This window comes from Sphaeramia orbicularis, chromosome 17 (assembly GCF_902148855.1).
Source record: "Sphaeramia orbicularis chromosome 17, fSphaOr1.1, whole genome shotgun sequence".
NCBI lineage: Eukaryota > Metazoa > Chordata > Actinopteri > Kurtiformes > Apogonidae > Sphaeramia > Sphaeramia orbicularis.
In genome coordinates, this window is record NC_043973.1 from 33,985,808 (window position 1) to 34,057,896 (window position 72,089).

At 35.5% G+C, this 72,089-nt stretch overlaps 2 protein-coding genes across 2 annotated transcripts; one reads left to right on the forward strand and one right to left on the reverse strand.

Moving 5' to 3' along the window:
• Positions 1-1,246: 1,246 nt before the first annotated feature.
• Positions 1,247-4,631, reverse strand: LOC115436674 (carboxypeptidase N subunit 2). The gene is made up of 2 exons (XM_030159581.1): positions 4,563-4,631; positions 1,247-2,998 (listed from the first exon to the last, which is right to left on the reverse strand). Exon 2 carries the CDS (start codon positions 2,990-2,992, stop codon positions 1,421-1,423), a length of 1,572 nt encoding a protein of 523 aa, XP_030015441.1. The 5' UTR covers positions 2,993-2,998; positions 4,563-4,631; the 3' UTR covers positions 1,247-1,420.
• A 3,201-nt stretch (positions 4,632-7,832) lies between these two features.
• On the forward strand, positions 7,833-18,146 carry cldn1 (claudin 1). Its single transcript, XM_030159582.1, has 4 exons — positions 7,833-8,175; positions 11,634-11,798; positions 15,147-15,231; positions 17,237-18,146. The coding sequence occupies exons 1-4, from the start codon at positions 7,953-7,955 to the stop codon at positions 17,397-17,399; spliced, it is 636 nt and encodes a 211-aa protein (XP_030015442.1). The 5' UTR covers positions 7,833-7,952; the 3' UTR covers positions 17,400-18,146.
• The last annotated feature ends 53,943 nt before the right edge of the window (positions 18,147-72,089 follow it).

Sequence of the window (72,089 nt, forward strand, 5' to 3'; positions counted from 1 at the left end):
TTATCTGTTTTTTTGTTTGTTTGTTTGTTTTCCTCATGCCTTCTGCTGTACTGCTTTTAGTGTTTTATGCAAAGCACTTTGAATTGTCTTGTACATGAAATGTGCTATAGAAATAAACCTGCCTTGCCTAATGGTCTGAATGTCAGTGTATTATTATGGGATGGTGCATGAGTGTCCACTGTGTTGGCTGATCTGGAACTAAAACAACCAAACCTATGAATATACAAGAGAACAGCTGGAGAAGAACTGTCCACTGTAGAGACCACTGTGCATGAAAGGGTTAAAATGAACAAGAAATTGAAGAAAACAAGGGGTGGTCTAATAATTTTTTCCATGTCTGTACGCTGACACTCTTCACAAACTGCATGCACTTCCGTAGCCTGTACTGGAATGTGTTCCAATGACGTTCTCTAATGTGGAGTCAAATACATTTTATCAGTAACTTCCGAACACTGCATGATGTTTAACCCTTTCATGCATAAATCAAGATTTTTTGTGTGTTTTTATTCCTCTTAAGGCATGAAAAAAAAAAAGAAAAAAAAAAAAAACAAAACAAAAAAAACACTGCGATTCAACTTTTTTATGAACCAATTTTTCATGGAGTTGCAAAAATATCCACTCAGCTGGACACCATGAGTTTAATTTTTGAAGCAAAGAAACATGTATTTACTGATAAACTGTGTGAAAACTATGAAGTAAATGTTTTAAAATGCTGCTAATCTAATGTTTTGTCACATTTTAACATACTCTAATACTAGTTATTACTCACTTTATGGAGATAATATGCAAAAAAAAAAAAAAAAATTTGTTTAAAAAAAAAAACAAACCTGTTAATTATAGTCTCATAACTATAACAAGGAATTGATTTCCACTCAAACATGTTAGTGCAGATCAGGTTTATCAAGAACAGTACAGTTACAGTAATGGTCTGAATGTCAGTGTATTATTATGGGATGGTGCATGAGTGTCCACTGTGTTGGCTGATCTGGAACTAAAACAACCAAACCCATGAATATACAAGAGAACAGCTGGAGAAGAACTGTCCACTGTGGAGACCACTGTGCATGAAAGGGTTAAAATGAACAAGAAATTGAAGAAAACAAGGGGTGGTCTAATAATTTTTTCCATGTCTGTACGCTGACACTCTTCACAAACTGCATGTACTTCCGTAGCCTGTACTGGAATGTGTTCCAATGACGTTCTCTAATGTGGAGTCAAATGTATTTTATCAGTAACTTCCGAACACTGCATGATGTTTAATGGTTTTCGGCTGAACTTTGAACAGTGGGATTTATGTATACTGGCTATCAGCGGCTGAGTAGGAGGTTTGTTTACAGTATTGACTCTGACAGTCCGAAGAAAAGAACAAATGCATAAGTCATATTTGCACAAAGAACAAAGTCTAATTTCGCTGGAAAATCTACTCAAAGGGATTCCCGGTTGTGGTCTCGTTGCTACAGTTAGAACTTTCAGATCCCTGGTTTTTGATGACATGCTCCCACAGGCTGCCTCCGTCCTCCTGAAACTGTACCTTCACCGTCAGAGGGGAACATTTAGTTACTCTGCACTTGATTGTCATGGTGTCACCAGAGGCGTGTAATACACATCTGCTCAGATCAGGCAGGTGGTCCTCAGATATCTGACACACTAGCTGGTCCTTGGCCACGGAGATGACGGTGTGTCGTCGAAGGAAGTCGGGACTGTCGCAGAGCAGGTTGTCAAGCATCTCTATGTCCTGGCTGTATTTAAGCACCCAGTCGTGCATGTACCACATGTGGCAGTCGCATTTCCAGGGGTTTCCATGCAACCTCACTATGTGTTGGAGAACAAATGTATCCATGAGGCCGAACGGGAGAGTTTCCAACTGGTTATCAGACAAGTAGAGCTGCTGAATGAGCATCTGGTCCTGGAAGAGGTTGGCTTCCACTTTGCTCAGGTTGTTTTTGTTTAAGTGGATCGCCTTGATGTTGAACAGCTGATGGAAGATGGTCTCGGGCAAAGACGACAGCTGGTTTTCACTGAGGTCCACAGTCTCTAAGTTTGTAAGATTTTTAAAAGCGTCTTCAGGGAGGCTGAACAGCTGATTGGAGGATAAGATGAGGTCTGTGAGAGATGTGAGGCGGCTCAGAGAGGTGACTTCAGTCAGTCTGTTTCCTTTCAGGTTCAACTCCTTTAGATTTAACGGATCAGATCCAAGCACTTCATCGCTAAAGGTTGTGAGAAGGTTCCCCCGAAGGTTCAGCACCTGCAGTTTGGCTAACCCGGAAAAGACGTTCTCACTGAGTTCTGTTATCTGATTCCCTTCCAAGTTTAGCTCCGCAAGCTGAGAAATATTCTGGAACATGTCTGATGTAAGATTACTGATCAGGTTGTTGTTAATTTTAAGAACTTCCAAACGATCCAGGCCAGAAAAAATGTCGCTTCGTAAGTCTGTAAGTTTGTTTTGCGACAGGTCCAGGACACGTAGGTTGGGCAGGTGTAGGAAAATGAGCGGAGGCAGTTGGGAAATAAGGTTCCCCTTCATCTGCAGAGTGTGGAGTTGTTTAAGGGAGTCGAACATGCCTGGAAGAACGGTCCTAAAGCGGTTGAAGTTGAGCAGAAGTTTAGTCAGGTTACTCTGCTTGGAAAAAGTCCCCAGAAACAGATGCTCCAGCATGGGGTTCCCACTGATCTCCAGCTCCTGCAGCTCCGTCAGATGATCCAGAGCGTGAACGTGAATACTTCGCAGCGCGTTGTTCAACAGGATGAGCGTGGTGAGCTGAGGGCTTTCCTGCAAAGTGTTGATGAACAGGTAGGACACGGAGGAAGTCATTAAAATAAACTCCTTGACCTGTCTGGACACGTTTTTGGGTAAAGATGACATCCGTTCGTCAGCGCATAGTACTTGGGCTGGAGTGAAACACTGGCACCTGGCTGGACATGAGGCTTCGCTGTTGTTTTTGTCAAAAAGAAGCAACACCAGGAGCAGAGAAAGCCCAAACACTCTGTCCATCTTTCACTGTCAACACATGAAATAAACTTATATTAGAGAAACACTGAAAAAGAAATGAATGTCGAGCATTACACTGCAAAAATCTAAATCTTACCAAGTGTATTTTTCTCATTTCTAGTCCAAATATCTCATCACACTTAAAATAAGACATAATCACCTGAAGCACAGGTGTCAAACATGCGGCCCGGGGGCCAAATCTGCCCCCGCCCCCCACCAAAGGTTCCATTGCGGCCCTGCAGGATGAAAGTGCATAACTGAACCTGAACAGTCCAGGTTGAACAAATCCTTTTGGTTCAGGTTCCACATACAAACCAATGTGATCGTCAGTCAAAAGAACAACACAATAAACCAGAAATAATGACAACTACAGATTTATTGTGTGAAAAATTATGTGGAAAAAATTTAAGTGAAAAAAATTAGATTACACTGTGAAAATATTGACATTTACAAAACTATTCTTTCACAATCAAATGCAAATAAATACATAAATAAAACACAGATGCACAAGCAGAAATGTGCAGTTTGAACAATATTCTGTCTGTTCCTAAATGTTTGGTGCATTTATGGATCCACTGGGATCTGCAGTTGTGTTCATAATAACAGATGGAATATTGGAGAAACTGTTCAAATTTTAGTTCCAAACTCCAACATTTGAACAATATTCTGCCTGTTCCCAAATGTTTATGGAACACTGTGTGTAAATGTACATGTAGAAATAATAAGTCCAGGCAGAATAGTGTTAAAATTGAACTAATTTTTCCAATGAAATTTCTGTGTTTTTTTTTTTTAGGTTATTCACATCTTTTTTGTAAAATGTAAATATTTTCCTAATTTAATTGGGGTTTTTTTTTGTTCTAAAACAAAAAGAAAAACTTGGATTTGCCATTATTTATAGGTTATTCAGTCATTATTTTACTGGTCTGGCCCACTGCAGATCAAATTGGGCTGAATATGGAACTGAACCAGAATGAGTTTGACAGCCCTGAGCTAAAGAGGAACTTTTCAGTGAGATATAAGAACTGATTTACAGACAATAAATCTGGAAAATCTGATTTCAAGAAATCTTACCAAGATAATTTTCACTTGTTCCTTTGGCAGATTTTTTGTTTGAATTAAGAAAAAAAAAAAAAAAAAATCTGTCAGTGGAACAAGTGAAAATGATCTTGGTAAGATGGTAAGGTGAGCTATAAGAACTTATTTGTTGTCAATACATCTTGAAAATCTTTTTTTTTTTTTTTTTTTTTTGCTAATTCAAGATTTTTTTTTTTTTTTTTTTTTTTTGCTCAATTGACGCAAAAAAAATCTGCCAATGCAACAAATAAAAATAATCTTGGTAAGATTTCTTGAAATAAGATTTTCCAGATCTGTTGTCTAAAAATCAGTTCTTATATCTCACTGAAAAGTTCCTCTTTAGGTGATTCTGTCTTATTTTAAGTGTGATGAGATATTTAGACTACATGTGAGAAGAAAACACTTGGTAATATCTTAATTTTTGCAGTGTAAATAATCCTGTTGTTTTAGAAAAAAGCTCACGTTGCATCATTAAAACATTAAATGAAGTCCAACATACCTCTTTGCTGTAGAAATCACACAGTATTATGTCAAATTTCCTTGTGGATCTACACCGCGGCTGACACAAAGTGCAAATGACAACAAGCCAGAATTAGGCAAGACAAAACCTTTGGTCAGCAGCCAGTTCCTGTCATAGTTTCACTTGCAAAAAAAAAAAAAAAGAATTTCCTGAGATCAGGGTCATTCCTGTAATCCAGCAAATCAGCAGAAAATGAGTAGAAACTGGTCTGCAGTTGTATTTGTCTGTTCCAGATCAGACAGAGAAGAGGGAGTAGATCTGTTTGGTCTGGTTCATGTTTGTCACAGTTCCTGTTGACTCAAAGAAAACAAACAGTGTGTTCATGCTGACACATTCACAAAGTGAGTATTTTTGTTTGTCTGGACACCAGTGTAAAGTTTTTAGATTTTAGTAAATTTTGCAGAGTTTAGCAAAACCAATATATACTTATGGTATGTATGATAAAAGTAGATATCATAGAGTAAAATTATTCTTGTCTGTGTTGAGTTCATTTGAACAATTTTACATATTTTCATAGTGCTGAAGTTTGTTGTTTTTGCAGGGTTGAAATGAGCATACATATTTGTTTTTCATTCTCTTTTCTTCAAAAACAAAAAAGAAAATATGGGAAATATACAAAAAGTTAAAAGAAAAGAAAAAAAGCACAACTGAACAAAAAGGGTTGTAAAGTCATCATTTATTGTGACCCCTAATTGCAAAAAAAAATAAAAGATGCACAAACAGTTAGACACATCTAATGTGTTGATGAACCCTGGTATAAAACATCAGAAAATGAATGCAGTAAATATCATATTGTCTGAACCAAAGGGTTTCAGACATGTTAAGGTCAAAGTGAGGTCACATTACACCAGAAGTTCCAACCTGTTTTGTCTTGTGACCCAATTTTAACATCACACATTTATGGTGACCTCAGATATTCAAAACTGAGACTTTTTTCCAACCTAAAATTAATTTGTTTTTGATCTTGTAATATTTTGCTATACTATGTTGCAAATAACCATTAATTTTAGAGGACATTTAGTCTATATAATGTCTATTATTGTGGACATTTAGTCTATATAATGTATATTATTGTGGACATTTAGTCTATATAATGTATATTCTTGTGGACAGAGGCAGAAAAGCCAGGTGTAGATTACTGCACATTCACATCATAATTTTACACCGTGGATTTAATTTTGTTAAAGATTTAAATGGTTCTATGTAGTCTGGGGCACCGTAAAGGGGGGTAAACATGACACATTTATGGTATTGTATTTGTGTGTGTGTGGGGGGGGGGGGCACAGAGAAGTGGAGGAAGCCCAGTGGATATAGAAGTTGTGAAAATTTCGTGTAAGATTCGCTGTATAAGAGAGGTGGAGAAGTCAGGAGGCGAATGTTGAAAGCATGTGATGTGGTTTCTGCCCCCCCCTTTTTTTTGTTGCTAAAATTTATTTGTTTTGATCATGTAATAGTTTGCTATATTATGTTGCAAATAAACATTAATTTCAGAGGACATTCAGTCTATATAATGTCTATTATTGTGGACAGAGGCAGTAAATCCAGGTGTAGATTACTGCACAAAGGGTCAGGATCTGTCCAGTCAGTCCAGCTGTGATTTACAAGGAGGACAATTAATACTGAACAAACAAGAACTGAAACTATGAATTATGAAAGAGCTGCAGCATCTGAAACTGACCACAATGAACATTTGACACAAACAGAACCACAGTGCTGCAGTTTCACAACCACAGTTTGTCTGGTATGGATTGGGATTGTCTCTGTCAACTCACCAGATATTTTTTTATTAGTAAGTTTTTATTTTTATTTTTATCAATTACTAGAAATTTCAGGCAACCCCAACGTGGAAAACATTGAATTACATGAAAATGTTTACATTTATAAACTATCCTTTCACAAAAAATGTGAATAATCTGAACAAATATGAACAATTTAACAACTATGAAAATCTTAACAACAAGTGCGTGGAATTTTAACAATATTGTGTCTGTTACTGTTGTTGTCATTGTTACTAAATATTTTGTGTGTTTGTAGATCCTCTGTGATCTGTAAGTTTTAATGCACATGTGTAAATGATAAACTGAGGCAGAATATTGTTAAAATTTTACTTATTTTTCTCAAGAAATTTCAGTTTTTTTCATGGCTGTTCATGATAAAGGATAGTTTTTGGTTCAGTTTGTTTGTTTGTTTGTTTGTTAACACTCTAGCAGCAAATCTATTGGTTGAATTCATACCAAATTTGGTTTATAGATTTCCAGTGATCCAGAATAGATGTGGTTACATTTTGGGACAAGTAGGTCAAAGTCAAAATTTTTTATGAATTTTTAAAATAGTTTTTTTCCCCATTTACTTAAAATGGCCAAAATTTTACGTGTCTATTGCAGCAAAACTATCGGTTGAATTCATACCAAATTTGGTTTATAGATTGCCAGTCACCCAAAGTAGAAGTAATTACATTTTGGGAAAAGTAGGTCAAAGTTAAAATTTTTTTAATGAATTTTTAAAATCTTTTTTCTTTTCCCATTTACCTATAATGGGCGAAATTTCACATGTCTATAAAAACACCAAATTGTTTCAACTTACTATAAACTTGGCACATATATACAGTAGAGGCAACTGATCTGCTGACATCAGCACACACATAGACATGATGACATCAGCTGGATCCATGCCAAAATAAACTACAATATGTGCGAGGGGCGGGGCTTGTTGTGCCTGGAACCACTTTTTTGTAAATATAAATGCAGTATTTTCATCATGTAATTTTAGTTTTATCACTAAAATATAGAGAAAAGTTTGGAGTTGACATTAATATATCCTGAGACTCAGGAAAATACAAGTTTGGGCTTTTTTTACATTAAATAATTGCCTTTATTGAAAACAGTGCGATGCAACAGTTTTTTCAGATTCGTTTTTAAAAATTTTGATGGAATGTCCTTTGCAGCTGACAGCATTTTGGTTTTGTTTCTTTTTGGATAAAGCTGTGAAAGTCTTGTTCCTACAGAGGACAAAAATGCATTGCTGGGTCTCAGGAGGATGTTATTACGTTATTATTTTCCTGGTCTGACCCACTTTAGACCATATTAGGAGGATGTGGCCCCTGGAGTTGGACAGAGGACCAGAGGATATGCCCCTCTCCTGCAGGAGCCCTTCACCTCCACTAGGTGTCCTTCTTCTCCTCTGTAACTCATCCACAGGTGGTATTCATGGACCCTCCCTCTCCTCCAGCTTCGTCCTGAGGATGCACAGGTAGACAGCAGTGCTTCAGGGTAAACCTCCTCCACCCATAACCACCATCTGGGGAGTTTTCCACTCACACTTTGTGAACTTCAAACCATTCCTTCTCTTTATTTTTCCTGGAGTTAAACAATGGCCAACGCAGGAATCCAGCTCCTGGGCTTCACACTGGCCTTCCTGGGCTTCATCGGATCCATAGCGTCCACGATCATGGTGGAATGGAAAGCTTCGTCTTATGCAGGAGACAACATTATAACAGCTCAGGCTCTTTATGAGGGTCTGTGGAGGAGCTGTGCATCTCAGAGCACAGGCCAAATCCAGTGTAAAGTCTACGATTCCCTCCTTCAGCTCCCAGGTAATGGACTTTTATTTAACACTGTCATTCACATCAGTTTCTTCAACAAACACAAGTACATTCTTCTAAAGTTTTAGTTTCTTTCTTTTACTGATATATGGATGTGGAGATTCAAATGGTGTTGTGGTTAAATATTTCAAAATCTTACCAAGTGTATTTTTCTCATTTCTAGTCAAAATATCTCATCACACTTAAAATGAGACATCATCACCTAAAGAGGAGCTTCAGTTCAGTTTCTATGCTCTGTAGATGTGGAACAAACTACCAGAAAATATCAGGTCTGATGTCTGAGAGTCTGAGTTCTGTTCAGTCCAGGTTCCGGACTCACCTGTTCACTGGGATCTGGTTCTGGTTCCAGGTTCATCTGTTCACTGCTGCCGCTGACTAAAAGGATTTGGGCTTTTTACATTTTAGATTCTCCTTTCAAACTCTGCACTGTAACTCTTACTTTAATATGTTTTTTTTTGGTTTTTTTTTTTTGTTTGTTTGTTTTTTTAATTTTATTTGTGAATTTTCAACAGCAGAACATGGATGCATCATACAATCTGTACATTTCTACTGTGTTTTTGAACACAAGTCCCACCCACAACTTAAATATAAACATAAACATGTAAATATATTTACCAGAAGACATCAGGATTATGAAGAAGAGGCATATAGCATTCATACAAAGTCTAGATATGAAAACATAGTAAACGCAAAAATAAATACATAAAATAAAATTGAATAGATAGCAATTATACATGTATTAAAAACAAACAAACAAACAAAAAAAAAACAGAAATAAAATCTGTACCATACCTACAGTTCTCCAGGTGATGAGTGGTGGTTTGGTGTTAAAGTCATGATATTTTGCTCATTCTATCAGTTTCTGTGAATTTTACAAAAGGCTGCCATGCTTTATAGAATTCTGCAGTTGATCCTGCTAACGTACATCTCATCTTCTCTGAATGTAAAAACCTCATAATGTCTGTGATCCACTGATCATGTGTGGGAGATGTGTGTTTTTATATTTTTGGGTTTTCTGTGTTGTTTTCTTCCTTGCTGTTTTTAATCACCTTTTACATGTTTCTTTTACAATGTTTTAAATGTGTTTCTTTTTCCTTGTCGTCGTATTTCCATGTCCTGTGTGAAGCACCTTGAATTGCCTTGTTGCTGAAATGTGCGATACAAATAAACTTGCTTTGTCTTGTCTTTTCAGTGAGATATAAGAACTTATTTTTAGACAATAGATCTTGAAAATCTTATTTCAAGAACTCTTACCAAGATCATTTTCACTTGTTCTATTGGCAGATTTTTTGCTTAATTGAAGCAAAAAAAAAAATCTGTCAGTGAAACAAGTGAAAAATCAGTTCTTTTATCTCACTGAGAAGTTCCTCTTTAGGTGATTCTGTCTGATTTTAAGTGTGATGAGATATTTGGACTAGAAATGAGAAAAATACATTTGGTAAGATTTGGATTTTTGTAGTGTAGAGGCTCTATAAAACTAAAATCATCCATAAAATAGGGGATGTTTAGTCAGTAAATCCAGATTATATGAAACTTTCTGGTCATTCAAATCTACTAGAGGTTCAACAAAGCATCCTGACTCAGAGAAAACACGACCTCAAACATGCAGAGACATGCTGAATACCAAATACCAGAGCCACTGCCTGAACTCCATTCAAAGAGAACAGAAATGAGAGGTTCTTTTACACAGATACAGTTACATTTGATAATCCACCACATGTAAATCTATCTGTGCACATGATGGGCTGGTTATATGATAATTCAGATACTTCTTTTTCTCAAATTCATCAAATGAAAACAGAAGGAATGGAGGTGACTCATGTCATTTACATTCCCTCCATCTGTGCTGTGAAGAGGACTGCTTATGAATGGACTAACCTAAGGCTACTATTGGAGGTTTTGCTTTCTAAAACTGTTAAAAAAATAAATAAATAAAAAGTTAAATTGCAGAATTGAGACCTAACCTGAACAAAAATTGTAAGTGCAACTGGTTTGCTTCATGTTATATATTAATTGTGAGTGGGTTTCTCTGTTCATACATTATTATAATCACATAATTTTACTAAAGAAAGAGCACTTTTAATCATGTTTTGTCTTCAGTTCTTGTAGCCACAATCAATTACAATCAAAAATCATCCATAACATTGATTAAAAAAAGATCACAATTGATTTTTTGGGTCATTTAGTCCAGCTCAAATTGCACTATATATATCATAAAGCAAATTTAAAATCTGTATTTCCAACTGATCACAAGTATGACCAGTATTTTTTATTTATTTATTTTTTTATTTTTTTTTATGAGGACCCCTTTGTAATGAGGGGCCTAATGGAGAAATCTGATGTCTCCCTGGGATCCAAGTTCACAAAATATACCATGAATTACTGTAATACCGACTGACTTTTCAAAACAATGGCCATGAAATGTACTGGGAAAAACAGACATAAGGGGAAACACAGTGTTTACATATGTACATACAAAGCAAATAACTGAAATTCTTCCCAAATACACTAGGGTTTTCTTTTTAATTTCCTGAAAGTCTTTTCTTTGCACATAAAAAAATGGGGAAAAAAAGTTATGTCCCTTTATATTCAAATACTCTTTTATCATTATAATATTATCCAATCCAACTTTATTTGTAAAACAGTTTAAAACAACCACAGTGCTGTGGAGAAAAATAAATAAAAACCAAAATAACAGAGTAAAATACAAGAATAGATTAAAAGAACTGGTGGTCCTGGTGGTGTTACCACAGGTAACAGTTAACAGTCAGTTTACATGATAATAGTTCCAGACCAACAATGGTAGAAACAAAAAAACTCCAACAGCACTAATGGTAAAGGACAGCACATCCCAGCGATGGTCAGAACAACAGCAGAAGGTAAAGGACAACACAGAGCAACTAGATGAGGAACAACAAACACACATGAACATTTAAAACAGAATATTGATGGAACATCAGTATCAAGACCCTCCATCTGTATACTGGGACCAGTCCATCTGTTTCTAGACCAGTTTAAATCAGTGGATATTTTGGCGTTGCTTGTATTGGATGTCCAGACTGTTCCACAGTTTCACTCCACGTACAGACACACAAAAGCCTTTACTAGTGGTTCCAAATTTGGGTAATACCAAATCTCCAAAACCTCTGAAATTGTGAAGTTATTTTGTATATTACTTGGTAGTAATTTATTGAATGCTTTAAATAAGATTATTGCTGTATAATATTTTACAAGATCATGGATTTTTAATAGTTTTGACTGAATAAACAAATTTTGAGTGTGTTTTAGAAATCCAACCTTATTATGATCCGTACTGCTGGTTTCTGTAACATGACTAATAGATTAATGGTGCATTGACACTGACATAAAAATAATCCATTGAATAAACATTTGTGGATGGAAGCTTCAACACCTGTTCAAACCAGATGATGGTGTGCTTTTGTTTGCAGCGATTGTTCAGGGAACCCGAGGCCTGATGCTGTCCGCCATCCTGCTGTCATTCATCGCCATCATGGTGGCGGTGGTGGGCATGCGGTGCACCACCTGTTTGGCCGACGAGCCGACGCAGAAGGACAAAGTGGCTCTGGCCGGAGGAGTTCTCTTTATTATCGGCGGTCAGTGTGTTGAGAGTTTATACACTGTCGTCCATGAAGTTGGAATCATTTTGTTTCCAGACATATTCCTCTATTTAACCCTGTAAAGCCTGAACCATTAAATCATCGACAGAAAATTCCAGTTCTTTGAAAATGGAGCCTTTATTGGTCCTTCTGAACAACCCCATTTTTTTTAAAATATCAATTTCCATGTATGAGTTTCAATTTTGTATCATATTTGATACATCGGGTCTCAATGGAAAAACTATCACCATTTTCATGTGTGGAAGTCTCAGAAGCAGTTCCAGAATTTATAATATATAGATTTTTTTTTTTTTTTTTACTTGCTTTATAAAAAATGACTTTCACCTGGATATTATTAGCCCATTCTTTCTGCATGAAGACACAATTTACAAGAAATGAGTTCTTCCGTCTAACAGTAACGCTCAGAAATTTTTTATTTTTCTGGAAAAATTGTAAATGGGGGGATTGATTAAAGCAAAAAGATGGATTAATATTTGAAAATAGTGTTTGTAATAATACCTGAATGAACCCATGATACAGTAATTCAGGGTTCCTGCGGGGTCTTAAAAAGTCTTAAAAGTTTCTTGAATGTACAAATCTGCATTTAATACCTTAACCCTGTAAAGCCTGAATCATTATATTATTGACAGAAAATTCCAGCTCTTTGAAACTGGAGCCTTTATTGGTCCTTCTGAACAACCCCCTTTTTTTTTTTTTTTTTTCAAATATCAATTTCCATGTATGAGTTTCAATTTTGTATCATATTTGATACATCAGGTCTCAAGGCTCAAATATTATTATTTTTGAACAAACAAAAACATAATATAACACAAACATGTCTAACAAATTGGTAATTCCTTTTCTAAACTGTCAAAGTTCTTCCTCCTTCCTCATTAACCCTTTCGTGCATGAATTAGGAGAAACATAGTTAAGATTTTTTTCCTCTTTAGGCATGAAAAAAACAATGCGATAGAATTTTTTTTTTTTTTAATGAACCTATTTTTTGTGGAGTTACAAAAATGTCTACTCAGTTGGACACCATGGGTTTAATTTTTGAAGCAAAGAAACATGTATTTAAAATGCAGTAACAGAAAGTGATAAACTGTGTGAAAACTATGAAATAATATTTTTAATGCAGCAGATCTGATGTTTTCTCACATTTCATCGTACTCTAATACTAGTTATTACTCACTTCATGGAGATAATATATAAAAAATAACATTTTTGTTTAAGTAACCTGTTAATTACAGTCTAGTAACTGAAAATTGATTTCCACCCAAACATGTTAGTGCAGATCAGGTTTATCTAGAACAGAAAAGTTACAGTAATAGTCTGAATGTTAGTGTATTATTATGGGATGGTGCATAAGTGTCCACTGTGTTGGCGGATATGGAACTAAAACAACCAAACCCATGCAATGTGATGTCATGACTTTGCATCAATATGCACGCCACTTTTGATGGTAAATTGGCGTGTTATCTGTACGACATTGTAAGCTTTTCGCATGTATATTTACCCATTGAATATACAAGAGAACAGCTGTTGAACAGCTGTCCACTGTCGAGACCACTGTGCATGAAAGGGTTAAACGCAGTCTTGTAGTGTCACTAAAGGCCTCTGGTGAATGAACTCCTCCCCCTGGTGGATAATCTGTGTATTGCATGTATCTAATTGTATACATCAGGTTTTTCAAGACAAAAAATATCACCCTGATCATGTAGAGGGATTCAAAACTCATGTATCAAGTAAGATATGTTTGGCGTTATAGGGTTATACGCATCAGTAATCAGGTGTAATGATTACACTATTGATCAAGAATAAATCCCATTGTGACAATCATTTCATGAGACGAGGTAAAGACGTTCCATTCCAACTCTGTGGTCAACAGTGTATTTGACCTGATATAAGTCACTCAGAGAAATACTCTGAAATTCAACATTTTAACTTTAGTGTGTCATTGGAGGACATGACAATATTTTATTACTTTTGTGAAATTTTTCAAATTTTTTTTTATTGTTTTGAGGAAAATCAAGGTTAACTCAAGATTCAAGATTGTTATTTGTCACATGTAGATGTACAGGTACACTCAAAACGAAATGAAGCTACAAAAAGCACCCCTGTGCAAACTAGTGAGCAGAGAAAATAACATATATATAAATAAATGATACAAAATATAATATGAAATAGAAAATGTACATATGGACATGTAAATATTAAGTATGAACAGCAGCAGTAAGTTTCAGTATGTGCAATATGTGTGATTGGAGAGAAATTTTTTTCTTCTGTGTGTGTGTCTGTGTGTGTGTGTGTGTGTGTGTGTGTGTTAGTAGCAGTACCATAACTTCATGGTACCTACCAAAGCAGGTCCACTCACTGTTCATGCAGAGGTGGACCTTACAGACCCTGGAGACCACATTGGACCTGACAGACCCTGGAGACCACATTGGACCTGAGATTGTTGACTCACTGTCCTCACTGGAACTGTCTTGTAATACATGTGGAAATTACCAAAAATAGTCACTTGCCCAAAAAAGGATTAAAGTTCAGGGTTACAGATGTGCAAGACCAAGATGCATGTATTAGAACTGTTTTCTACTGCATCACATGAATCACACAAAGATGTAAAAAAAAAAAATCGCAAAAAATTTGAACTTGGACCTACTTTTCCCAAAATGTAATGACATCTATTCTGGGTCACTGGTAATCTATAAAACTGTTTGGTCTGAATTCAACCAATAGTTGTGCTGCTTGAGTGTTAACAAAGAAACAAACCGAACCAAAAACGATAGATAGATAGATAGATAGATAGATAGATAGATAGATAGATAGATAGATAGATAGATAGATAGATAGATAGATAGATAGATAGATAGATTAGAAAATTAGAATATAAGGATAAAAATAGAATATAACAGCAAACACACGATACATAATAAATTAGAAGTATAAAAAAATAACTGGTAGAAAATCTGGACAAACAGGATCAATGAGGTGCAAACATAAACTGTAATGTGCAAAGTAGAACGTTTGGTTTTTTTTTGTTTGTTTGTTTTTTTCAGTAAGATGGAAGTGGGTGCATTTCAATAAAGTCCATTAAACTAGATTTCCTAATCCTGTCTTTATGTTTTTTCCAATAACCTTTCAAATACCTCCCTGGTCATCTTCCCTCTCTTATCAGGACACATTTGTCATCCTACAGGTGTCACTCCTCACAGCTGTAGGTCAGATTTGACCGATTTAACCTGGTTTGGTTGTGTAGTGGGTGTGTGCGTTTTGTCCACACACCAGCTCGAATGTGTTAACCTGAAAACGCTCACAGTAAAATCCAAATATTTTCCTCCTCAGGTCTTTTTGCTCTGGTGGGAACGTCTTGGTATGCCCAAAGAGTAGCACAGGAATTCTACGACCCCTTTACTCCGACTAACTCAAGGTGAGCTGATGTTTTTCTGTCGTTTAGTCTGGAATTCACAGTAATTCCCTCGGCCAAGGAGGTTGTGTTTTTGTCGGCGTTGGTTTGTCTGTTTGTGTGCATGATAACTCAAACAGTTATGGATGGATTTGGATGAAAATTTCAGGAAATGTTGATACTGGCACAAGGAAGAAATGATTAAATTTTGGTGGTGATTGAGGGTGTGGGGTCCACTGATCTGCTTTGGCAGAGGTCTGCGCTCTCTGAGTGCTTCTAGTTATTAAGTGTCACTGTGCAAGCGTGTATACTTTACACATTACAGCATTAATTAACAAAACTGCTGCAAAACTGTTGCATCATGCTGTTTTTATTTTGTGCAAAACAAGCAGGAACCTTTATTTTTTAATTTATTTAATTTATTTATTATGTTTATGTTTATGCATTTGGCAGACGCTTTTTTCCAAAGCGACTTACAGGGGAAAACCATTTAAATCACTCAGTCAATCAAATTTTATTTATATAATGCCAGATCACAAAAAAAAAAAAAGTTATCTCATGACACTTTATATATAGAGTTGGTCAAAACCAGACTCTAAGCCAATTTACAGAAACCCAACAGAATTATTATTTCGAACATGCAAAGAAACATAATAAAACAAAACAAGCAAAAACAAAATAACATTTAAATGAGCAGAATCTGTCTCCAAATTTGTGCAAGTTTGAATTTTGCATGGTTGAGAAGGAGTAGGAAGAAGTATAAACTTATTTAATCCTAACCCTCGAGGGCTTTTACACATTTATCACTAACTTAATACATGAATCAAACAATACATTTTTCCTAATTTTAGCATTCAACTACAACAAATACATCATGCAATAATTGAATTATACACAACAATATGATCATGGCAGTACAGTCAATAATTACAGCATATTTAGAATAGAATAGAATAGAATAGAATAGAATAGAATAGAATAGAATAGAATAGAATAGAATAGAATAGAATAGAATAGATATTTATTGTCACTGTCATAAGAACAATGAAAATCAGTTTAGCAGCTCAGTTCAATTTAGCAGCAAGACACTGAGTGCAAAAGTGGACAGTATAAGAACAATAAAATAAAATACAAATATCACAGTGTTAAGAAAAGTGAACTGCACAAGGGCTTCAGAATAAAATATTAATATACATGCGCTACTAAGTAATGCTAGAACTCTGAATAATCAAAAGCTAACTCTGTACAACAGAGGAAGGATGGAACAATATGAACATTTCATATCACGGTTATTGTGACCAAAATTATCACAGTTTTCATTATTATGGCAGTATTATCGAAATTTCACTCAAAATGTTCAAAAAGTACTGATACACACACTGAAAGAATTTAACCAAGGTGTATTTTGAAAAAACAACAACAACAACAACAAAAACAAATAAAATAATTGTCCCAACGTCCCTTCTGTGTCAGAAACATTCAAATATTAACCCTTAGTGGTCTGAGTCTATTTTGTCTGTTTTTCAGTCCTTTTGATTTGGCCTTTATATACTATATAAACAAATGTTTACTATACCCATGTTTGGGATCTGTTTTTACAGCACAGCTTCATCATCTGTCTATTATTTTTTCACTTTAACCTACTATAAAAACATGAAAGGACAGAAAACACACAGACAAATATATAAAATTTGATTTGAAAAATGTATATAATTTATTGCATAAATAACACACAGATGTTTAATGAACCTTTTCAAAGACTTTAAAAGTGAATATTGGTTCCAAATATTAGGTATAGAAAATTAAAATTATAATAAATTAAAACTACACTCAAATATTTGACATAAAAGCAGATCTGTACATAGGATTTTTTCCCCCAAAAGTGCAGTAATCAAACACAGATATCATGAATTAGAATTTAAATGGTAATACTAACTATCTGCGATTTTACCACGGTTTATTGTTATAGCGGTAATTGTTACATCCTTACGACAGAGTATCAAACCACTTGACTGTTGTGTCTTCTCAGGTTTGAGTTTGGAAGTGCCTTATATGTGGGATGGGGAGCCGCCTGCCTCACTATTATAGGAGGAAGCTTCCTCTGCTGCAACTGCTCCAATCAGGGCTCAGGGAAATCTCCACGTTACCCACCGTCCCGCTCTGCAGGACAACCAGGCCGGGATTACGTCTAGATGGACACTTACCCGTCCAGCATCCGCCTATAACTCTAAAACAGGACACAAACAGTCACTGTAACCCATCAATTATTCTATTGGTCAGGTTTTTTTTTGTTTGTTTGTTGCAGGATGTACATTTGCAGGTGTTGTGTGGTGTATTTTTGATAGTTTTATAAAACCACTCTAATGCTCTATTTGCATAGGATTAGTATTACCTGTAAACCTTTGGTCATTTGTAATAATCATAAAGATCGTCTGTGATTTTAATCCATGCAAATCTACAGGATTTCAGCAAATACACAGCTCTTATTATTAGTCTGGTGCAAATCCACATCTGTGTATTTTTTCTGCTCATGAAAGCCTCACAAGTGTTTGAGTGCAAATTTAGGAGAATGGTGTATTGACAACACATGGATTTAGACAGAAAAGTTCAAGTTAAATCTCTAAAGATGATTAGATGGATGCATGGATGATGAGGGTAACAGTAAGGAGTGTATTTTTCTGTCTTTCACTGTGATTAGATTAGATTAGATTAGATTAGATTAGATTAGATTAGATTCGATTCGATTCGATTCGATTCGATTCGACTTTATTGATCCCACGATGGGAAAATTCAACGGTCAAGGTAACAACAGAATAAAGTGCAAGAAAGAAAGTGCATATGCATAAAGATTGTGCCAAAAAAAAAAAAAACAGGTTAGTGTAAAAGCAAACAATATGAAATAAAAAATAACAAGTGGTGCCAGGCACAACAAACCCCGCCCCTCACATGTATTTTGGCATGGATCCAGCTGATGTCATCATGTCTATATGCATGCTTATGTCAGCATATCAATTACCTCTATATATGTGCCAAGTTTGAAGTGAATTGAAACAAAATTGATGTTTTTATAGACATTTGAAATTTCGGTCATTATAAGTAAATGGGGGGAAAAAAAGATATTAAAAAATTCATAAAAAATTGGAACTTTGACCTATTTTTCCCAAAATGTAGTCACATCTGTTCCTGGTCACTGGCAGTCTATAAACAGAATTTGGCCTGAATTTGACCAATAGTTTTGCTGCTACAGACATTTAACATTTTGCTCATTATAAGTAAATGAAAAAAAAAGATTGTAAAAATTCATTAAAATTTTGAACTTTGACCTACTTTCCCCCAAATGTTATCACATCTATTCTGGGTCACTGGCAATCTATAAACCCAATTTGGTCCTGATAGTTTTGCTGCTAGAGTGTTAACAAACAAATAAACAAACAAACCGAACCAAAAACAATAGTCCTTACCTCCCCTTCAGGGGGTGGGGTAACAATAATAATAAAAAACTAAAAAACTATGCAGACTATATACATGTTTACAGCTTATCTTTAAGTGGAAGCCTTAACATCACGTCCATGGAATAATGTCAGTAAATTCAGATAAATATCGGACTCTTATCCTGTGTAAATGCAGCACATGAAACACAGATGTGGGAGTTTCATTTGGAGGTCCCAGGTTTCATTTGTCCTGAGTGAATGGAGCTTCAGTCTTCTAGTCTTTCATTAGGATGTCTCAAAGTCTTTACTTAGTCTTTCCTTTTTTAGGCACTGCTTTGGAACAATTCTTGCAAAAATGTTGTTTAAAAAAATAATAATGACAAAAAAAAACAAAACAAAAAAACAACTTTGTGTCAGTAACACCTGAAACACCAATTACATGCTCATAATATTCCAACAGAAAAACATGTTTATTCATAGATTAAACACATATGCACACGGGTAAACGTGGCCAAATGTGTGTGTGTTTAATGAACATAACACACTGTCACAACAACAAAGAGGAAAATGTTTTTTTTTTGTCTCATAGCACTGCTCAAGCAGCAAATGTTCAAGAAAAAGAAACGAACACTGAATTCACATCAGAACCAAAGTAGTGTGTGGTTTGTGTTATTAAACTGCACACTTCAGATTATACAGAGAACATGCCTTCAGTTTGGTAAAAGCTTTGACTGTAAGTACTAGTGTTTAAGAAAAACTGGTCCTCTACAGTCCTGCAACAGACGATAGAATTATTCATTTAAACTAAAAAATCTTTGTCTTAACCCATAAAGACCCAAACAGCCACTGAGAACCTAAACCATCTACTGATCTAAACTGTTGAATACCTGTTGAGTCACTAATTCTATCAATCCATGTCAATAATTGGTGTAAAATTCAGTTTATTGTCTTTTCATGGTCATCAGATATGACCCATCTGGACATTCAGAGGCTCTGTAGTTACCATGGAAACACCGTCATCGTCTATAACACAGGTGTCAAACATGCGGCCCGGGGGCCAAATCCAGCCCACCAAAGGCTCCAGTCCGGACCTGGGGATGAATTTGTGAAATGCTAAAATTACACTGAAGATATGACCAATCCTTTTAGTTCAGGTTCCACATTCAGACCGATTCAATCTCCAGTGGACAGGACCAGTCAAATACTATCAGAATAACAGAGAAATAATGACAACTGACAATGTTTCTGTTTGTAAATGTAAATATTTTCATGTATTTACACTAAAACAAAGTAGAATTTCACAAAAAAATGTGAATAACCTGAACAAATGTGAACAACCTGAAATGTCTAAAGAGAAATAACTACAATTTTAACAATATTCTGTCTGTTATTAAATGTTTTGTGTGTTTGCAGGTCCACTGTGATCTGTAAGTTATAATGTACATGTGGAAATGATAAACTGAGGCAGAATATTGTTCAAATTACACTGATTTTTTCAGTTTGTTCAATTTATTCACATCTTTTGAAAGGATAGTTTGTAGATGTAAACATTTTCATAATGTAAATTTGCTTTTTTTCACTCTAAAACATAGAGAAAAGTTTGGAGTTGACATTATTTCTATATTATTCTGTTATTATTTCACTGGTCCAGCCCACTGTAGATCAAATTTAGCTGAATGTGGAACTGAACTAACAGGAGTTTGACAGCCCTGCTCTATAACACTGATTCCCCAGTAAAACCCATGGAATTTGATAAATGACAGTAGATGGACAACCCTGTTTTATGTTCAATTAATGTTATATTTAGCCGAAAAAGTCCCCTTTTCTTCAGTTTTCTCCTTTTCTGATATAATAAAACACGACTTTAATCGGAACTTTTATGAACATCTTCATGATCAGAAAATTAAATATAGGAAAATACATGATTTATACTGCAAAAAACACAAAATACAGAGTATAATATTATAATAAATGGTGATAAATCAATTAAGAATGAATAAATAGATTGAAAAAAATAATTTGGAGACTGCCACAGAAGAAGCACTGGGTCTTTCAGGGTTAATATGTTCAGATCTCAGGACATTTTTACTACGCATTATTAGAAAAACATCTCAGTTAGTTGTGTTGAATGGATTGTTATCAATGGTGTTTCACATTATGTAAAATAAATGTTTCTTACTTTCCTATGATGGTGTAGTGTTGTCACTTGTGGAGAATTTTTTTTTTTTTTTAAACATTGTCTGGTTCTGAGGATGTTTAGACCAAAAAACATCTTGAGTAGGAACAGAAAGGCTTTAGTTAAGATAAGGAACAAAACAAGACCAGGATCCACATGTAAGTATACGAGTGGAGGAGTAAAAGCCACAGATTCTTCATCATCATTATCATCATCTAAGAAAGGGTTTAGTGAATAAAACATGTTTATGATGCAGAATGCAACTATAAAGATTATCTGAAACTCAGACACTACAAAACAAACATGGTCATAACAGGGTTCGCACACATTTTTCAAGGTCAATTCAAGCACTTTTAAGGGTCATTTTCATATTTTTCCAGCACAGCACCTTATCACTGGGATAAAATACATATCTATAGGAATACATATACCTATGATTATTTTTTTTTCACTTTTTATTATTCATTGTTTATTGTTCATTTACATATATCCAAGACAATTAAACATAATAATAATAAAAGACATCCCAGGGAAGCCCTCTGGGACAGGTTAAAGGATTACATAAAGCTGGGTAGGTCTGCATGTATGAAAGTATGAGTGCATGTGCATGTGTGTGCATACAGATATTTATTAGTTGATATTATTATGTATCCACCTTCTTTTGTATCTGCTGCCTGTCTTTTATTTCTTTATCTTATTTTTGATCTTTTATGTTTATGAGATAAACAGTATGTTGAGTCTGTCACCAGAGTTAATTGTTAATTATATACTACCTGTTTTTGTATGGAGAAACATATTAAGTTTGCCATGTACCAAGCCTTTCAAAGTTCAATAAAAACTTGAATTTCAAAAAAAAAAAAGTGATGTGTGAAGGTGTGTAACTCACTGGTGAAAAAAGCCCTGATGAAGACCAGAGGTTGGCTTTATTTTAAATGATAGCCATGGAGTAATAAAGGCATTTTATTTTTTACACAAATCCTACAGTGTGCCTTGGAATAGTTTTAGAAATCTTGCATGTTCATGTGTATTTTTTTTTTTTTTTTTTGACTCCAAAGCCTATACGAACCCTGTTCTAATCACCGAAACTGTAGCTGTGACAAAAATGTTCAGCCTCAGGGAAGTCAAAGTGAGAGGAGGCTGATGGGGAGTGGCTCCTGACAGGCATACCTCAGACCACCTCATCCTGTCCGGACACGCCGATCCACAGGAGGAGCGCTCACAGAAACCACCTTCCAAACAATTCACCCACATACAGATGGTTGGTAGGACTGTCTGTGGACACTGTAATCATCCAAGGCACGAGGGTTTGATGAGTACGAAAGACGCCTTCATAGCCACCAGATATGAAAACAACAACAGAACACCCAATCAGGAAATACCTTTGGTTACATTCGTGTTCATCCATTCACTAGAGTTCAGACATTTGTAGAATTTACCTTAAGGAGCACTGAAGCTGTTTTTGAGAAAGGTTATGGATCAGTATATTAGACTTTTTGCTTTAATTTGTTTCCATTCTGTATAATTTAATGAGAACTTTATCCTCCCCTTTACCTCATTGGACCTCTATTGTGAGCTGTGACTGTGGTTTTGTATCGAACAGCTCCACCATCTGGTCAACAGTGAATCAAACACCTCAGACACACAGACGACAGTCACCCACAGACGTCCATGACCCATAGTTCAACTTTTCACTTCTATCTGATTCAGTTCCCTTTTTCTGTTGTTTTGGGGGTTTTTTTCATGAAAGTGTGCACAAATCACACAGAGTTTGATACACTGCAAAAATCTAAATCTTACCAAGTGTACTAATACAAATGGCATACACATGTATGTGTGTATGTTTGTATGTGTATGTATACACTACTGGTCAAAAGTTTTAGAACAGCCCCAATTTTTCCAGTTTTGTCTGTAAATTCCATCAGTTCCAGTCCAGTGAACAGCTGGAAATGGTACAAAGGTCAGAGTGAACTGACAGAGGGAAAAAAAAGGGTAAGGTTAAACAAAACTGAAAAATAATGTACATTTCAGAATTATACAAAAAGGTGAACAAGAAATGGGTTAACAACTGAAAGCAGTTCTGCAGCAATGGAGGTTGATCAAGTCTGGAAAGTTGGTGGTTCAATTCCTCCTGGTGTCCCAACACTTGTGAATTCCTTCAACCCCCTGTGTCTGCATAAAAGGAGTGTGGAACACACTGTGGTACCATACCCATGGAGCATTATTGGAACAGGATTGGACTGAAGAAAGGAGTGTGTTACTATAAAAATGGAAAAGAGGAAAAGGAATGAACCAGAGAAGAGAGACAGAGCATCAGAAGAGTGAAAAATGGAGGTGTGTCCTCCGGAGAAATGTCCAAGAAAGTCCAGGAGTCAGGAAGTTCAGTTTCCTTCAGCATCCAAAGGTACTCAGAAACTGGACTGGAAATGCAGACAGGAAGAGGTCTGGAAGAAACAAAGACACAACAGAATCAGAAGACAAGTTTATGACAGAAAACAGCTGGAGTGAGAGGAGACTGACAGGACAACAGCTGAAAGGAGAGAGAAGAGAGGAGGAGGAAGAGAGGAAGAGTTTACACTGGGAACAGCAGACTGAACAGATGAGTTTACACTGGGAACAGCAGACTGAACAGATGAGTTTACACTGGGAACAGACTGAACAGATGAGTTTACACCGGGAACAGACTGAACAGATGAGTTTACACTGGGAACAGCAGACTGAACAGATGAGTTTACACTGGGAACAGACTGAACAGATGAGTTTACACTGGGAACAGACTGAACAGATGAGTTTACACTGGGAACAGCAGACTGAACAGATGAGTTTACACTGGGAACAGACTGAACAGATGAGTTTACACTGGGAACAGACTGAACAGATGAGTTTACACTGGGAACAGCAGACTGAACAGATGAGTTTACACTGGGAACAGACTGAACAGATGAGTTTACACTGGGAACAGACTGAACAGATGAGTTTACACCGGGAACAGACTGAGCAGATGAGTTTACACTGGGAACAGACTGAACAGATGAGTTTACACTGGGAACAGCAGACTGAACAGATGAGTTTACACTGGGAACAGCAGACTGAACAGATGAGTTTACACCGGGAACAGACTGAACAGATGAGTTTACACTGGGAACAGCAGACTGAACAGATGAGTTTACACTAGGAACAGCAGACTGAACAGATGAGTTTACACTGGGAACAGACTGAACAGATGAGTTTACACTGGGAACAGACTGAACAGATGAGTTTACACTAGGAACAGCAGACTGAACAGTGTCAGGTTTGATCAGTCCATCAGCCCTTCTCCCAGTCTTCAGTAGTCTTCAGTAGTTCCACTGGTGCTGTTTCGTGGCCCAGGAAAGCCTCTTTTTCTGATTCTGAAGTTTCACCAATGGCTTTAGCTGCAACTGGACCCATCAAATATGCAACTGGAAGTCTTCTGTTCACAGTTGAAACTGAGACTTGCTTCCTCCCAGATGGCTGTCTAATATATGAGAAGAATCAATATGTTACTGACATTGACAGAAAAAGAAGAGAAAATCTTTCAAAATGAGAAACACTGGCTGCAGGTAACCTGCTCAAAGCAGCAGAGGGGTGGAAAGATGAAAGGATTCACATTCATTTATGTGAGAGATCTTATAGCTTCAGAGGCCATGTATATGTATATGTATACGTGTATGTATATGTACATGTATATGTATATGTATATGTATATGTATATGTATATGTATATGTATATGTACATGTATATGTGTATGTATATGTATATGTATATGTACAAGTATATGTGTATGTATATGTATATGTACAAGTATATGTATATGTGTGTGTCTGTATATGTGTATGTATATGTACATGTATATGTGTATGTGTGTGTGTATATGTATATGTGTATATGTATATGTACATGTATATGTGTATGTATATGTATATGTGTATGTGTATGTGTGTATGTATATGTACATGTATATGTATATGTGTATGTGTCTGTATATGTGTGTGTCTGTATATGTGTATGTATATGTACATGTATATGTATGTATATATATATGTGTGTGTGTATGTGTGTATATGTGAATGTGTATGTGTGTGTATATGTATATGTGTGTATGTATATGTACATGTATATGTGTATGTATGTGTATATGTGTATGTGTGTATGTATATGTACATGTATATGTATATGTGTATGTGTCTGTATATGTATATGTGTATGTATATGTATATGTGTGTGTCTATATATGTGTATGTATATGTACATGTATATGTATGTGTGTATATATGTGTGTGTATATGTATATATGTATATGTACATGTATATGTGTGTATGTATATGTGTGTGTCTGTATATGTGTATGTATATATGTATATGTACATGTATATGTATATGTGAATGTGTCTGTATATGTATATGTGTGTGTATCTATCTATCTATCTATCTATCTATCTATCTATCTATCTATCTATCTATCTATCTATCTATCTATCTATCTATCTATCTATCTATCTATCTATCTATCTATCTATCTATCTATCTATCTATCTATCTATCTATCTATCTATCTATCTATCTATCTATATCTATATCTATATCTATATATGTTCAAGCAGCAGGAAACTGAATCCAAAAAATGATGTTTTATACTTTAAGCACATTTTTCAGGTAATACCATATTGAAAGCAGACATTTTACTCATATTTGGGTGAAATTCGCAGTGCTTCTGTGAAATATCTGAATACGTCTGAATGAATGAATGAATGAATGAATGAATGAATCAATTTATTTTGAACTTGTCCAAAATTGAGAAAAAAACATATATACAAAAAACAAAAACAAAAAAATAATATTCTGAGCATCATCAAATCCTAGTATGAACAAGTTCAACAAAGGCAGTTTAATGTGACACTGTAGCTTCTGACCCTGTTAAAGTTCCCAGATTCACTCTGCCATGAATGAATCACGTCTGCCGCCATCTGAAGCCCAGCTTCCTGAATTAGGTAAGAAAATGTGAGTGTAGAAATGGCTGTAAAGGGTCAGAGGATGTGGTTTAATGTTGTAATAGGAAGAGTTTTTTTCCTTATAGGAAGTGCAACTGAATTAACTGTCACTGATACTGATGTGAAATCAGGACAGTGACCACAATCAGATCAATTCTGCACAAATAATGTAAACACAAGGACACTCTGTCTCATAGATTAGAAATGTAGAGAGCCCAAAAATATTAAGTCAATCATGAGAATAAAATAAGTGTAAGTGATAAAGCCAAGTGTTACAAACTGTTATCAGATGGGACCACTAGAGGTCAGTAAAAACCCAGCGTTAAAACTTCACTTTTTGTTGCATTACAAACACAGTCTATGTTTAGAATAAAAACTTCAACAAACTGAGCACAAATGTCATCAACATTAACTATTTTTTTTATTTTTTTTTAGCTGCATGATGTTGGCAGTGTCTGTTTAAAATGTATTTCCCTACAGTTGTGGCCCAAAGTTTAGGTTTGACACAAATGGATTATTTGCTTCAGTGTGACTTATTTGCTGATAAAACTCTTTGAAATTTATATTATTCTTCCAATCGTTTTCTAATGTACCTTGGGCAGCTAATTTTAACCATGTCAATCTTTTTATGTAAGAAATTATCAGAAAAACATCCATTATTACAATTTGTCCACATTTTGAAAAATAAACATAAAGTGAACAAACCACAAGTACAACAGTAGAAATCAAACATACACACGCACACGCACAGCCGCCCCCCCCCCCCCGCCCCCCCCCATCCCAGGACTTATGACGTATCACACCAAGGGGAGCCACGTAAATACTAATTATATTCAGGCTGAGTTTTATCAGTATATTGTTGAAAGGGATGTTAAATCTGTTTAAACTGGTGTCATTTATTTAACAATGACAACCGGATTCTCTCCAGTGACAGAGTTTACAAATTTCTTTCAGCCATAATTTAAATGAAGGAACTTCTGATGGCAGTCAGTTTTGCAAAAATAAAACTTGTGTCATTCCCAAAACTTTTGGCCGTGAATGTATTTAAGTGTGAAAAGTGACAAACTTGAAAACACAAAACAACTGGTTTACAGAGAAAAAGCCCGACTTGGTGGAGGTGTAAATGCACAGATATCTGAAATGTGAGATGAATACAAACTGATTTTTCTTTTTTTTTCTTTTTTTCCAAAGAAAACAATGAGTTTGAGCATGAAAAAAAAAACCAAAACATTTTATCTGTAACACTGTGTTGTGTTTTAGAATATTCTTGTATTATCCATTGTCTAAAATCTTCATCTGAATAGTAAGATTATGTTACAGATTATGAGTAACTGCTGTATTTATTTACTGTTTACAAAAATCTAGTACCAGATGTAAAAAAAAAAAAAAAAAAAAAGAGTAATTAACCCTTTCATGCACAGTGGTCACTCCAGTGGACAGTTCTTCTCCAGCTGTTTTCTTGTATATTCACAGGTTTGGTTGTTTTAGTTCCATATCAGCCAACACAGTGGACACTTCTGCACCATCCCATAATAATACACTGACATTCATACCATTACTGTCACTTTGCTGTTCTAGATAAACCTGATCTGCACTAACATGTTTGAGTGGAAATCAACTGCTAATTGTTATTAGACTGTAACTGATATTTTTCTTAATGAAAAATGTATTTTTTTTTCATATTATCTCCATGAAGTGAGTGATAACTAGTATCAGAGTATGGTAAAAAGTGAGAAAACATCAGATTAGCTGCTTGAAAAATCTTTATATTTCATAATTTTCACACAGTTTATCACTTTCTGATGATGAGTTTTAAATGTTTCTTTGCTTCAAAAATGAAAGGCATGGTGTCCAGCTGAGGGGACATTTTTGTAACTCCATGAAAAATATGGTCATAAAAAAAAAATTCAATGGCATTGTTTTTTTCAGGCCTAAAGAGGAATAAAAACACTCGTATCTTGACTACAGTTCTCATAATTCATGCATGAAAGGGTTAAGTTAACCTAATTGAGACACTGTTAGTTTCTGTCTGTTATGCAACACAAATGCATTAGACATGGCTGTGTTTTAGATTATTTGCCTTTTCACTTCATGTCCTCACAGGAAATTAGCAATAAAAAAAAAAAAACACTTCAGTTGAAAACATTTTAATGAACAGAATTACATAACACATTGCAATTGAAAAAAAAAAAGCTTAATAAGGGGTCAAAGAACTTCTATAAACATGCTCTGGCAGATGGTCATTAACTACAGTTAAGCTCATTCACAATCCTTTACAAATACAGGAGTTCCCAGTTATTCATATGATTTAAAAGGCTTCTATGTGGTATTAACCCTAACACAGAGAAACGAGGGAACAGAGCTTTGTCGATCGCAGCTCCAACCCTCTGGAAGCCCCTCCCACCTCCTCTCCGACCCCAACACCTTTAAATCCCTTTTAAAAACTCACTTGTTTAAGATTGCTTTTAATGTTTAATCCTAATGTTTAATGTTTAACTGTTCTATATTCGTATACCGGCCTTTGCACCTGCTTTTAATCTGTTTTTAACCCTTTCATGCATGAATTATGAGAACCTTAGTTGAGTTTTTTTCCTGAGTGTTTTTTATTCGTGTTTAGGCATGAAAAAAACAATGCGATTGATTTTTTTTTTTTTTTATAAACCTATTTTTCATGGAGTTACAAAAATGCCAACTCAGCTGGACACCATGCATTTAATTTTTGAAACAAAAAAAAACAACAACATGTATTTAAAACCCATCATCAGAAAGTGTATGAAAACTAGGAAATAAAAACATTTTTCATGCAGCTAATCTGATGTTTTCTCACATTTTTACATACTCTAATACTAGTTATTACTAACTTCATGCAAATACTATGCAAAAAAAATAAAAAATCCTTTTTGATAAAGAAAACTGTTAATTACAGTCTAATAACAATTAGCAATTGATTTAACACATGTTACTGCAGATCAGGTTGATCAAGAACAGCAAAGTTACAGTAATGGTATGAAATGCACTGTATGCAGGGCCAGATTAACACTTCATTGTACCCTGGGCAACAATATTCAAGGGCCCCATCATCACAACCCCAGGATCCCTATAATCTGGCAAAATACAGAATAAATTCCAGGAATATATGTAAATATACCCCATACTTCAATATCTAACTATCATCAAATGCATTTTGATGTACAAATGTGTAAATGCTCGTAGAACTACAAGTGCACCACTATAGCCTCTTGTCAAGGCCACTCACTTGCATATGATGATATGAAAACAAAACACATTAGCATCAGTATAATCTAAAATTGATCCACTACATTAGAAAGAGAGGGAAGTGTCCTCCATTTTCACAAAAAATAAATAAGAAACCATTTCCAAAGTATCCAGTATTTATTTAAGAACACTTTTTGAAGACAGTTTCATTTATAAGCAAAAGATAACCAGATATTTTCATTATGCCTGAGCTACCCAGGGCCCTTCAGAGGTCGCGGGCCCCTGGGCAATTGCTCAGTTGCCCATATGCTTAATCCGGGCTTGACTGTATGGGATGATGCATAAGCGTCCACTGTGTTGGCTGATATGGAACTAAAACAACAAAACCCATGAATATACAAGAGAATAGTTGGAGAATAACTGTCCACTGTAGTGACCAGAATGCATGAAAGGGTTAATATGTGTGGTTTCTGTTTTTATCTGCTGCATGTAAAGCGTCTTTGAGCTGTATGAAAAGCACTATACAAATAAAATGTACTATTATTATTATTATTATTATTATCATTATTATTATTATTATTATTATTATTATTATTATTATTATTATTATTATTATTATAAATATTCCAGCAAAAAGACACACATACACATACATTTAATTATTCAGGCTTGTCTGCAATGTGATATAAGGTTAAAGTAATAACATCTGACTGTGTCATAAACATTATCTTATGACAAATCCTTCACCTTTACTCTAGTTTCATACTGTCAGTTTTATTATGTCACAATATCAGCAGACACAAGTGATGTACAGTGCAGTTTAATTTGCTGTTGTACTCTGTAGACTCATTGATTTTCATTAGACTTGTAATGTGTGGTGGGTGCACTCTGCTGATTACAGCAGTGTGTGTTTGGATGGGCTCCAGGTCCAGAATTGGACTAAAGTGAGGGGAAGCCCTGCAGTTAACAGGCCCTGTGTTAGTGCACTTTCTCAGCCTGAACATTTAGATTTAGGGATTTAAGGGTCATAAAAAACCTCAGTGTAAGTGAGGTTTACTGCACTTTATCTTCATGCAGATAAAGAATGTATCCACTGGTGCTGAGGGCAGGACTCTGGTGTATTATAGAGGGAGCAGCCGTGCATTATGTAGCTTTGCTAAATAGGATTTTGGCAATTAGCTTATTTTCATTTAAGACGCTAGTGCCGGGGATTAGTCCCATGGGAAGTCAGGGGTTCTGAACTTTAACCCACTGTACTGTAGTAAAACATATGGACAATTGGTGACTTTAATAAATGTCAACCAGGCGACACCAAATAAAGCTGTAATATTAGCTGTTTTGTTCAAAAGTTTAATCAAAGTTCTCAATGCAGTCAAATTGTACAAACACAGTAGATGTGAACTTGTTTAATATTTGTCAGATATCATTAGATTTGCTAAATATTTCACATAAATTCAGCTAGAATTTAGATTTTACTGAAGCTGCAGTATTTGTTAAATTTGCTTGGATATTTCTTAGATTATTTAGATCACAGGTGTCAAACATGCGGCCCGGGGGCCAAATTCGGCCCGTCAAAGAGTCCAGTCTGGCCTGTGGGATTAATTTGTGAAATGCAAAAATTACACAAAAGATATTAATCATTTTAGTTTAAGGTCCACATACAGACTAATTTAATCTCCAGTGGGTCGGACCAGTCAAATACTATCATAATAACCCATAAATACTCACAACTCCAAATGTTTCTCTTCTAAATGTAAACATTTTTATGTCATTTTACTGTATTTACACTAAAACAATCATTTCACAAAAAAACACGAATAACCTGAACAAATGTGAAAAATTTGAAATATCTGAAGTGTAAGTTCACCAATATTCTGCCTCTGTATTAAATGTTTTGTGTATTTGTGGAGCCACTGTGATCTGTGAGTTGTAGTTTACATGTGTAAATGATAAACTGAGACAGAAAATTGTTGAAATTGCACTTAGTTTCCTTAAGAATTTCAGTTTGTTCATGTTATTCACATTCTTTTAAAGGATAGTTGGTAGATGGAAACATTTTCATTGCATAATTTTACTTTTTTCACTCTAAAACATAGCAGAAAGTTTGGAGTTGACGTTATTTATATATTATTATGTTATTATTTCACTGGTTCGGCCCATTTCAGATTAAATTTGGCTTAATGTGGCCCCTGAACTAAAATGAGTTTGACAGCCCTGATTTAGATAGAATTATTATTCACCCAGAAAGTGACTAGATGCCCCCCCACCCCATCCACTTGTTGGTTTTATTTTATTGCAAATCCAGCAGTGGAAATTTTTTCTTTGTTTTGTTTTTTTGTTTCTTTTCCTTCTGTGTTTGTGTTTTGTTTTATTCTGTTTTTTCTTTCAAAGTGTGTGTGTGTGGGGGGGGTAATGGCTTATTAGAGTTCATTCAGAGAAGTCATTTACGTTCGATTACAATTGTTGCTCAGGATACATTGTGTGGAGACAACCGTCTACTACCTTTAACTGGAACACATGGAAATATTGTACATGTTAGAGATCGCTGTGCATGTGTGTGTGTGTGTGTGTGTGTGTGTGTGTAGGTGTGTGTGTGTGTGTGTGTAGGTGTGTGTGTGTGTGTGTGTGTGTGTCTGTGAAAATTAAATAAAAATATTAAAAAAAAAAAAAAAAAAAATTGCTTGGATAGTTGTAGTCAGTTATGGATACGTTAAAATAACACTAAGTGATATTGTGTTGTGACGTTTTCTTCATAAAACCAAATGACAGCTCTCACTGATTAAGTTTTATATAAATAGTGGTTATAATAATAGTCTACATGTGTGATAGCTTACAATAACGCACTGAAAGACAGTTATTTTTACAGCAACAACTAGTCGAGTTTGATCAGACTTCATTTCCTTACTTCAAAATGTAAGCAGTAATAATAATAATGACCTAAAACTGATCTAGTTTCTTTCCTCTGTAATACTCTATAGAGTATAAAGTTAGTAATTTAATCAATACATTGCATAAATATGTTTAATTCAACTTAATATTTGCCTTCAGTGAACGTTGCTTATAATTGTTTATAGAGTAATCATAGATTCCAATTAAAATTAAAGGTAATCTCAATAAAATATATTGTATTTTAATGAGATATTTCAAAGCAAAGTCATTATTTAGTTAATAGAGTAAACTTATGTACTCGTGACCCCATTTTAATATCTCTAATTTATGGCGACCCCAGACATTCAAAATGGAGACATGTTTTTTGCTAAAATTAATTTGTTTTTGATCAAGTAATAATTTGCTATACTATGTTGCAAATAAACATTAATTTTAGTCTATATATTGTATATTATTGTGGACAGAGGCAGTAAATCCAGGTGTAGATTACTGCACAAAGGGCCAGGATCTGTCCAGTCAGTCCAGCTGTGATTTACAAGGCTGACAATTAATACTGAACAAACAAGAACTGAAACTATGAATTATGAAAGAGCTGCAGCATCTGAAACTGACCACAATGAACATTTGACACAGAAACAGAACCACAGTGCTGCAGTTTCACAACCACAGTTTGTCTGTTATGGATTGGGATTGTCTCTGTCAACTCATCATACAATTTTTAATTGTAAGCTTTTATTTTAATCAGTTACTAGAAATTTCAGGTGACCCCATTTGAATTCCAGGCAAACCCACATGGGGTCCCAACCCCAAGGCTGAAAAACACTGACCTAGGTGGATAAAATATTTCATGTTTCTAATCCTTAGTTGTTATAGTATTTTACATTTTCAGGTGAATACACTCTTACAACGTTTAAAAAATGAAATGAAAAAACATTATTTTAAATAACGTGAAACCAACATGAATGTAAAATGTACAATAAACAATCATCTTAGATTTTCTCGACAAAATTAAATATTTGCCCATGCACCAGTCTCCATGGGTGCAAACTAAATCCCTCTATTTATTTATTTGTGTATCATTTTTTCTCCATAATAACTCTGTAAGTGCTGTCAGAGTACTGGCTTTACTGCCACTGACCAGCAGAGGCCTGCACTCATCTGGTTTTAAGACCTCATCCTTCACTGAGCTCTAATTAACCTGGATGACCTCTATTCTGCACTCAGTAAGTGAAACGTCCAAACATTGACTCAGCCTTTAGCCTAAAAGGCTCCTTGCTGTCAAAGGTTCAGACTGACAGATCCTAGTACAATTATATATTTAACCCAGAAACAGACCTTCTAATAACCCCATTAAGAGCTTTATCAAGCACGCAAACTGTGATTTAACAGCAGCAGAAAATACACTGTACTTTTGAAGAGTTGAATCCACATTATAGAGCACAATTGAATCATTTAAGATGATGGTCCCCATTTCCACTGTCTTCTAAATCTTTGAATAAAGTGTAAGTTTACTCACAGCATTAGATTTAGATTTAGAGCATAGGTGTCAAACATACGGCCAAAACTGGCCCGCCAAAGGTTCCAATCTGGCCCGGAAATGTATTTAAAATGACACTGGTTGTTGTCAAGTAGACGTGAAATTAAATGGAGATGAGTGATTTGAATATAAGACATACGATGGCTTTAATTCAAACAAGTGGTTCCAGGCACAACAAACCCCGCCCCTAACGTCTACTTTAGTTTATTTTGGCATCGATCCAGCTGATGTCATCATGTCTATGCATGTGCTGATGTCATCATATCAATTGCCTCTATGTATGTTGCAAGTCTGAAGTAAATTGGAACAAAATGTATGTTTTTATAGATATTTGACATTTTGCCCATTATAAGTAAATGAGAGATTTTTTCTTTTTTAATTCATAGGAATTCGAACTTTGACCTATTTTTCCTAAAATGGAACCACATCTATTCTGGGTCACTAGCAATCTATAAACCAAATTTGGAATGAATTCACCCAGTAGTTTTACTGCTAGAGTGTTAACCCTCCAGTATCCAGGTGTGCCTTTTACGCACACTTTGCACTTTGTGTTAAAAAACTACATATTATTTTTTCACAATTTAAATAAGGTTAGAATTTAAAAGTTGTTCATTTTTGCATGATCTTTAAAATTCTGTCCACCAACTCAAATGTGCACATTGTAAACAAAAGAAAATGACCAGACTAGCATCTGTCTGCCAAGTGTGCATAAAATGCACTATTTCTAACATTTGATCTGTATGATTAGGACTGACCTGGATTTACAAAAATAAAATCAAATTAGAGCAGAAAAATAAATTAATATATAATATTTAATAGTTTGATTTATAGGTGTGCATTTTACGCACACTTGGTGACAGATGCTAGTATTTTTGAACATTTGACCTAGCGCCAAAAATAATAATGCAAATTAACTGATGTTGGAGTTAATCACTGACATATGCCAGGATGAAAAAATCTAATATGTGATCCACTTTTTATGGAGTATACTGAAATTTTGTGTGTGTGTGTGTGTGTGTGTGTGTGTTTTTTTCGCATCCAAAAAAATGGTTTGTTTACATTACAAACACGGCATTTAAAGGGTTAAAAAATGTGACAATTATTGAGTATTTGGTATTCTTATTTACGGCTCAAGTTGATGAAATAGAAAAAAAGTGTAAAAGAATTAAAAAGAATTAAAAACAAACTGTATGAAAATTTTCTTGACATTATTCCACAAGTGTGTGAAAAAGGCACACTTGGTGCTTAGTAAGGGCCTTGGTGGATGGGATACCAGAGGGTTAACAAACAAACAAACAAACTGAACCAAAAACAATAGGCCTTGCCTCCTGTTGTGTGTGTGTGTGTGTGTGTGTGTGGGGGGGGGATAAAACTGTTACTGAAACATGGTGTTGAAATGGATCCATGAAAATCAGGGATCATTGGTGACATTCAGAGAGTGTTGAGCTGCATCTCATTACAAAAACAGTACAAATTGGGGGTGAATTCAAGACCTCAGTTCATCTATTTAAATTGTAACTGTAACTGAAAACAATCCTCCTATAGTATGTGCATTCTGTTCCTCTCAAACAATAGCAATATTCACTGAGACTGAAACACACTCTTAGCTAACCTGACACTATAACTGCTCGACAAAAGTAGATTTACATGAAGGTAACTCACTTAACTTTCAAACTAGAGTAACATCTGCTCAAATAAACTCAGATCAGATGACTCATAGACATGAAACATCTAGAAAGGACAGTCTGTGTGACTGTGGTCCTGGGGAAAGTGTCCGTCAAGCCTCTATTTTTCTTTTCAAGTTAAATTCAGAACAGGTGCTGCACACACACATTTGGAGCAGATGCATACAGTGTCCCACTTATGAAAGCATTTGTGCAGCAGATGATCCTTGAAGATTAACTAATGAGATCAGCTTAACAAAGAGATTTTTCACTTGTCATTACTCATGTCTATGTCTTTTTGTGGTGCTGTGCGTCGTACATATGTGAAACGTTATCTCCAAGATTCAAGCGATACGTTTGTCATTTACACACATAACAAATAGTGCAGCTACACAGGAATAGATTGACTTCTACATCAGTGAAAATACAAAATAGAAGGAACTATGATAAATATCAACACACCTTAGATCAGGGCTGTCAAACTCATTTTCTTCCGGGGGCCACATTCAGCCCAATTTAATCTGAAGTGAGTCGGACCAGTAAAATAATAGCATGATAGCCAATAAAGAATGATAACTCCAAATTGTTTTAGTGTAAAAATGACAATCAATTATGCCAATATTTACATTTACAAACTATTCAAACAAAAAGGATGGGAATAACCTGAAAAAAATTAAATTTGTTAAGAAATATAAGTACAATTTTATCAATATTATGCCTCGACTTATCATTTATATTTATATAAATGTGGATTACAGATCAAATCTACAAAGGCATAAAACATTTAGTAACAGGCAGATTCTTGTTAAAATTGCACTGAATTTTCTTTAGACATTTCAGGTTGTTCATATTTGTTCAGGTTATTCACATTTTATTGTTAGAGGATAGTTTGTTAATGTAAATACAGGACGGGGAAGCAAAATTTACAATATTTTGAGGCAGGGATTGAAAGACAGTGTATGACCAATTAATTTATTGAAAGTCATGAGAATTTATTTGCCACAAGAAAACTGACATAATAGAAAATATTTTTATTCTATGTGTCCTCCTTCTTTCTCAATAACTGCCTTCACACGCTTCCTGAAACTTGTGCAAGTGTTCCTCAAATATTCGGGTGACAACTTCTCCCATTCTTCTTTAATAGTATCTTCCAGACTTTCTCGTAATAGTTTTGCTCATAGTCATTCTCTTCTTTCCATTATAAACAGTCTTTATGGACACTCCAACTATTTTTGAAATCTCCTTTGGTGTGACGAGTGCATTCAGCAAATCACACACTCTTTGACGTTTGCTTTCCTGATTACTCATATGGGCAAAAGTTTCTGAAAAGGTATGGATAATAGTGTTAGGTATGATTATGACATCAATATATGTTTGGTTTCAAAACAATTGACGTAGTGCCTGCTGAGAAAAAACAACTAAATGTTCATTGTAAATTTTGCTTCCCCACCCTGTATTTTCATAATTTAATGTTTTTTGCACTAAATCAAAGAGGAAAAAATTGGTGTTGTCATTATTTATAGGTTATTATGATATTATGTTGGAGTTTGAGGCCCTCACTTGCACTTATTATCATATTACTGTGTGTTCTGTTATTTTTCCTGTATTCTATAAATTAAACAGAAAACATATGTATGACCAGCTCCTCCTGTGCCTCATCAGCATTCGTTATCACCCGTTCAGACTGAGCCCAGCTCCTCCAACACCTGGATCTCTTCCTGTACACCAAATTGAAACAAATGAGCGTTGCCGTGGGAACCACCTTCATATTTACCAGGAGCAAACAGCAAACGGGCAGAGCTTTGAACATCGACATAAGGAGGGCAGCAGGGAGAACATACATTTATGTGTGATGTACACGTCAGCCAAGAAACAATATGATCCAAAACACGCCACAAACGTACGCCTCTGTGATAAAGAACAACAGCAGCTATGAGCAAACAGGAGCTACTTTTCTATTTAACTTCAATACATGGTATAAAAGAATATCCAAAGTAGGACATGTTTTTTCTCTAGTGTCTAGTTTGAAAATGAGATACAATGTTCCTCATCTCAGCAACAACAAAACCATGAGTATTATAGAAGGTTAGTCATAGCAAGCCTTAAAAAACACCCCAACCAGATGTCATAACGTTTAAAAAAAAAAAAAAAATTCACATTACACACATTAATTCAAACATTAGTTCTTCTGTCTGTGTTTCCAGAGAGAGAGAGAGAGAGAGAGAGAGAGAGAGAGAGAGAGAGAGAGACTGGAGTCCTGCCATGAAACTCAAAGAAACTCTAAAATATCCAGTAGAGCACAGCCAAGATCTGTAAATGAGTAATTAAAACAGCGCCTCACAGCCAGCCTTCGCAGCATTGGCTGCCTGTCTCCTCCCATCTGAATCAGACCAAATGTTATTGTGTAGCCTCTGCTTTCATAGTCGTGCCACACCCTGAGTGTAGTGTGTGGCACGACTAGCTTAGTGTTTTCATCTCCTTTACACCTCAAATTCAGTAACTGGTGAAAAGACTGAAATTAGATTTCAGTCCTACCTTTACTTCACAAAAAACCCAACAAAAAAACAAGCTGCCACTATATGTATGTCAGTATTTGATGTATGTTCTCAGCATTCACATGATCTGGAAACTAAGGGTGGGCGATACTGGGAATTTTGGTGTCTATCTGATACCAAGTAAATACAGAGCTAGTATTGCCGATACTGATACTGATACTTTTTACTTGAAATGTCATGTTCATTTTTACAATACAGAAATACAAAAAGGGACTTCACGTAGTGGGGCTGAGTTCATAAAATGTTTTTACAGATGCTTACAAAGGTCTGCCAAGTAAAATAGTTTCTAAATTATATAAGGGGCTACAGACATTAAATGGAAACAACACATTATATGTTAAATCCAAATGGGAGGATGAGCTGGTATTGTCTTGTCTGACAGTGATTGGTTTAGCATGTGCAACACACAACAAACATCTACCAGCTCTAAAAGATGGAGGGAATTTGGATGGAAAGTCTGATCAGATTCTATATTCCACCACATATCACTACTGAAGTAAAGGGACAGAGACAATAGTGTTGGAGACAGTGTGGGCACGCAAATGCTCATCACTCTCACATTTTCTGGACTTGTATAAAATTGAAATCTTTATTATGACCTTCACAATTCCTAAGGACCCCAAATTCCTTTTGCTGGGACTGCTACCTGGAAATGTATGAGAGAAAGAAGACAAATACCGCTGTAAAATTCTTACAATCGCTTCCAAAAAGGCCATTACAAGGAACTGGCTCCAAACGGACGTACCTCGTGAGGATCAGTGGTGATAACAGAGGAAATCTACTCCATGGACAGACTGACTGACTACCTACCACCCCAGGAACATGTTCATGAAGCGCTGGAGAAAATGGCTGAACTGTAAACAAAACAATGTTCAGTTCCTGCTGTCTGGGATTGAAATATTTTGTGTTCAACCAGTGACCCCAGGTTAGTGTGTTTTATTGTCTGTTTGATGAAAAAACAAATAAAAACAAAGTATAAAAAAAAAGAAATGTCATGATCATTGAATAATTTTGTGATTTTGCCTCTAGTTAGCTGATTATGATAAAACACAGGACAAAGATTTTAGGCAAATAAACATGTTTTTTAATTAACTAACTTCCAAATAAAACAGTTTAACAGTATAAAAATAATAAAACAATTCCCCTGTTAAATTTGTGATGTTACCACAGTGGTGAATGACTTCATAGCACTCATCACATGTGGTAGTTCACCTGTCAGCTGCAGTGAATACGCTCACACAGCTCTTCTTTTTCTCTCCACCATCACGGGCTGCTCTCAGTCAGTGCTCTGACTCTGGGCTCTCTGGCAGAGCGGGGGAGGGCAGAGAGAGAGAGAGAGAGAGAGAGAGAGAGAGAGCAGTTTGCACAGAGAGACAGACTTGCAGAGAAGCTGTGCTCGCATGAACTCTGGGAGAAAATTCCAGTAATTTGTATAAAAGAGAAACTGCAACAAAAGTATCAATCCCATCACGCGAGCGTTTATCTGGGACCAATACCCAGGGGCTCCACTACCAATTGTGGGCCCCATGAAAGCTAAACATTGTGGGCACTTTCATAAAATTCAGTATCTCATTGATTTGTCGGAGCTGGGGGTGGGGGTGGTGAACACATAATTCACTTGCTCTAGCGTGCAAATAAACTGAAACTTAACATGCTTTCAACACATGATTCCTGACTTCTATGCCTTTCTTATACAACAGATCATACAGGACATTTTCACTACTTCTAGCCTCTATCCATTGGACCCCCTCCTCTGCTCTAATGCTGGGCCCCATGAATTTGTCATGTTTACCCCCCCCCTTATCAGCGCCCCAGCTGATACTCACCTTGGTATCAATACTACTGATATTAGGATCAACATACCCAGCCCTACTGGAAACCACTTAACCTGGAGCACAATACTAAATGTTAAATTCAAGTTAAGTCACTTCATTATCCCTGTTGGAAAATTCAGTCTCTGCATTTTCCGCATCCTAATACACAAAGCACCTAGCATTAGCATTAGCCTTTAGCAGATTGGAAACAGTGCCAGTGAAGACATTTTGAAAGCAGCTCTAGATCTTCATCTGCATCCTGGTCAAGGGCACTGACTGCAGAACTGATCTGTGTTTACCTGTTTTTGACGGTGTAGTAGGACGGGTGGAGTGACTGTGAGGACGAAGCGCTCACTGCTTCACCATTACACCACCCAGAAAGATGTGAAGACAGGCACATGTGGCTGCAGATGTTCTGCCTGGTTCATGGATCTGCTGATACTGATGCTTTTGATGGATATCTACTTTACCAGGGATATATTTTAGGATTCTGTGATTTATTTCTTTGCTAAATTATTCAGTGGTTAGCACTGTTAAGTTACGGTCACAAAGTCCTCTCCGGGTACTCCTGGTCCCTCCCACAGTCCAAAGACATGCACATTAATAGTTAACTGGTCACTCTAAAGGTCTCAATGTGTATCCCACCTCCACCCAACAGTAGCTGAGATAGTGTCCAGCACCCCATGACCCTTCCAAGCAGTTTAGAACATGAATTAATGAATGAAAAATTAAATCCTTGTTGCATCATGTTGTCAAAATGCATGACTGTATAAACTGCACAGCCCCTGTCCTATCCTATAATAATATATGACCATTAGGCCAATCAGGCATGTACAGTTGAGCCAAAACATCTCCAAAGATGTTTAAAGTATCTGGTTCTCATATATATCTGCCCTTTACCATTAGTGCTATTGTAGTTTTTTTTTTTTTTTTTCTTTTTTTTTTCTTACCATTGTTAGTCTGTATTTATTGCTGTTCTTTACCACTTGTGCTATTGCAGTTTTTTGTTTTTACCATTGTTGGTCTGTAATTATTATCATGTAAGTTGACTGTTAACTGTTACCAGTGGTAACACCACCAGGAATGTACTTTGTTTCTATTATTTACACACATTTTGGCTATGCAATGTAAATACTGTCAAATGAGTTCATTCTAATTTGGTTTCGGCCTATTTTGTTCTATTTTGTTCATTGTTCTGGCTCGAAGTCAAAGGACAGGAGCGAGTATTTAAAAGTTATGTTCAGTTATTTAAAGAGGAGAATGGGGGTGGGATTAAATAAGTTTTTCTTTTTCCCACTCCTTTTCGAGTATAAATGAATGATTTATTTATTTATTTATTTTTGGAATTTTGAATTTGCATGTATTCCGTGAATGCTCGAAATAAACAAACAAATGAAATGAACGAATATCTAGAGGTGGGAGTAAGTCACACATATGCAAGAATCAAACAAACATTACACTGTAAGCCTGGACTTTGTATTTACTAAAATGCTTTAATTACAATGTACTTAAATGATTTCAGTTTTATGACATTACTGTAAAATGTTCAGTATATTCTACCAATTTGTAGACATAGTCAAAAGTACAAAAAAGTTTCAGTTGAATGGATTTAAATCACTCAGTTTTAGTCCTGACCACACCTTTTTATCTGTGCATTGCATTGTGGGTATTGTTCCTGATGTTGAAAATGTGTTGTTTTTCTGTGCAGGGGTTCAGTGGGGTTGTGCTGTTAGTGTTCATTTGGACTGAATGTGTGTGTGTCAGTGTTTATTGGCCTTTTTGGGTTTGTTTTTGTATGTTTGTAGAGCTGTACCATGAGTCACAACCATAGGCCCAATAAAGGCTTTACTGTTCATCTTCCATTGCTCTTTTTTGACGTAAATCTGTATGTTTTACTAATTTCAAAGCACGTCCTGCATGGGCAAATTACACAGAGTTAACTTCCTGTCTATCTTCCATCCACACTGCAACACGTTAAACTGAATAAATATACAAATAAACAAATCATAAACAATATATAAAATAAATCAACTTTGAATTGAGTCCAATGAACTGATGATATTAAGCCTGTGATTATTCAAAGAAATTCACATTGCAACAAATTTTAAGTTAAATTAACTTGGCATTTAGTGTGTTGGACTGAAAATAGCAATTCCATTCAACTCACCATTTAAGTTTAATACACTCAAGTTTTCATTACTCATTACTGAAATTTTTTAAGCCAACCGGTTTACTCACATTTTTTAAGTAAACTCAACTTATCCGGTCTTAGAGTGTAACCTTTAAGTCCTAAGCAAGTCCTAAGTTTCTGTGGTGAAAATCAAGCAGTTCAAGTCACTACTAAAAGTGACAAGTCCTATGAACTTGTGATGACCCATGTTACATTAAAAGTTGATCCACTGATTATAAAATTTTCCGCATAAACAACAATAGGGAGTGGTGTTTTAGTAGTCCACCTGCATTCCTCAGTCCTTCTACTGTCTCTTGTTAGGACTGGAAGCTGTTTTACGATGATTAACACGCATTAAATTAGAAAATCAAGACGAGGTGAGCATGAAATCGGAGTCTCAAGTCATAAAAATTGTGACTTAATTCTGGTTTAAGTCAAGTCATGTTCTTTCAGTGTAATACTTGTACTGTTCTAGCTGAGATTATATCCAAATATGCCTGTTATGTCAGTTCTAAAAGTGCACCCCTATTATTTGAACTAACTACAGTCAATTTGCATAATTGTGTGAAGTGTTTCCATCAAAAAACAGCTGCATGAAACTGATAGAAATGTCATATTTCATCACTATTTCCACATCATTCTCTACTGTTTGATATCTGACTGTCATTCTTTCTATTATGTAATCCAACTGCAACTCACTTCTGTTAGGGATCTCTTTGTATATTTCAGTAATAGGTTTTGTATATGTAATATGCAAATGTCAAGTCTGCTCTGAGCAGGTTTTGTTTCCAAGTCCTCAAGGCAAACAGAAATGAAACTTGTATTTGTCACAGTTTTTAGTGCCAAGAAATGGATCTTCTTGTTCATTACGTGTACCTACTGTATGTGTATAAATAAACTCTTGTCAGGTTTTTTTCTGTCCTAGTGGCATAAAATGAACTGGAAAAAGACAATTATATCACTAGTGACTTTTTTTTAAACATTGCTCAACCCAAAAAGACCCAGAGCTACTGTTATATCAGTTCCCAAATGATATTTTCGCCATATCTAACATTTATTAAGCAATTTATCACCATCTATTATAATATTATCCTCTGTATTTTGTGCTTTATCTGTATAAATCAGTCATTTTCCAATATTTAATTCACTGATCATGTAGATGTTCATAAAAGCTCAGATTAAAGTTGAAGGTTATTATATAAAAAACAGAGAAATCTCAAGAAAAAGTGACTTTTTCAGTCAAATCTATCATTAACTGAACATAAAACAAGTGTGTCCATCCACTGTCGTTGATACAACTCCATGGGTTTGACTGGTGAATCAGTGTTGTAGAACAGGACTGTCAAACTCATTCTGGTTCAGTTCCATATTCAGCCCAATTTGATCTGCAGTGGGCCAGACCAGTAAAATAATGACTGAATAACCAATAAATAATGACAAATCCAAGTTTTTCTTTTTGTTTTAGTGCAAAAAAAACCCAATTAAATTATGAAAATAGTTACATTTTACCAAAAAGATGTGAATAACCTGAAAAAACAGAAATTTCATTTGAAAAATTAGTGCAGTTTTAACAATATTATGCCTGGACTTATGACTTACATGTACATTTACACACAGTGTTCCATAAACATTTGGGAACAGGCAGAATATTGTTCAAATGTTGGAGTTTGGAACTAAAATTTGAACAGTTTCTATAATATTCCATCTGTTATTATTATGAGCACAACTGCAGATCCCAGTGGATCCATAAATGCACCAAACATTTAGGAACAGGCAGAATATTGTTCAAACTGCACATTTCAGGTTGTTCATCTGTGTTTTTATTTATGTATTTATTTGCATTTTATTGTGAAAGAATAGTTTTGTAAATGTAAATATTTTCACAGTGTAATCTTATTTTTTTCACTTCAATTTTTTCCACATAATTTTTCACAATAAATGTGTGGTTGTCATTATTTCTAGGTTATTGTGTTGTTCTTTTGACTGACGATCACATTGGTCTGTATGTGGAACCTGAACCAAAAGGATTTGTTCAACCTGGACTGTTCAGGTTCAGTTATGCACTTTCATCCTGCAGGGCCGCAATGGAGCCTTTTGCGGGCCGCATTTGGCCCCCGGGCCCCCGCATGTTTGACACCTGTGTTGTTGAAGATGACAGTATTTCCACATTCACTACAGAGCCTCTGAACGTCCAAATGGGTCATATCTGACGACCATTAAAAGGTGACAAACTGTATTTTACACCAATTATTGGCATGGATGGACAGGATTAGGAGATTAACAAGTATTAAATATCATATATCAGTCGATGCTTTTGGTCAGTGATGGATGTTTGGGTTTTCATAGATTAAATAACTTGTGCTCAGCTGTTGCAGCCTCCATACCGCCTCATGTTTTTTTCGACTATCGTGCACAATCCAGTAATTTCTTCACCTTAAATGTCCCTGTGTACTGATTAAATGTTAGGAACAGTCGAACCGGTTTTCTGTGCACCTTTCAACTGGAATGAACTGAAACTGTTCTTAGGTTACACTCCCCTGGGGAGCCTGGATGATTTAGTCTGATGGTTTTATGGCCCTTGTAGCTCTTTGTGTTCTTTTAGTCTGTTCTAGGTGTTAATGACTCCTGTTGTCAGGCCTGTTTTGTTTAAAGAGACTCAAATGTCATTACTACCGAGTACCTACTACCTCACTACGACCTGCTTGAATAAAGATTTTAAGAAAAATAGATAAATGTTATGTCCATTATCTACATTAGCGCTTTTGTTTCTCCAGCCTTTCTTTGACCAATTAAAAATAGTATTTTTTACTTGGGAATTTGACTGTTTTTTTTTTTTTTTTTCTTTATTCATGTGAAAAAAAAATCTATCTATCTATCTATCTATCTATCTATCTATCTATCTATCTATCTATCTATCTATCTATCGTTCTATCTATCGTTCTATCTATCGTTCTATCTATCGTTCTATCTATCGTTCTATCTATCGTTCTATTGTTCTATCTATCGTTCTATCTATCGTTCTATCTATCGTTCTATCTATCTATCGTTCTATCGTTCTATCTATCGTTCTATCTATCTATTGTTCTATCTATCGTTCTATCTATCGTTCTATCTATCTATCTATCTATCTATCTATCTATCTATCTATCTATCTATCTATCTATCTATCTATCTATCTATCTATCTATCTATCTATCGTTCTATCGTTCTATCGTTCTATCGTTCTATCTATCGTGCCATCGTTCTATCTGTCTGTCTGTCTGTCTGTCTCTGTCGTTCTATTGTTCTACCTATCATTCTACCTATCGTTCTATGGAATGCACAGAAAAATAAAAACCTCATTCAAACACATCATTTTTGTCAACAACCAACAGGAAATTAAACAGCTGGTGCCTCTGTATACTGTCTGTGCCAAGTCTGAAGTAAACTGAAACAAAATTGATGTTTTTTGAGAAGTGTGAAATCTCGCCCATTATAAGTAAATGGGGGGGGGGGGGGGGGTTGTCCACTGGCAATCTATAAACCTAATTTGGTTTGAATTCAACCAATAGTTTTGCTGCTACAGACTTTTGAAATGTTGCCCATTATAAGTAAATGGGAAAAAGAAGATTTTAAAAATTCATAAAAAATTTGAACTTTGACCTACTTTTCCCAAAATGTAATCAGATTTATTCTGGGTCACTGGCAATCAATAAACCACATTTGGTATGAATTCAACCAAATAGTTTTGCTGCTAGAGTGTTAACAAACGAACAAACAAAGAAACTGAACCAAAAACAAAAGCCCTTGCCTCCCTTTCGTGGGGTGGGGTCATAATATAAATGGAATATTTACACGAAATAAGACAGTCACACCTTTTTATTATTGAGAATAACCAACAATGAATGAAATGGCACAAAAATGTGGATAATTAAGTTCACACACAGTTAATATCTCATCAATACAAGTCCAATAACATAGACATTAAAGTAACAGTCGTACAGTGACACTAGTTTACACAAGAAAATGAGCTTCCTGTTACTATCATGCGCCGCCTGAACTCATTTCTGTCTGAATAATGTCCGTTTTACTAAATAATATCCAGCAGTGTTTCCTCTCTTATTGTCTTATCATTGCTAAGTTACTTCTCATGCATTGGAAAAAGTAGATGTGGCTTAGTGACCTCACAAACACACTCCACTTAAAAAGAATTAGATCTACTCTTATGGATAAACTCACTTTCTTTGCAAAAACTCGGTCACCTTCCATTCAGTATCTCACACCTCTCAGCAGAAATGAACTTTTCACCTTTTACTCTAACAAAGTAGTGAATAGACAGAAGGGTTTGGGGGGGTAGCGGGGGTGGGAGGGATATTTATTATTTATCTTTGTTTTGATTTTAATGTATTTTTTTCCTCATTTGTGTTTTGTACCTCGTGTTTATATCTGTTCATCATATATTGTTTTATGTTCAAAGAAAACAATAAGAGCACATTATGACCTAAGTGCGCATTTGTCTGTATGGAAGTAAAAATGTGTTTGCAGTAAACATGTAACTATATGACACAAGTCGCTTTTCCATTGACCCTCAAATTGCACAAGTATAACTTGTGCATAAAAATGTACCTAATGGAAAAATGACAGTTTTGCCAAAAGTCTCATTTTTGATTAAAAGTTTGTGCACTGGCAAATTTCGGGCGTTGCGCAAATAGTATATGACGCAAAACTGCAATGGAAAGACCTTTTTTCGCAACTAGAGTCAGGTGAATTAAAAAACCAGATGTTGACAGACGATACAACAAGAGAAGAAGAAGAAGAAACGTGTGTGTATGTGTGGACACACCAGGAAACCACATCATTTTTTAATTTAGTAGGAGATAGAGGGGGAATATATAACGAATATATAATAAATAATTAAAATAATATAATGAATATATCTGTAAATCAACACCATATTTATGTTCGTCTCCATGTTTATGGAAGGACTTCTCATGCGATCTTGCGATAATAAATAAACAAATCATCGCATTTGTGATTTAATGGAAAAACCGACATTACACACTTCTGTTTTTCAACATTTAGTAAATATGGGTAAAGTTTTGTGCAGATGTCCAATGGAAAAGCGACTAATGTGCTCTAATAAAAATGTTTGAAACAATAATGTCTGTTTTAAGTACAAATAAATATGAAAATGGAAATTCGCAGCCCTATACCGCACAAAAAAAAACTACCACAAGTTCTTTTTCTTCTTCATGTTATGTATGTGTTATATAATTGTACTATGTAACAGTGACATTTTATTGGTTATTCTAGTTTAGTTTCCTTAGTGATTATTGTGAAATGATGTAAATAGAGTAGGAGGGAATATCTAAAAATATCTGATGATTCTTTGACTGAACAGTTAATGACATGACTTAAAAGGGAACAGATCCTGTATTTGTAACTGAACTTAGCTTAATGGAGCGTGTGCTGAACTGAATGTGTTATATAACTAAACTTCTTATCAGCTTATTTTACCACCTTTTGTCCTCAGACGACCACTGAAATGAATGAAACGCATACAGCTCACCCTCCACGTGGCAGACACATGCTTCTGATCATGAGATATTCCAACCCAGAAATAATTCCCTACTTTGAACACACATTGCTGCACTTTTTTTTTTTTTTTTTTTTTCCCAAGAAACAACACGACTGAGTGGAGGATAAAACACATTACTGCTCAGAGAAAAAAATCCAACTTTGGTTTTTAATGACTACTTGACTGACGCTGAAACGGTGATGCTGTAAACCACAGGTGTCAAACATGCGTCCCGGGGACCAAATCCAGCCCAAGGGTCCAGTCTGGCCCCTGGGATGAATATGTGAAATGCAAAAATGACACTGAAGATATTAATCATGTAAAAATCATTTTAATTCAGGTTCCATACATACACATATAAACCAGTTAGATCTAAACTGGGTCAGACCAGAAAAGTACTGTCATAAATAATGAAAACTGCAGATTTTATCTTTGTTTTAGTGTAAAAAAAAAAAAAAAGGAAAATTCCATGAAAACGTTTATATTAACAAACTAGAAGCACTCGGAGAGCGCAGACCTCCGCCAAGGCTGATCAGTGGCCCCCCCTGTGGGCCCCCCCACGCCAAGGAGGTTATGTTTTTGCCAGGGTTTGTTTGTTTGTTTGTTTGTCTGTCTGTCTGTTTGTCTGTCCGTTAGTGTGCAACATAACTCAAAAAGTTATGGACAGATTTTGATGAAATTTTCAGGGTTTGTTGGAAATGGGCCCCCCCGTGGGCCCCCCCACCCCCGATCACCACCAAAATTTAATCATTTCTTCCTTATCCCATTTCCAACAAACCCTGAAAATTTCATCAAAATCTGTCCATAACTTTTTGAGTTATGTTGCACACTAACGTACAGACAAACAGACAGACAGACAGACAAACAAACAAACCCTGGCAAAAACATAACCTCCTTGGCGGAGGTAACTATCCTTTTTCAAACTAGAAACACTTGGAGAGCACAGACCTTCGCCAAGGCAGATCAGTGCACCCCCTCATCACCACCAAAATGTAATCATTTCTTCCTTGTGCCAGTATCAACATTTCCTGAAATTTTCATCCAAATCCGTCCATAACTTTTGGAGTTACCTTGCACACAGACAGACAGACAGACAGACAGACAGACAGACAGACAGACCAATGCTGGCAAAAACAGAACCTCCTCGGTAGAGATAAAAATGTGAATAACCTGAAAAAATATGAACAACGTGAAATGTTTTGACAAAAGTAAATGCAATTTTATCAATATTCTACCTGTTATTAAACATTTGGTGTATTTATAATTGTAATGTCTGTTGTAATGCACATGTGTAAATGATAAACTGATAAACTGATGCATAATATTGTTAAAACTGCACTGGTTTTTCTTAAGACATTTAAAGTTGTTCATGTTATTCAGATTTTTCAGGAAACGATGTAGATGTAAACATGATCATAATGTAATTGTACTTTTTTCACTGGTATTATTTGACTGGTCCAGCCCAGTGCAGATCATACTGGGCTGAATGTGGAACTGAACTAACATGAGTGGGACAGCCCTGCTGTTAACATATCAGGGGTGTGGTTCAAGAAATAGTAGCGCTGAGCAGCTAGATTACATTTGGGATTTATGTTCTTGTGTCTGAACGTTGCACCACCCTCATAATGTCCTGGTTTACGGCAGATTTTGTGAAGCTTATATATCCTAAATAATAAAACTCTAAGGTTTATTTGTAAGTACACAGGAGATCTCACAACAGCAGCTACAGAAGTAAATTATAGGCAGTTTTTCTAAAAATGTCTGACAGTGACAGTTGGATGTTTTAGTTCATCTGTATCTAAAGCAGGGCTGTCAAACTCATGTTAGTTCAGTTCCATATTCAGCTAAATTTGATCTGCAGTGGGCCAGACCAGAAAAATAAGAACAGAAAAACCTGTAAATAATGACAACTCCAAATTTTTGTCTTTGTTTTATTGTTAAAAAAAAAAAAAAAAAAAAAACCTCATTAAATTATGAAAATACTTACTTTTATAAACTATCCAAAAAAAAAAAAAAAGAAGAGAAAAAACTGAAATTTAAATTAAAAAAACTTAAGAAAATATAGTACAATTTACTAATCTTCTTCCTCCACTTCTCATTAGTCCATGTGCATTCTGGATCAGATCTACAAAGACACTAAACACTGAGGAACAGGGAGAAAAGAGTTCAAACTGGACTGAATTTAATACAGACATTTCAGGTTGGTCACATTTGTTCAGGTTATTCACATTTTATTGGTACAGGAGAGTTTGGAAATGGAAATATTTTCAGAATTTAATGTTTTTTTGGGTTTTTTTTGCACTAAAACACAGACAAAAAATTTAAGTTGTTAATTTTACTTTTTGTTTGGCTTAATTCAAGATTTTTTTTACTTAATTGAAGATTTTTTTTGGCTTAATTCAAGATTTTTTTTTTTACTTAATTGAAGATTTTTTTTTTTTTTGCTTAATCCAAGATTTTTTTGCTAAATTTGAGATTTTTTTTTGGCTTAATTGATGATTTTTCTTACTTAACTGAAGATTTTTTTTTTTGGCTTAATTCAAGATTTTTTTCCTTAATGCAAGCTACATTTTTTTTTGCTTAATTCATTTCAGGACTGTGGAATTTTTGCACTTGGGAAAAACATCCCAGGGGCTGAACTGGATCCTTTGGCGGGACGCATTTGGCCCTCGGGACGCATGTTTGACACCCCTGGTCTAAACTAGAAATATTTTAAGAAAACAACTAACAAAGCTGTAGGTTGTTTGCTGATTCACTTGCAGGTGAAATGTGCCTTGCAAAAGTGCATATACAGCCTGGAAGAAACCCGCATCCACACCCTAATGGGCCAACAGAGGGAGATAGTATGTAAAATGGAAAACAGTGCTGGGAAGTCAGCCAACAAAAAGAGGAAAATAAATCAAATATATCCATCCAAGAGCTTTTTTTTCTCCAATTAATAGGTTGTTTTTTTCTGTGCAGTCATTCAATTCATTCAGTTGGTTGATTAATTTGAGCAGTTGGACGTGCAGCCCTTGGTCAAAGAAACTGTGCTGGCAGGTAACAGGCCTGTTTTTACATCCTACAAAACAGCAGTTAGTAAGATTTAAAAAAGATTCAGATGTTTTATAGCTTTAGGAGGACACATACTGCGAACAAACCCAAGCTGTGATGTGACCTGAGCTATGGGTTGAACTTTTTACCATGGGAGTATGTGGATAAAACAGCCTCCTGAGTCCTCAGCTGAACCCTGAGCAGTGATCAGACACAGAACAGATAAAACAGCAGCAGATCAGTGGATGCTCACATATAAAGGACTGATTATGAGGTCACAACTAGAGGAGTTAAGCCTGAGGGTTATGAACTAAGAGTTTCTACTACTGATTTAACAATTAAATAAGTAGGATTTGTTCTGTAGAAACAAGTCACCAGTGTAGTGCTGAGTGACTCTTTCAGAGGGGATTAGTTGTTTATTTTATTTATTTATTTGACTTTTATTTATTTATTTATTTCGAACATGCAAAGAAACAAAATAAAACAAAATGAAGCAAATTGAGACAAAAACAAGAATGAAATGACATTAAAATGAACAGAATATATCTTCAAGTGTGTGCAAGTCTGAATTTTGCATGGAGTAAAAGGAGTAAGAAGAAGTATAAATTTAAGAAGTATATATATATATATATATATATATATATATATATATATATATATATATATATATGTATGTATATATATATACTTCTTAAATTTATACTTCTTCTATATGTATATATATATATATATATATATATATATATATATATATATATATATATATATATATATATATATATACATATATATATATATGTAATGGTATAAACAGTTGTTGATTTTTTTTTTTCTCGTTCTTGTTTTTCCTCCGTCTTATCTTTACTGTGTTTAAGGGATTATTAGTGTTACTTGAAGCTGAGTCGTATGTGGTACTGATCCACAGTCAGTGTTCGGTACCTGCCTTAGATTGACAGTATCATTTTAGAGAAACAGACAGGAGTACTGACACAATGGCACCGCTAAGGAACTGTACTTTAGTCACTTACAAAAACTGACGTTGAGTTGTGTGGGAACATGGGAGTCTTTTTATTTCAATTACAGATGAAAATCTGTCTGTTATGGCTCAGATACATTGTGTGGTCGTAAAAAAAGATACTATACTATTGAATATGCTTTAGCTTTGAGTACAGTATCTATCTATCTATCTATCTATCTATCTATCTATCTATCTATCTATCTATCTATCTATCTATCTATCTATCTATCTATCTATCTATCTATCTATCTATCTATCTATCTATCTTTCTTTCTTTCTTTCTTTCTTTCTTTCTTTCTTTCTGTCTTTCTTTCTTTCTTTCTTTTTTGGACACATAACATTGCTGAAGTGAACAGCTCCCCAGGTGTCGGTGCATTAGCTCTGAAAACGTGGCAGTAAATGCTCTTATATATCGCTATAAATAAAGACACTGTGTTAAATTTGACGATCATCGTGGTTTTTCTAATCCAGACATGTGGGTTTTTCATGAATCTCAGTCTGATTCCAGGTTTTGTGTTGTAACCCATTCGTGTCCTCTGATGTTACATGCAGAACCTGCCCATTTAAACACATATAAATCATGAGTGATTTTGCAAACGGGGGTCATTTTTGTGAAACACTCTGCCTTGCATAATTAGTTTGATTCCCAAAATGTACCTATGAGAGAATAAAAAGATATTAAAAAAAAAAAACAGTAGCGTGTAATTTTTGTGTCCTTTTGACCATGTTACATACAGATTTTTGCATAAAAATAATATAAAAATGTGTTTTTATATGAAAAATAGCTTGTCTTTTACCTCAGTACATATTTATTTTCTAAAATAGGCCCAAAGTGCTTCCAAACTTGCTTCATAACATTAGTCTGCATCTGGTTTGAATTTTTAGCCCCTCTGTCCTGTTTTATAGAAGCACTCATATATTTACTGCATGCACAGTTTTTGCATCATCACTGAGGTTTGTACAGGGAAGTTCATATGATTCTTCCCCAGTGTAGAGGAAGCCTTACATAAATGTTTGCTTTAGAAATAAGCATCTAACCTCGTCATACAGTCACATAACTGCAAAGCATTCATGGTGCTCTTTGACCACAGGCCTGTACACGGCTGCCTCTAATGAAAAGAACATTACAGTCCTCACTATTATTGTAAAGTAGTCATGAGGAGGTCACTGCATCTAGATTCAAGCCAGGCGCAGTGTGGACACAGTGTTCTCATCTAATTCAATTTACTAGGAACATGAGTGTCACACAGAGGACAAACACAAAAGTACAGGAAGATAAACAGGAAGCTGTTTTTTGGTGTTTTTTAGTCTAAAAATGGACTAAAACGTCTGCTATTATCCAACAACGATTTTTCCACAAACCTCCATTGGGGAAAAGTACATTAAATTAGGATCATTATCATTCAAATACACAAGGAAGCTTTTACCCAATAATAATAATACACCAATAGTTGTAAAAGTATTCCAGAACTGGTAAAATACTGAATGTATCCTGTAAACATTTGATAGACCTCACATTTTGATAAGTTTTAAATATTTTAGTCACTAGAAATATTTTTCACCGAGAGCTTTTTAATAAATGTTAGATTGTATTTTAACATAACTTTTCAGAGTTAAAGGCTCCGATTGTTCATTAGTTCTCAAAAGATCTGTGTCGTTATTTTTCATTTCTCATTAAAACAACTGATGAAATATGGATAAGATATAAATATTTAAGGACATAACAATGGTGAGAATTTCAGTGATTTCTTATTTCAGTGATCATACATCCTAAAATATATGCACAGTAGATGTCTTAAAAAAATCTTTGAACTCTTGACAAATACTGAATGTTAAATGGTTGATTAAAGTTACTTCACCTCCTCAGACGCAGGACATGTCAGCAAAGTACCAGCTTTTTTTGTTTTTTATTAAATCAGTGTCTATACTGGAAACATCGTGATGCAACAGTTTTTTCAGATGCAGTTTTTAAAATTTTTATGGAATGTCCTTTGTGGTGGACAGTTTTCTTTTCTTTTTTCTTTTTTTTTTTTAGTGTAAAGTTGTGAAACTCTTGTCCACAAATGTGGACAGAAAACCCAGAGCTGGGTCTGAGGAGGTTCAATCACTGATCCGATTCTGTCAGATGTGATTCAACTGCTCTACTATTTGATTTGATAGGGAAGTTTGAAACCACTTCCTGTTTCCCAAAGCCAATGAGATCAGGTCATCTATGCATATACCGGTATATTGAATTAAAATGAACTGTAACCTTTAAGTTTCAGTTCCTAAATTACTGTGCTTAAAACCAAGACAGTCAAGTCACTGTTTAGGTCAAGCAGATGAAGTCAAGTCATGTGAACTTCTGATAATATTTCATACATGAAAGTTCATTCATTGACTCCAAATGTGTCTATATTATAAAAGCCAAGTGGCCTCTGTGTGCGTGTGTGTGTGTGTGTGTGTGTCCGGGGTTTCACACAAAATCTGTACAGAGCTGACTGCTGCAGTTTGGCGTACTTGTGTATTTTTGTTCAAGGAACAAACTAGTGAAAATGGCAAGTTGAAAGGACCAATATTTGGGGAGATATCAGTAATTTTGGAATACAATAGCTTTACAATCACGTTGCTATGGCCACAACACTTTGGCGGTGACTGCTGGACAAATGCGGTACAGCATGCATGAATACACAACAGCAGAAAAACTAGCACATCTAGAACCCATGGATCCCCACAGGTCAACACTGTAGTAATAACATAATAATGTTAAGTAGTGTTCTAACAGTAAGCTACATTCTTCATTCCTTACCTGCCTCTTATTTTGATTGGACGCTTGTGATGATAGAGAATCGAAGTCCCGCCCATATGGGACCATATAGTGGGAAAAAAAATAAAAAATAATCGCAGTCAATGGTAAGAGACAAGTGATTTTTTTTTTATCCTGTTTGAATTATCTCAACAGTTACACATATGATGTTTGTCCAAGTAAAACATAATTTTAAAACTTGAGAAAATTTCAGTTTGGGTTAAAACTTATGAACTATCAGACTGTGAAAATATGTAAAAAAAAAAAAAAAAAAAAAAAAAAAAAAATACAATTAAAAAAACAACAATAAAAAAAAGACTAATGCTGCATTCCAGGCCGTTTTTTGAGCCTGTAAGTCACGACTCATGACTTTGTAACGTTCCAGGGAAGTCACGCCAAACTGCCTGAGCTAGATGGAAACAAACCAGCATCGCGGACCGTACGTTAGGCTCATTTACAGTCATTTCTGTCGCCAAAGGTGTTTGCTTTTTGCTTATTTGAGGGAAACAGAGGAGTAAAGACGGCGCATAAGGCAAGAGAAGCTGTTCTACCTTTAATGTTCTCTGTATATTTGGATTTGTATTTGGTTTAATTTATTCTGTCACTCATTGTACTGAAAACTAGCTAACACTAGAGCAGCAGCTGATTATACAGAACATTTACAGATAAACAATGTCAGATCAATACCTTGTTTTAATAAACAATCTGCATAAACACCTCATCCACGGTGGCTGCCATTGCTATGTGACGTCAGAACTCAGAACTGGGAGAACATGGATCTAGCACGAGTTCACAAGTGGAAGTCACAGGTTTGACTGAACATTCCAGTGCATTTACACCAGTAGAAGGATGGAAAAACACCAGTTATGGGTTGCCTGGAATGCAGCGCAAGGTAAAATGGAACTAGACAGTCGCCATTTTGGTGTTACTGCCAAGCGTCAGCCTAACCCAGGACAGTGTTAGGTTTCCATACGGTCAGCCCACTGTGCCTGACTAAACAGTAACGGTGCAGTTGCTGGTAGATTGTGTTACCTTTAACCAGACAGCTGTTATCACCCCCTAACATGCTAAGATAAAGCTATACAGCTGCTTTGTGTAAGCCTCAGCAAGTAGACCTACACTGCCTATAATGTCATAATATTCCCACCAAACACAGGTGTCAAACATGCGGCCCGTTGGCCAAACCAGGCCCACCAATGGGTCCAATCCAGCCCGTAGGATGAATTAGTGAAATGCAAAAATTACACTGAAGATATTAATAATCTATGGTGTAAAAATCATTTTAATTCAGTTCCACATACAGACCAATTAGATCTCAGTTGGGTCAGATCAGTAAAACAGCATCATAATAACCTATAAATAATGACAACTACCGATTTTATCTTCATTTTAGTGGGAAAAAAAGTAAAATTACATGAAAATGTTTACATTAACAAACAATCCTTTTACAAAAAATGTGAATAACCTGAACAAATATGAACAACCTGAAATGTCTTAAGAGTAGGGCTGCATATCAGTGAAAATCTGGCGATACGATACAAATCACAATACTAGGATCATGATATGATATATCACGATACATCATGATACTGTTAAAAAGGCAATTTTTTGTTTGTTTCTTTTTTAAAAATGATTATTTCCTGGAAGAATTGAATTACACCAGAAATATATACAAATACTAAACACATTTTTATGTGATCAGAACAGGATCTAATGTTCTATCACAACATTTTTCTAATTCTCCTAGTTTCCAAAGGAACGAACATCTGCCTCTCAGACAGTAAAAAGTGCTTTTAGGATGATTCAAATTACCATTATTTAATAAAACAATGTTCAATAATAATAAATAAGATATAAACAATAAAGAAAAACAAAAAACAAAAATAAACCATATCTGCATTTGAATAAATACCTAAAAATATCGATACAGTACTTTTTAATATCAATACAGTATTGTGAAATGAAATATCGCGATATATTGCAGAACCGATATTTTCTAACATCCCTACTTAAGACAAGTAAATGCAATTTTACCAATATTATACCTAGTACTATATGTTTTGTGTATTTGTAATTATTATGTAAATTATAACGCACATGAGTAAATGATAAACTGAGACAGAATATTGTTCAAATGACACTTTTTTTTCTTAAGACATTTCAAGTTGTTCATGTTATCCAGATTTTTAAGGAAACATTGTAGATGTAAATATTATCATAATGTAATTTTCCTCTTTTCACTGGTATTATTGTACTGGTCGGGCCCACTGCAGATCATATTGGGCTGAATGTGGAACTGAACTAACATGAGTTTGACAGCCCTGCTGTAAACCGTCATCCTCTACTTTGTGAGCTCTGTTCTGTTTGTTCGTATTTGTGCTGATTACTGGCTACTTCCTCACCGTGTCTTGAAAAGGACGACATGGGGCGACAGCTCCTGTAAACAGCGGGGTACTCATCCCTCCACATCGATTACGACCCCAGAGAGCTTCGGTTGCCAGGGCTGATCCAGGCCTTTAATTCATGGGTCACTAAGTGTTCATCCGAGAGTGATTCACCCCTCTGGAAAAATCAAAGTGGTTGCTGCTGTGCTGGCGGTCTGTCATGCTGGTTTTCAGAGCCAATGGAGATATCACATTAAGAGACCACACACACAACATGACACAGGACAGAGGATAGAAGCTGAACAAAGCATTACCCACAATCATCTGAGGTTATGAAGCCAGTGGCTCACTATGAGTGGTGATTTATGAAAGTCTGACAGCCTGTTGAGATGGCATAGTGTCAGTGAAACTGAACTCCCACACTCTGAATTTTAGCAGCAGTTTGTCACAAGAGATGACAGATATTTTCAGATGTTTTCAGGATTTCTCCCCAGAAAATGCAAATCCATAAACAGTTTGTCAGAAGATCATGGGGTACAGTTACATGATGTTTTTTAAATCCGATTTATTTTTCCAGAAGAAATTAATTCAGAATTAAAGTATTGTCTCTTGTGTTTCCATGGAAATATTAAACCTGAATAAAGGTTTACATGAGGTATTAATGAGGCAGAGAAGTGAGCAGAAGGGTTCTGGCAGCCCTTCTGTTAGCTTAGCTTAGCATAGTCATTGCATTCCCATGGTCACACGTAGCCAGTTTTTTAAAGGTGATTTGTCGTCTTTTGTCAGTGATTTTGTGAAATCCGATTCTCTCTAATTATTTGTTTAGATCTGCGACTTACTGCACTCATACAATCTATGGACTGTTGTGTTGATGGAAGTTGGAAAATCTTTTTGTTGGAAGGGATGCATGCGCTAAATTAGCTTTGTTTTAGCATTTTAGCTTTGCATTAGTTTTTATTTGCCCAGATTTTATTCCTGCAGTAAGTCACATGACCATGATTTGAGCCTCAGTTTGTGATCATATTGACCCCAGCGGACTAAAGGAATGATTAGAGAGAACTGAATTTACCAAAATCACTCCTAAAATACTACAAATCACCTCTAAAAGCCTGGCTACGTCTGACCAGAGGAATGAAGCCATTATGCTAAGCTAGGCTAAGCTAAGCTAACAGAAGGGCTGCAGTTCAAACTGTTTCTCCCACTTGTGGAACTCATTAGTTCATGACAAATGAATGAATCCAAAGCCAGTGTTGAACTGTTCCTTCAGGGTTTTCCAGGCTGGTAGATCCCATCAGAATAGCCCACTGGAACGCTTTGGGAAGACTAGACTGCAGTGCATATTCTTCCACCAGCGCAGAATGTCTGCATCATCGCCACAGGACGAGACGCTGAGCATGTGCAGAATGGAAGGAATAAAGTCCAAACGGAATAAAGGGTTTACATGTCCAGGAAGAATTTAGACCACAATTAAAAGAGGACTAAACCAGTTACTTTAATCAGGTTTAAATTTAATCCAAACTTTTCTTTTTCAGCTGGAATAAGGTGTTTACATGGGCATCTGAAATAGGATCGAACCTTTAATCAAATTAAACCAGGAAGAAAAGTTGTCATGGAAACGCACGGATTGTTTCTATATTTTCCACTGCCAGGGATGGAATGTAATTGGACTATTATGCAAAAACCACTGCACTGATTTTCACTAAACTTGGTGGTGGAAGGGTAGAGCATAAGCAAAAGACAAATCCCTTAAAATTTTGCCTGAATTTTTTTTTTTTTCTTTTAACATCTTTTCTAACATTATGATATATGCCAGTTTGTATTATACGCTTCTGTAGTGATTTAATGTTCATGTTCTTTTGTTCACTTTGTGCTTTTCACCTTTTCACCTTTTCACTCTCAAGGGTATTTCTTCTGTTACATTAATTCATGAATCATCACCATTTTTTCAGTTACTTTCACACACAATGCACATATTACAATCAGTGCGGTGAATCAGTGCTGTCTTCTTTTATGGAATAAGGATGAGAATTCACAGCATGAATAAAAGCTTAAAGGTGGAGCAGATGTCATGTCACACCTACAGTGTCACATCTGTTGTTTGTGTCTCTATAGCCGCCCTATTATATGACAAAAGATACGATAGTTATAAAGAGGAGCAACATGTGGAACAGCATCACCAAACAATTAGGTTAGAAGGATAGTGAGGATCTTATGTAACGTTAACATGATATTGATCAAATACGGGAGGTGCTCTGTGGGTGTCCATTCACCTTGATACTGCACATACACTCCACAAAGAAACGGAAGAAAATGGAGCACATTAGCCTTAAATGTACGCTTCAGATATTATTGAATCCATGTTTTTTTGACATTTATTTATCAAGCCCTCATGTACAAAAACCTTTCTTTTTTCTTTCTTTCTTCTCTGTGTTGCAAACCCAAAATATAAAGGTGTTTTATTGTTAATCAATGTTTTTAATAATGGGGGATTCACCTACTGGCGCTCTCACCCCTGTTTGAGAATCTGCAAGAAAAAGTTGTTGCTTTGACCAGGACTCAAACTCTGTACGTATGTGACGCAGTTCCAAGTGTTATCCATTGAGCTAAATCTCTGATGGTCTAATGCACAGGTGTCAAACATGTGGTCAGGGGGCCAAAACCGGCCCACCAAAGTTTCGAATCTGGCCCGTGGGATGAATTTGCAAAGTGCAAGTCAGGGCATCAAACTCAAAAATAATATCATAATACCCTATAAATAATGACAACACCATTTTTTCCTCTTTGATTTAGTGCAAAAAACATTAAATTATGAAAATATTTACATTAAGAAACTATTCTTTACCAATAAAATGTGAATAACCTGAACAAATACGAACAACCTGAAATGTCTAAAGAAAATGAAGCACAATTTTAACAATATTTTGCCCGTTACTAAATGTTTTGTCCCTTCGTAGATCTGATCTGTAATACACATGTAGCCTATAAATGGTAAGTCGAGGCAGAATATTGATAAAATTGTACTTACATTTCTTAACAAATTAAATTTTTCAGGTTATTCCCATCCTTTTTGTTTGGATAGTTTGTAAATGTAAATATTGGCATAATTGAATGTTATTTTTTGCACTAAAACCATTTGGAGTTATCATTATTTATTGGCTATCATGCTATTATTTTACTGGTCCAGCCCACTTCAGATTAAATTGGGCTGAATGTGGCCCCCAGAAGAAAATGAGTTTGACTCCCCTGGTCTAATGGCTGACCTATTTGCTATCTGATTGTGTTGCTACTTTCCAGGATTTGACGTTTACATCCAAGTTTCAGGGTTAATTAAGATTATAGTAGGGATGCACCGATACCAATACCGGTATCGGGTCCAATACTTAGCATGTGTACTTGTACTTGTACTCGTAAAAGTACTCCGATACAACCGCACCGATACCACTTACGACATTCACAGTTCAGTGCAGCAGGTACACGATGGAGGAGTAATGTCAGCAGTGTGGAGATTTTTCAAAATAAATGACGGTGACAAAAGTAACGCTGACTGCAAGAAACGTTAAAGACACAGACAGATACGGATGCAGCATTCTGTCCGTCCTCTGCGTACTTTCCATCCATTTTCCAGGTGCTGGCAGATGCGTGCCCAGACAGAGAATACCAGCGGAACTGTGGAGGTAGAGGATCTGTTCAAAGAGCCACTGTTGGAGTTAGAGAAAAACTAGTGACACATTTAGGACAGCTACCCTCAGCAATATCGACAATAGTATCCACATAAGTATTACCTCTTCTGTTATCTCCATGTTTGTTATTACTGACTTTCTTATTCTCAAAAACATTTACTTTTCCTCGTGGTATTCGGACAGTATTGTTAATTAAGAGCAGCATCCTCTGGTGGATTAATTGACAAACGCTCATTCCTACACATTAAATGTCAGCAGCAGCACTTTGTTCCAGTCAGACTAATGACAACGACAATAAAGCACATTTACTAAAGGAACTAAGAACTGGAATGGTATTATTAAGTATTCATATCGGTACTCGGCATCGGCAAGTAACCAAATGTAAGTACTTGTACTTGTACTCGGTCTGGAAAAAAATGGTATCAGTGCATTCCTAGATTAAAGTGCATTTCGTGTTGTGAAATATGGCCGCAATGCACAGTATGTTCTGTAAACAAAGCAAGAATAGTCCTGCTGAGCAAGAATAGGACAATTCAGATGAAGGATAAAATATAGCTATATAGCCCCCCCACCCCCCACCCCCCATTTGAATTTTTTCTGGATCTGCCACTGTATCAGTGTGTTATAATCAATATTTTATATTAGCTTTGCCTCAGTTAATGACACCCACATAAATATTTGACTTGACTTTTCTGATTCACTCTCATTGCTCTTTTTTCCTTCGCCCACATCCACAGTCAGTGTGTCCATGAAAAATGTTGAATGTGAAATCACAGGGCTGAGTAATGTTTCTAAAGACAAACACTGTTTCCCCATTTTATTGCTTTGGAAATAGAAATCATAGTCAATATGCTTCTTCAGAATAACTTTTATTTATTTGTGCAAACAAAAGCAAGAAAAGCATAAGTCACAATACAATAAACTTTGTGGGTGAGAAAAAAGAGTTATTATTATCAAAGTCTGTTAAGTGCTTTTAGAGTATAAGGAGGTGAAAGAGAGATTTAGAAAGAATTGTAAATGGGAACATAAACTCAAAATTTGTTCTATATTCGGTTTGTTTATTTCAAACTCATTGTAAATTAGCCATTTCAGCTTTTACTTATCAAACAATCCAATTTTTTGTTAGATAAAACCCAATTTGTATCAGCTGCAAACAGTATGGCTAAGATGTCATGAGATGTGGCAGACAAATCTTTGATATAAATTAGAAATAATAATGGCCCCAGAATAGAGCCTTGGGGGACCCCACATTAAAAGACAGCTTAACATGATCCACTGCCTTTAGAATACATATTGTTACACATTAATGTCAAAGTCATAACAAAATAAACTAACATTTTAAGTGAAGTGATCTGTGTATATGTTCACATCCTTCAGGTCAGTACTGAGTCTATACAATGGCCTCAATAAGACATGTCTGGACACTCAAATTTTACCCCATTCTTCTTTACAACACTGCTCAAGCTCTGTCAGGTTGTAAGGGATCAGGCATGAACAGCTTTTTTTCAACTTCAGCCACAAAGTTTGCAATTGTATTGAAGTCTGGGCTTTGGCATTGCCACTCCATAGCATTCACCTTATTGTCTTTTACCATTTCTGTGTAGTTTTCACTGTAGGATTCAGATCAGTGTCTAGCTGGAAAGTTTTGTCCCAAGTCATTGTTCTCTTGTGGACTGAATCAGGTTTAACTCCAGGACTTCCTTATGTTTTACCTCATTCAACACCAACACTTCATTGTCAGTATGGTTTGTTTGTGGAACCACCAAATATACGATATGGGGTAACAATTATAAATCAAATATTAATTCTATATTCTTACTTCAAAAAAAGGCAATTGGACTTGTCAATCAAGCACAGTGCATAGCTCCAACAAATCCACTATTTATCAAATGAAATGCTCTAAAACTACACAATCTTGTCGACCTTAATACTCTTATTCTAATGTCTAAAGCCCATGACCATATGCCCCCCACCCCCCACAGTCTACAGGAGATGTTTGAGCCCAGGCAAAGGAATTAGAATTTAAGGAGAACTGAATTCTACAAGAAAATGAGGTGTAGAACAAACAGAAAAAGCCAGTGTGTCTGTGTCAGAGGGTTCATCTGTGGAATAATCTGGAGCAAAACTGAAAAATGTCTTCTTCAGTTTGTGCATTTAAAAGGATGAATAAATCCACTATAATAACAAAATATAGAACATTATAGAAGTATGCATAAAATCAGATATTATTGTAGTTAATTGGTTTTCAGATATTATCATATTTATTGATTCATTGTATTTGGAGAAAATATTTAAAGTGCATATAAATATTATAGTTTATATTAAAAACGGTTGATGTAAATCTGATTACATGTGAGGTGACTAAAAAAGTGTATGTGAATGTTTAGTGTTATTGTAAAAGTATACAGAGGAAAATGTGTGTTAACAAAGCAAAGGAAGTGGATCTAGTTTGATTATTAGTTCGTAAAAAGGGGGTGGAGTCAATAAGTTATACTTCTGCCCACTCCTTTTCGAGCGCAGAAAAATTGTATTGATTTATTTTTTGACCATGTTGTATGATTGTTTGTTATCTGATGACTGTATGTGCTCCAAATAAAACTACTACTACTACTACTACTACCAAACATAGGGTCTAGTCTAATGGCTGAGATACTCATTTTTAGTCTCATCATACCAAAGAACCTTCTTCCGCCTTCGTCCAGGAGTCAAATGGAAGCTGTGGTCGTCGTAATAATGGACTTTTTTCAGATATTCTGCAACTTTGATTCGTTGTATCCATCTGTCGAATTTCTTATACTTTTCAATAAACTTCTCCTGAAGCTGTTTGGAGTGATCTTTTGTCTTCTTGGTGTAACTATAACTATAAATACTGATTAACTAGTTACTGGACTTTACAGACACAGGAGTCTTTATACTACAACCACCTGACACACACATTGACTGGACTTGGATAATCTCCATTTCACTGATATCACATTTTGACAGGGATTGGAATTAGGTCAAGACTTTCAAGGACTGAACATTTATGCAGTCAGTAATTTTGATGATTTCACCTTTAAAAAGAATTTTTAAGAACTTTAAAAATAATGTATTTGTTAATTTTTTGCAGGGAAAAACTACGTCAAAAATTATTAATTATATTGACCATCAGTCCTTTACTGGAGCAATAAAAGGAGAAAACATTGACTTTTTACAGGTAATATATTGTTTTTCTCAGGACATACTCTGAGCCAGACTCTACAAAGTGAAACATATGCAGCGTTTCCACTACAAGGTACCAGCTCGACTCAACTCTGCCTTTTTGCAGTTTTATTACATAAAAGAACCTAGAATCTGGTACCTGGAACTACATTTTTAGTCCTTGCTCGGCCCAGGTTCCAAAATGGGTGAAGAGATATTAAAATGCAGGTGTAAACACTGCAGACCACTGATTGGTCAGAGAGTTGGCTCTGCATCATTGCATTATCAATGTGCGACAAGCCATTCAACAAAACAAACAAAAAACAAGTGTTCAAGGAACGCAAACCTCCGCCAAGCACCCCGAACATGAGCATATGTGGATCGACTCTTTCTGTTTAAATTCAACAGTTTCCAGGTTGTTCCATACAGCAGAAACTGTTGCAGCTTGGTACCAGTCATGTGTCTGTCCAATTAGATTCAATTCATTTCAATATTAGTTGAGTTCTAATTTTAAATGTGTGGTAAAAGGGATTTTCAATGTTCAATGTAAATGTCCACAGAGTCCACATTCCACAGTGGATGTGGACAATTTAGTTCCAGATACAAGAGATTGTTCTAAGCTACGGGTGGATCCAATTGGAGGAGAATCGGAGTCGTTTGGAATTTTGGATGAATTTTGGAAAATGTCTCAATGATGACAGATAGGAAAATTGTAGATGTTGTGACCTTGGTGTGACCTTGAACTTTGTCCTACTGGGACCAAAATTGAATGGGTTGGTCCCAGGGCCTAGGCCTATCTGTGGGGAAGATTTGGAAAAGATGGGTGGAAGAGTTTTACCATCAAGTTGAGAACATTCAATCAAACAAACAAACAAAGCAAAGTGATCACAATACCTCCTGGAGGAGGTAAACACAGATTCGGAAGTTTCCAGTAAATATACTGGTAGGCTAATCCATGATGACAGCCCACAAACACTGTGGTCGATCAAGAAGGTTGAAGAATTCTGTCCTCGGTGGCCGATGAATAGATTCAGTGTGAGCTTGACGCAATGAGCAACTTTATCAGCAACTCTCTGAGCAGACGTCACAGAAGTTACACGCAGTGTCGCTATGACGTCCATGTACTCTAAAGTCGATAGTATCCTGTAATGGAAACGGTCTCCAGGAATAGTACCTGGTACCCAAGTCGAGTTGAGTCGACCCGGTACCACGTAGTAGAAATGCAGCATTTGATAGAAATAATTTCCCTTGAAATCTTCCATCTCGTCAGTTTCTACAGCCTTACGAAGCGTTCATCCTGTAAGATAAAAATCACTGGGCAGATCTTTTTTTATGATAAAAACTGGATCTGCAAGTTCACTTCATGTTGCTTTTGTCCAAACCTCCAGTTAGACCAGTCTCGGGGGAAAACCTGTACCAGTTTATCTGTTCCAGAGTCTGACTTTCACTCCCATCTCCTTCACACAAGTTGAATGTCTTTACCACGTCACAGAAAACCCCAAACTAAACCCTCAGATTTGATTGTATATATGTATATCTATACACACAGGAAGTGCAAATACAAGTGTAATTAAAGCTGGATGAACCAAGCAGAGCGATACGTGTGGATTTTCATCTTCTGCTGGATCCTGGCAGAGGAATGTGATCTTTCAATCCACCCTGATCTCCTCTGGCAGAGCGTGAACTATGGCTGAACTGTCTGGCCTGGATGAAAATCACCAGTGAATAGGTCATACATGGAACATGGGTGGAGCCAAACGATAGAGTCCATGCATGACTGACGATAAAATCATGCATGAACTCTACAATAAAATGTGCTACAATAAAAGGCTTAGCTTTGATGCTTTGTGAATCACATGACGACGAAGTGATCACCACTAATTTGCAATGTTTTGCAGCAATATTAGTCACTGTAGAAAAGTAATGCTCCAAAGATATATGTTGATTTTATCTTATTGAATATTGTTGCTGTTAGAAGTGGTATTAATCTAGACCAGGGCTGTCAAATTCCTGTTGGTTCAGTTCCACATTCAGCCTAATATGGTATAAACTGGGCCGGACCAGTAAAATAATATAAATGATAAGAACTTTTGAATGAAAAAAGTAAATTCCAAAATGAAAATGTTCACATCTACGAATTGTACTTGAACATAACATGAGCAAATATGGACAACCTGAAAATTCTTTAGTAAAATAAGTACAATGTTAACAATATTACATCTTAGTTTATCATTTATACATGTGAATCACAACTTACAGATCAGAGTAGATCTACAAATACACAAAACATTAAATAACAGGCAGAATATTATTAAAATTACAGACTTCTCTTAAGACATTTCATATATTCACATTTTTTGTAAAATGCCAGTCTGTAAATGTAAACATTTGTGTAATTTTACTTTTGTTTTTTAAACAATTAAACAGAGATAAATTTACAGTTTTCATTATTTGTAGGTTATTATGATAGTGTTTTACTGTTTCTGATCCACTTTAGACTGAAATGATTTTAAAATCCTTTATTGTTCATATCTTCATGTAACGGACTGAGTACAAAGCCTGAACCCAAATGCAAGACCAGCAAACTGATGTAAGGTTGAGAGTGTTTATTTAACACAATCACAGAGAATAAGGCACAACACAGAATAATTAACATGTCTGAAGGCGTGGGTTTCTGGACTCGTTCGGGCTGAGCGGGGTCAGCGGGTGGTCAGCACAGCCGAGCCGAAGTAATCCCGACAGCAACCTGACTAGGGCAAAACAAAGGGATGTCAGTGAACAAACCAGGTCATACACGGGTAAGCAAAACAGAAGGCAACGGGACATGAGGAGCAGGCTTAACTCACGGTCAGTAATCCAGGCGAGGGTCAAAACACACAGGTAACGCTGGAGGCTGAGGTATCACAGGGAGTAGGCAGAATCAGAAGTCAGGTAAATGAACCAGGTCACAACAGACAAGCAGGCAAAACAGGAACAGGCAGAATCGGAGGTTGATAGGCAGAACGGGTCAAAATGGGCAGACAGACTGATAGGATCCAAGGAACGCTGGTAAGTAAGCACACAAGTGTAGCAAACAAACTGGCAAAGACAGAGGGGAAGACACAGGGTTTAAATACACAAGAGGGCGGGAAGACAATTAGACACAGGTGGAACACATCAGGGCAGAGTCAGGTAATCAGGAACAGGTGGAACAATCAAGGAGGGGAAGTAAAAACACCTGACACGACACATGAGGGAAACTTAACAAAATAAAACAGAAAAGACAGACAAAATCCAGACAGTCTGGGAGCCGACATGACACTTCAGTGTAATTTTTGCATTTTACAAATTCATCCCACGGGCCAGACTGGACCCTTTGGCAGGCTGGATTTGGCCCCTGGGCTGCATGTTTGACACCTGTGATATAGACATTAATCCATGAAGACCCAAACTTCCACCATCGACCAGAACCGTCTGCTGGTCTAAACTGTTTAATACCTGTTAATCCACTAATCCTATCAATGCATGTCAGTAATTGGTGTAAAATACAGTTTGTCATCTTTTCATGGTCATCAGATATGACCCATTTGGACGTTCAGAGGCTCCATAGTTACCATGGAAACACCGTCATCTACAACATTCATTCACCAGGAAAACCCACCGAGTTGGATCAATGACAGTGGATGGAAACACTGGGTTTATGTTCAGAAAGGGATATAATTTGCTGAAAAAAGTCACTTTTTCTTCCATGTTCTTTGTTTGTGATATAATAACCCTCAACTTTAATCTGAGCTTTTGTGAACATCTACATGCTTAGTAAATTAAATATAGCAAAAGAACTCATTTTCATGTTCAGTTAATGATAGATTTGACTGGAAAATTCACTTTTTCTCAGTTTTCTCTGTTTCTGATATAACTGTCAACTGTAATCTGAGCTTTTATAAGCACCTGCATGATCAGTGAATTTAATATAGGAAAATAGATGATTTTTCACTGACAAAAATGCGAAATACAAAAAATAATATTAAAATAAATGGTGATGAATCACTTAAGGAATGTAAAATCTATGGAGAAATTCATTTGGGAACTTATTCAAAAGTAGCGCTGAGTCTTTATGGGTTAACATTAAATATACTTCCTACAGTGGAAATGTACTACTTTTTGCCCCCCCACCCTTTCCCCGAGCTAAGCTAACAGAGCTATAATATAAACCAGGGGTGCCAAACTCATTTTAGTTCAGTTCCACATACAGACTAATATGGTATAAAGTGGGCCAGACCAGTAAAATAATATAAATAATAGGATAAGAACTGATAAATAATGTCAACTCCCAAATTTTTTTCTTATATTTTCAAGTGAAAAAGTCAAATTCTGTAATGAAAATGTTTACATCTACGAACTGTACTCGAACATAACACAAACAAATATGAACAACCTGAAAATTCTTAAGAAAAGTAAGTGTAATTTTAACAATATTACACCTCAGTTTATCATTTACACATGTACATCACGGCTTACAGATCACAGTGGATCTACAAACGCACACAACATTTAGTAACAGGCAGAATACTGGTACAATTCCACGTACTTCTCTAAGACATTTCAGGTTGTTCACATTTTTTTTGTAAAAGGTCAGTCTGTAAATGTAAATATTTGTGTAATTTTACCTTTTTTACACTAAAACAAAGAGAGAAATTTGCAGTTTTCTTTATTTATAGGTTATTATGATAGTATTTTACTGGTCTGACCCACCTTAGATTGAATTGACCTAAAATGATTCGAACATCATTGATCATTAATAACTTCAGTGTAAATTTTGCACTTCACAAATTCATCCCACGGACCGGACTGGACCCGTTGGCGGGACAGATTTGGCCCCCGGCCCACATGTTTAACACCTGTGATATGAACTATCAGCTGATGCAGCACATAAAGACTGACTGTCAAAAAAAACGACTATGAGATTTTTTTATTCGCAGGAGAAAACCTGATGACACTATAGTACAGATGTGCATAAACAATGAGTTTTATACTTTATTCAGTGAGTGATACGATCTGTGGATACACAGAGTTGATTCATTGGTGGGTTAGGTCGTCATGATTGTGTTCGGATATGTGTCTTCTGCCTGCTGTTTGGAATATCAATACTAGAGTGTTATATTTAGTATGGATAGGTGCATGTACCGTATTTTATTGGTTTGTTTTTAAGATGCCTTTTATCAGGCCAGGCACAACAGATATAAATGAGTACGGCTGACCAACACTAGCACATATATTGCATTTCATCCTCTATTTCTTGAGCGTTGAACAGAGTATAAAGAAAGCAATAAATGAAATGAAATGAGCATAATGTCTACACTGAACTTAGACAAATTGTTCAAATATTATACTGCATGCAAAAGATTAAAAAGCTTCATTCAATTATTTAATTTCATTACATTTTTTTTTAATTATGATAATCTAATGTGCAGTATTGTGCAAATGTCCTAGACAAACGTTAGGTTTATTGGTTTTGTAAAATTCCAATGACCACACATATGCATTTTTCAGTCTCTGTATTAAAATCTAATCTGATATAAGTGAAGTATGTACAGCAGGAAAAACAAAAGTTTCAGGGAAAAACAGCTTCTCTAAACCAAAGTGGTCGTATTTAATGTGAACATTAATGCTTTTGTTCTGACAATATGAGATTTCTTGCATAAATATTCTGATGTTTTATACCAGGTTTCATTCAACACACGTCAGATGTCGGCTTTTTTTTTTTACTGTTTGTGCTACTTCTTGTCATGGGGTCAGGGGTCACACTAAATAGTGACTTTAACCTTTACAACACATTTAGTCCAGTTAGTTGTGTGTTTTTTATGGCTGTGCACATGTTACCTGAATTTTCTTGTTGTATCTGAAGAAAAGAGAATGAGAAATAAATGTATGTGGTCATTTCAACCATGCAAAAAGCAAAGGTAGCTTAAGACTTTTGCACAGTACGATAGATAGATAGATAGATAGATAGATAGATAGATAGATAGATAGATAGATAGATAGATAGATAGATAGATAGATAGATAGATAGATAGATAGAAGTGAATCTGTAAGCTCTTTCATTATGCTTTCAGTGCTATGTGCTAATGCTAATTGCTACTGTACAGTGTCAGGGGCTGAATTTCCTGAATTTTAAAACAAATTAACCTTCATTTTAAATCCCTTTAGCTCCTATTGTGCTCCACGTTAAATAGTTTCCAAAAGATGTGTGTAAATCCATCGCATAGTGACGTACATGTAGTTGCAACAAATTGGTCTAAAGGGGATAAGTGCTGATGCTAATTGCTAATGCTAATGCTAGGTGCTGTGTGTATTCTGCTTAGCATAATGCAAAGACTGAACGTCCCTACGAGAATAATATAGTGAGTTAATCTTTAACCTTAACCGTTATATAGATGATGAACATCTAGTTTCATATATGGTCCCCATATGACAGTGGTACAAAGAGTAAAATACAACTTCTTCATTTGTTATCAGTACGTTCAATCCTTTTATGTCATGCAAAAATATTTTTTCTTGTGGAATTTTAAGGACTATTTTGAGGATCACGGGCATCAAAATGCACCTCAGAAGCTAAATGAAAACAAAATATTATATGGAAATGTAAGGTTATTTACACTTTCCCTCAAATATCACATAGTCCAATCCAAACAAAACTGGTCAGAAAAAGAGAAAATATCCAGTAATCCAGAGAAAGAGAGTAAAAAAATATAAAATGTAAAAATGAATGGGTAGAGCAGTTCAAGCTGATAGAAAGGCATCACTAGTTGCTTTTCCATTGGACATCAGCGCAAAACTTTACCCATATTTACTAAATGTGGAAAAAACAGAAGTGCGTAATGTTGGTTTTTCCATTAAATCACAAATGATTTGTTTATTTATTATCACGAGATGACACCAGAAGTCATTCCATAGATAGATAGATAGATAGATAGATAGAATGATAGATAGATAGATAAAACGATAGATAGAACGATAGAACGATAGAACGATAGATAGATAGATAGATAGATAGATAGATAGATAGATAGATAGATAGATAGATAGATAGATAGATAGATAGATAGAGGTGAATCTGTAAGCACTTTCATTATGCTTTCAGTGCTATGTGCTAATGCTAATTGCTACTGTACAGTGTCAGGGGCTCAATTTCCTGAATTTTAAAACAAATTAACCCTCATTTTAAATCCCTTTAGCTCCTATTGTGCTCCACGTTAAATAGTTTCCAGAAGATGTGTGTAAATCCATCGCATAGTGACGTACATGTAGTTGCAACAAATTGGTCCAAAGGGGATAAGTGCTGATGCTAATTGCTAATGCTAGGTGCTGTGTGTATTCTGCTTAGCATAATGCAAAGACTGAACGTCCCTACGAGGATAACATAGTGAGTTAATCTTTAACCTTAACCGTTATATAGATGATGAACATATAGTTTCATATATGGTCCCCATATGACAGTGGTACAAAGAGTAAAATACAGCTTCTTCATTTGTTATCAGTACGTTCAATCCTTTTATGTCATGCAAAAATATTTTTTCTTGTGGAATTTTAAGGACTATTTTGAGGATCACGGGCATCAAAATGCACCTCAGAAGCTAAATGAAAACAAAATATTATATGGAAATGTAAGGTTATTTACACTTTCCCTCAAATATCACATAGTCCAATCCAAACAAAACTGGTCAGAAAAAGAGAAAATATCCAGTAATCCAGAGAAAGAGAGTAAAAAAATATAAAATGTAAAAATGAATGGGTAGAGCAGTTCAAGCTGATAGAAAGGCATCACTAGTTGCTTTTCCATTGGACATCAGCGCAAAACTTTACCCATATTTACTAAATGTGGAAAAAACAGAAGTGCGTAATGTTGGTTTTTCCATTAAATCACAAATGATTTGTTTATTTATTATCACGAGATGACACCAGAAGTCATTCCATAGATAGATAGATAGATAGATAGACAGAATGATAGATAGATAAAACGATAGATAGAACGATAGAACGATAGAACGATAGATAGAACGATAGATAGAACGATAGATAGAACGATAGAACGATAGAACGATAGATAGATAGATAGATAGATAGATAGATAGATAGATAGATAGATAGATAGAGGTGAATCTGTAAGCACTTTCATTATGCTTTCAGTGCTATGTGCTAATGCTAATTGCTACTGTACAGTGTCAGGGGCTGAATTTCCTGAATTTTAAAACAAATTAACCCTCATTTTAAATCCCTTTAGCTCCTATTGTGCTCCACGTTAAATAGTTTCCAGAAGATGTGTGTAAATCCATCGCATAGTGACGTACATGTAGTTGCAACAAATTGGTCCAAAGGGGATAAGTGCTGATGCTAATTGCTAATGCTAGGTGCTGTGTGTATTCTGCTTAGTATAATGCAAAGACTGAACGTCCCTACGAGGATAACATAGTGAGTTAATCTTTAACCTTAACCGTTATATAGATGATGAACATATAGTTTCATATATGGTCCCCATATGACAGTGGTACAAAGAGTAAAATACAGCTTCTTCATTTGTTATCAGTACGTTCAATCCTTTTATGTCATGCAAAAATATTTTTTCTTGTGGAATTTTAAGGACTATTTTGAGGATCACGGGCATCAAAATGCACCTCAGAAGCTAAATGAAAACAAAATATTATATGGAAATGTAAGGTTATTTACACTTTCCCTCAAATATCACATAGTCCAATCCAAACAAAACTGGTCAGAAAAAGAGAAAATATCCAGTAATCCAGAGAAAGAGA

Excerpts from the sequence above, each read along its gene's own strand:
- cldn1 (XM_030159582.1), top strand. The coding sequence starts at position 7,953 with ATGGCCAACGCAGGAATCCAGCTCCTGGGCTTCACACTGGCCTTCCTG. Across the intron at positions 11,799-15,146 it reads AGTTCTCTTTATTATCGGCG|GTCTTTTTGCTCTGGTGGGA; the intron begins GTCAGTGTGTTG and ends TTTCCTCCTCAG. Across the intron at positions 15,232-17,236 it reads TTTACTCCGACTAACTCAAG|GTTTGAGTTTGGAAGTGCCT; the intron begins GTGAGCTGATGT and ends GTGTCTTCTCAG.
- LOC115436674 (XM_030159581.1), bottom strand. The coding sequence starts at position 2,992 with ATGGACAGAGTGTTTGGGCTTTCTCTGCTCCTGGTGTTGCTTCTTTTT.